We start from the raw sequence: 53486 nt of genomic DNA on the forward strand, positions 1-53486 counted from the left end.
CGTAGGTGGTAAGGATCGCTGAAAGAGGAGGACTGGAGTGTGCACTGGAATCGGGAGCTGCAGACTGGAAGAGGTGAGGTGGAATTCCCAAGAGTTGCTTTATTGTCCGGGAGATTGGTTTTATCCGTGTTTAGAATTATGATTGCTGCAATATGTCCAAATCCAATATTGCTTTTTATCCTTTCCTTGATTCTCCGGGGAGGCGGAGAGATTGCGGGTTTAATGTCGGTTTAGGATAGGGGGTGTGGCAGGAGCGTGTTTTGTCCTGGGGGTGGCGGTGAAGACGTGGATTCGCAAGTTTTTTGGGTTTAATGCAGCGGCTTTGAATTGTGGTCCCGGCGTCTAGGAGTTTGGAGGAGTTCAGTGACAGTCGTTGTTGGATATGCGAGACGCATGATGATGCTGAAGAAGGTACGTAGCGAAGCTGGGGATTGCATTGTGATCTGGCTGGAGTGGATAGGCCTACGGCCTCTTGTTGGAGCCTCGGTCTCGAGCTGACTTTCATGCTGGGCTGGTTGTTGTTAAGACTGGGCTGGTGTTTTTTATGGAGCGTGGAGCTTTCTTTCTTGTATGTAGCTGCGCTGATGCTGTTGTGATCTCCGCCGCCGTCGCTGTTGTTGTTGTTTTTGTCATTTTTTTTGTAGTTGCTGACGATGGTAGTAAAGGTGGTGTGGTATTGTAGTTGAAGAATAGTAGGAGATGTGGAGGATCCGTTTTGTCCGTAAGTAACTTTTGGAGGAGCTAGAGCGGACCTGTCGTTTGTTTCTTCGGAAAACGAAGATAAGAGAGTAATGTCTAGCTAGGCTACTTATAGTGAGTTAGGATAGATCTGATTGGCTAACTAATGAGTGTAGATAGGTGGCCAGCTGCTGTCAATTATATCACGTGCTCCTCTCGAAAATTAGTTGAAAAACTTCACTTAATTGTTTATTAAGGTTGTTTTTCTAGGCTACATGAGATAATAGCACTGTAAAAGCAAATGGCGACAGCATGTCAACTACAAAACCTGAACCTAGTATCTTTGTTAACTATTTAAAGGAGATATTCTAAAAATTATAATGTTATAGTTTGTAAAATGTTGTTAGAACAAATTATGTCATATTAATTTTCAACCTGTTTCAATGAAGAGACCAATACTTACATTGTTTATGGCAAAATAATTCCACGTAAACAGTAAAGTGCTTCAATTAATCTGTTGTGCTGATTATACAGTTGCTTTAGTAACCCAACAGCTAGAGTTACATGAAGAAATAATCCAGCATGATCTCACGAGAAAACGTAAGTATTTTACGTTTTGCCAGTTTAGTGGCTAATTCGTACGAATTCGTACGAGTTCAGTCGTAAGAAATTGTACTATTTTAAAAAGGAGGCGTGGCACCTAACCCCACCCCTAAACCCAACCGTCATTGGGGGATGAGCAAATCGTACTAAAATGTACGAATTAGATCGTACGAATTTGTACGAATTAGCCACTAAATGAAAAAGTTACGAATTGCCGTGAGATTGTGCTGAATAATCCAATACCATAGTTTTCTACAACTATAGGGTTTATTATACTATGATACACCACTGTTTACAGTAGTATAAACTGAAGTTTACTACAGTATTTAGTTATACTGTAATCATTATAGTCATTACGCCAGTATGCTGGAGCATTCATTAAAGCATTGGAAGTATTATTGGAAGTATATAATATACTAAGGTTTTTTTTAACCATAGTATTATTAAATGTATATTACATAAATTGTAGTATTAAATTACAGTATATGTATATTTTGTATAACTTACTATTTTTCATGTGGGGTGTACATGTTGCATAACCTGAATCAGCATTGTCAAAAATACTCTGAATGCATCTACACACACAAAAATAAAAATAACTCCAATTAAAAAATAAAAATGCTTAGAAATAAGTTAAACAAGCAAGTTTTAAAGAGGCGATAATTATACGATCTGATAGTAATAATAATTAATTCCAAAGTAAATGCAAGCTAAAAAGAATTAAGTTGGGGTTAAACTTTTATTCCTTCATGTTTGTCCATTTGGATAAAAACATCTGCTTAATGAATTCATTATTAAATGCTTAATTATTGAGCACACTGAATCTGTCACAGCAAATGACTCAAACAAGAAAAGTTGGCCTTTATTGCATTTACTCGAGTTTATTGAGATGTTTTTTCAGCCAGAAAGAGGTACAAGCATACAATAATCCAGCATCATAGATCTTCAAGCTGCTTCTGCCACTGCACGCTGCTGTTTGCTTGCGTTTAGTAATTGCTTAACATTTGTGATGAGATTGATGAATGGGCATATTGCTGCGGCTGATGTCCCTTTCTAAAACAAACAAACAAACAAAAACAGTTGGTATTAAACACAGAGGCACATTAAATACAGTGCACTTAACATGCGATTTGAATAGACTAACAGTTCTTGTGTGGTAATTTGGGTACTCTGTGTGTAGTTTGTAAATGGCAGTGCATGAAAGAAAAAACTGATAATGCAAATTTAAGGATGATTCAAAAGAAGTGTCAAAAGAAGGCACTCTACAATGATCACGTGACTCTTATCAAACAGCTATAACAAATGACTACTCATATCACACTGTTCTGTGTAGACTTTTAAGTGTGAGTCAGATCTTTTTGCTCTTGCATGGACTGTAGAAAATGGCTTAGAAGACCCGGGATCTAATAACCTTAGAACACAAACACTAGTCATCACATGGCTTATTGTATATCACAGTCTGAAAGACACACTCTCTCTCTCTCTGCTATAAACTGCTGCAACCACTCCTGAAACTGGTATTACTAAAAATTATTTTATCTTTTACTCAACCTTCACTAGTTTCAAACATTTTAAAGTTTCTTCATACTGTTGCACACAAAAGATATTTTGAAGAAAGCTGGACAGATGTAAACATTAACTTTCATAGTACGTTTCAGCTTTCTTTAAAAGCTTTCTTTCTTTGTTAGAAACTAAAATGTTTGGAAACACTTGAGGAAGACTAAATAATGAGATTTTGAGTTATTTTGAGTGGACAAACCACACTAGTATCTAGTTTAATGTTAAAAGTACTTTTTTAGATTCTTTAAGCACTTATTAAATATCAGTGCTATCAAAAGTGACTTACAGAAATGAGGAAGAAGGAAACGTTTAAAACAAAAGCATCAATCAAAGTGACATGATTTACTGGTGGTAAATGAAGACAAATATGTATGACTGCGACAATGAGAAGTTTATTTATAAACTAATTTCGAGAGGATGACATGCTTATGATGGTTCACGGCTGGTCCCACATTAGCTATGCTGATTCACTAATCAGATGATGCCTTGCTCACTAAAAATAACCAGAGTTTCCAACACAATCTCACGGCAATTTGTAACTTTTTCATTTAGTGGCTAATTCGTATGAATTCGTACGATCTAATTCGTACAATTTAGTACGATTTGCTCATCCCCCAATGATGGTTGGGGTTAGGGTTGGGGTCAGGTGCCACGCCTCCTTTTTAAAATCATACCATTTCGTACGACTAAACTGGCAAAACGTAAAATACTTACGTTTTCTCGTGAGATCAGGCTGGAGTTTCTCATCTCTCTCTCTTTTTCTTGAAGAATGCTTCGTGCTACAAAAAGCCTGAGGTCCCGCGAGACACCCCCAACCCACCAGCTCTTCCACCATTTAACTATAAAGCTGTCAATATAATCTCCTTCTCCATTCACGCATCTGCCATGTTTTTTACCCAAATCTTCTGCAAGATCAGTCCAGAAGCTCCGCCTAAACTCTCAGACGGTGGTATCCACCCTCCAAGCCATCGCAATGAAGACGAACTATCACCCCTCACCGTTCCACCAGTAGTACATATCATGCTTTAAGGGAAAACCTCACAGATTAATGACTCTCCAACAAAGACTAAACATTTTATATATGTTTTTAAGCTGAGACTCATGCAAGTAGAATAATATTAGCGTCCTCTGTCGAACTGTCAACAAAGAGACAAAAACAAACCAAAGAAACTCGCCTCACAAGCCTCCAGTCTATTATCAGATCCATAACATTCCATAACGCTACGCAAGCAAACCTGCGGTCATTGAGTGCGTGAAGTTTCAGAATTATTCACCCCCCTTTTAATTTTTTTAATTTTTATTTTTTTAAAATATTTTCCAAATGATGTTGAACAGATTCAGGAAATTTTCACAGTATGTCTGATAATATTTTGTTCTTCTGGAGAAAGTCTTATTTGTTTTATTTTGGCTAGAATAAAAGCAGTTTTTGATTTTTTTAAAGCCATTTTAAGCTCAAAATTATTAGCCCCCTTAAGCAATATTTTTGTTCTATACTCTACAGAACAAACCATCATTATAATAACTTGCCTAATTACCCTAACCTGCCTAGTTACCCTAATTACCCTAGTGAAGCCTTTAAATGTTTCTTTAAGCTGTATAGAAGTGTCTTGAAGAATATACAGTCTAATATTATTTACTGTCATTATGAAAAAGAGAAAAATAAATCAGTTATCAGAGATGAGTTATTAACACTATTATAATTAGAAATGTGCTGAAGAAATCTGCTCTCTGTTAAACAGAAACTGGGGAAAAAATAAACAGGGGGGCGAATAAAATAAATCTGACTTCAACTGTGTGTATGTGTGTGTATATATATATATATATATATATATATATATATATATATATATATATATATATATATATATAAAGGGTGTAACGATGCGCGTAATCATACTGAACTGTTCAGTATGAGACTTTCGGTTCGTTACGCATTACAAACCGATTCGATTCAGACTAATATCTAAAAAGATAAAAGAGAATAAGTACAAAATATAATGTTTTCAGTGCAACAATGCTCAACATGGCATGCCAAATGACATGACAGGCAACATGCTGCCTTCCCGCTATTATGTTAAACAGTAGACCATCGCTTTTGAACTCAGAATATCACTTAATTAAAACATGATGCACTCATTAGCAATCTTTCTGACTTCTGTGTCAGCCTGCTCATGCTGGCTCCGCCTCCGTTGCCCCAGCAACCCTGGCCCCCGACACAGAACAGCCAATCTCAATAACCTGTTCACATATGACCAAACACGCCCACCTCCGAACACTACTTCAGTCAGACACGCGCTACACTAGCTCGCAAAATGGCTAGTAACGTTATTGTAATGCCAGACATCCCAAGTCTCCCGGAAGTTTCATAAATCTCCCGCATATGCATAGAGACTCCCAGATGCCCGTAAATGAATGATAATCCTCCGGAAATCACCCTTCTCCCCCCTGGTCCTTAAATACATCGCACAACCCTCTCCACCGCATCCCTCCCAGCTCTTCAGGTACGTTTACTACGTTGGGCACAACTCATCAGCACTGCTCAGGTACAACGCACGCACACGACTCCACCGCTCTTTAGATACGTTGCGCTCACACGCCCCCACCGCTCTTCAGATACGTCGCGCACCATCACCGCCACACAGAGAGAGGTGGAAAAAAACAATGAAATCTTCTGCTAAGACAGTATCATAGATATATACACTAGATATCGCATAGGGACCCTGAGCATGCGTCAATAGCACCGCCACATTGGTACAGTGCTCCCAGGACAAATGTCATTCAACCGCACTAGTCAAGACAGTGTTATTATGTGAAGATGCGGGACTTTGACGCTGTCTACGGGTGTAGTAACGAGCAAACAAAGAAAGCAAAGCACAAAGGCAGAACATTTCATAGGTAATATTATGTTTTTTACTGTTTTTGTATGTTCTGAACTTTTGTGCTAATCAGGTAACGTTATTGATGATAACAGTCACTTACTGCATTCACCATACGGCAAAGCAGCTCCAACTCACACTAAACACTCGGCTTATGCTAGTTTTGTTGAATAAAATCAGCAAACAATGCCAAAGAAATATGACAACGAGATGCTGCGCTGCCAGAAACTTGTATTATTGTCGGCTAATGTTAGTGAAAGAGTCGTTCATAACGGAGATTTATTCACAAACGAATCGCTCCCTTCATCAGTATGAGCAGTGAAAGCAGGAGAGGAGCTGTGTTTCAGGACATGATTAGATCAAATTTAACAGGGAGGGTGAATAGTACATTTCTGTACACACAAACACAAGCTTTTTGTCAGGAATGGCCATGCGGTCACTGATCCATCAATGTAGAAAAGTGATGTAAAATTATAATTTTCGTAATTACAAAATAAAAATTGCATACTAACATCCAGGAAAACTCCCGATCACAGATATATGTGTATATGTGTATATCTCTGGCTTTGGAGGGCCACAGTCCTCCACTGTACATTGGTCCCGCATTCATTTCAAAGGAGCACTACCCTGTAGCAAGATGGCGGCGCTATTGACGCATTCCATCCAATAGACAACAATAGGCCAGGCAACATCTAGTGTATATATCTATGAGACAGTAAGCTATTTTAGCGGTAATATTTGAGCATATCAACTCATTTACACCGACAACAACTGGAACTGGAACAGCATTCAGACAGGCAATTCCTACAGATGAGAACAGGGCAAATCAAATCACAGAGGCGATCGGTACATTTATAGCTGTGCATATGAGAGATCTTAATCGGTAGTGGAAATTTCAAGTTTTAAGAAAATGTTAAATGTAATAGAACCTCTTTACATTATTTCTTAATAAGCCCATTTCAGTCAGATAATTCCTGCTTTCAGATCCACTGAAATGACAGATGACAGTCAAGCAGATCTGTGCTGTCTGAAGGAAAGGTGGACACTCATCTTTCTGAAAATAATAAATAAATACTTCCATATAAAAACTAAATTGTTCTTTTTATTTGTTTACAATATTACATAAATTGTTTTATAAGCAGCTTTTTGGTTTTGAGTATAAAGAAGGGTTTGTTTTATTTGCTGCTAAGCAGAAACCCCAGAAGTATAGCTCTATCACTGACTAAAGTAAAAAAAAAAGATCATACTTTTATTATGTTAGTTTTAATACATTAAAAAGAATTAAATCAGAGAAATCCTCTGGCTTTTTTCTTTTAATGCTGTATCGAAAACATACCGAACCGTGACACCACTGTGTCAAATCGAACCGATATTTTTGAAAAACAAACAAACATTTTTTTGAATATATTTTTGCTACTTTAATTACTTTTAAATGTATAACTATTTATTTACTTCCCCAGTAAGTATTATGTTGCTTTGAATAAATAAGATAAAGTTGTTTGTAATATACATACAGTTTGCCAAACAATAATTATAAATATTCATAATTAATTAAAAACATATTATTCATTATTAATAATTCCCCCAGCAATTTCGTTCAATGGGTTCTACTGTCTTTTGTTGCATACGTGTTGCTCATGTCTGGAGTAGAACTGTCCCTGTACAATAAATCAAATTCAGGTCTTAAGTCATTATTGCTATGCCTAACTGTTGTGTAGAAAAGACCAGATGTGACATCACTGACAGAGAGAGGACGACAAATGCTCAACCTTTCCAAAACGTGTATCAAGAGGTGATATTTGTATTAAAAAAAGAGCATTTACAATTTTAAGCCACAACTGCCAATATGTTATGGAATTATACATTAATATAATTGCTTAAGTTTGATATATATACCAACATCACCTTACTATAGAGCTGCCTCCCAACTCATCCCCTCCCCGACATATCCAAGAGCAAAAAGATCTGAGTCACACTTAAAAGTCTACACAGAACAGTGTGATATGAGTAGTCATTTGTTATAGCTGTTTGATAAGAGTCACGTGATCATTGTAGAGTGCCTTTTTTGACACTTCTTTTGAATCATCCTTAAATTTGCATTATCAGGTTTTTTTCATGCTTCACTTCACACAGAGTACCCAAATTACCACACAAGAACTGTTAGTCCATTCAAATCGCATGTAAGTGCACTGTATTTAATGTGCCTCTCCAATAGCCCCCATTGCCTGATCTAGCAGGAGCTTCCTTTTATCCACAGGTAGTCAAAGGACTGAAGGGTGCCTTTCTGTCAGAGCTGGGTATGGTTATAAAGTTTTATTAAATCTTCTGGGCCATTATTAAATCAATATGTATGGGAACATGTTGTCTGTTTTATATGTAATTGTAGAATACGATATTTACCACCCTAACATGTATATCTTATCTAGTTTCTCTCTTAGCAATTGCAAAGATGACGAGCCTGAGCCAGAAGTTTGTTTTGATCTGCATGCTTTTCCAGCTGTGCTTCTCTGTGCCTCCGTTTAAAACAAACCAAGTGACGTTTGTTTTCATTCTCAGAGAACTAGCCTATATTTAACAAATGAAAGTTTCATCATACCAGTATTGTTAATACATTGTGATTATTTGCCTCTTTGTTTCTCTTTACAGCCAGAATTTGGAGACATACTTGTATTTTCCACCAGAGGTCTATGTGGAGAAAAAATTGCCAATCACTATGCTATATTTGTAGGTGATGAAAAAATCGAAGGAAAGCATGATGACAACGCCAACATTTTTGACATGCTAAGTATGACACATTTGTTTAAAGATAATACAAGTATCAAGCAGAGGTTTTATTCGCCAATAACTGAATAATACTTCCACAGAATATGGTGATGATGGATCTAGTTCATCCATCTCATCCAGAAAGGCTGGTACATCTGGCTGTGCATTCAGACACTTGGATTTAAAGAATGTCACTGTGCACAATTACCTAGATGATAAAGTAAAACCTGAAAAGGAAAAAATCATTGCTGCTCTTGTCAAGATGAATAAAGACTGTGGGGAATGGAGCTTGACAAACACCTGTGAACACATTGCCACTTCTATCCGTTATGGAGAAGCCAATGCAACGTGCAAACAGGTAAAGTTAGACCGAGAATACACTGTGATTTCAAGAGTTCATACTTAGCTGATGATTGGTAGTAAAGCTAGTTTGGCGTGCTGACCCGGGGGAGAGCCCTGAGCTTATAAGATCCTCAAGCCTTGGGCTCCCTCCCGTTGCAAGGCGAGAGGGGAGTTTGAGCTCAGGTAGATCTCGATGACTCCCCCTCTTGCTTGTTGTAGCTAAGTGTCAGATATGTATACTGAAAGGTGTACTCAGAGGTTAGCTAATGTATTTTGATTAATTATTTAGAGTGCTTGTTTTTGAACTGTGGGAGGAAACCGGAGGATCCGGGGAAAACCCACGCGACCACAGGGAGAAACTCCGCACAGAAATGTCGACTGGTTTGGAAGGGAATTAAACCAGGGGCATTCTTGCTGTGAGGCAACAGCGCTAATCGCTGGCCACCGTGACGCCCGTTTGAAAAAAGGGAAAGTAGGGTTGGGTGGGGGGGTTTCTTCAAGACGAAGATATTGAGATGAGAAAAGGCTGGTTATTTATAGTGAGTTAAAGATCGTCTGATTGGATAATCAGTCATTAGCTAAAGTTGGAACAGCTGTGAACAATCATAAGCACGTGATCCTCTCGACATTTGTTTATGAATAAACTTTACTTATGTTTTTACACCATACTGTCAGATTGACTGCTCACGCAACACTGTATCGCCACCTTTCACCAAGACCGCAAACTATTCAACAGCACACATTCTTGCTTTAGGACACTTTTAAAATCTTATCGATCCTCTTCAAAGGTTGACTACTGTATGTTAGTGATGGCTTTGAAACCCTTACAAAATCTTTTGTTTTAAATCATTATTTCTAAAGCTCTTATCAAATGACCAATGTCACACACTTTTAGTAAGCGAGGCTTTGTTACATCACGACTGTTTTAAAATGTTAAAAATAAAAATTCCCTGGTGGTGGTGATCTCTGCAATATCATAAAATCAACATGAATCATGCCGGTTCAGGTAGATCTGGCATTAGGTTATGAAAAAATCATGTTTAATAGCAACTGTTTTTGTTTGTTTGTTTTAGAAAGGGACATCAGCCGCAGCAATATGCCCATTCATCAATCTCATCACAAATGTTCAGCAATTACTAAACGCAAGCAAACAGCAGCGTGCAGTGGCAGAAGCAGCTTGAAGATCTATGATGCTGGATTATTGTATGCTTGTACCTCTTTCTGGCTGAAAAAATCTCAATAAACTCAAGTAAATGCAATAAAGGCCAACTTTTCTTGTTTGAGTCATTTGCTGTGACAGATTCAGTGTGCTTAATAATTAAGCATTTAATAATGAATCTATTAAGCAGATGTTTTTATCCAAATGGACTTACAAACATGAAGGGATAAAAGTTTAACCCCAACTTAATTCTTTTTAGCTTGCATTATCTTTCAAGCCAGTGGCTGAAACTATGCACTTCCAGATCTTGTAATTATTGACTCTCTATTGACCTGATTCTAAAATGCGGAGGTGCGCCTGTTTTTGCGATTGTCTTAGAACTTCCGTTTCAGTCGCCTATGGGAGAAATGACTAGGAATAATAAACGGCAGAAAACAGTCAAACTGCTTGCTCTACAAACAAATGTTTGCATGACAATAAAGACCAAGTAGAATAATTTAACAAGGAAATATCAGTTTGCAACATCAAACAGCGTAACGAGCAGTTTTTAATGTCTAAAAATGAATGGAAGTGAATGAGACCGGAAGTCTCAAGCCAAAAAGATTTAAATGGCAGCGCCCACTCGTCTGCGGAGAATAAGGTCAATAAGGATTTGCTTGGTCTCTGTAAGCAATTTTACTGTGTTGCAAGTAAGTGTAAGTACAGCAACTGTGCACAGTTCAGAAACCGTGAGGGGCGATTGAAACTTATGTAGGAGTCCATCTATTAGCCCAATGATGAAACTAACAGCATGGTCGAAGGTTTAATGCCTGTAAGCCTTTTCTAGTGCTTCTGAAACAGATTTTATTATTTATTAGAATTTATTTATATTCGTTTTTTAGCTCCGAATTTAATCTGACTCCAATTTTAATGATCCTAAAATTTAGATTGTATTTCTAATTGTAAGAACGGATCAGCATTCATTATCTATGATCTAATTTAGAGTTTTGATATTTTCTGAGGTCTGATATTCTAATTGTACGTTCATTAGGGACCAACATCGCTCAGAGTTCCACGCCCCGGGTTTGCGCATCTTCTCACGGACAAAATGTCGACACTCTGAAAATAGTCAGAGGATGCAGGATTAACTATATTTGAATAAGCTGGTTGCGCCGGTCACTTGACGCAGAAGTATAAACCAGGCTTAAAGCAATGATTACAGATATCCAGCATTTCTCAAAGTATCTTCTCTTGTATTCAACAGTAAGAAACTCAAACAGGTTAGTAAAGTAAAGCACAACAAACAGTAAAGCAAGAGCAAATGATAAGAGAGTTTTCAGTTTTGGGTGAACTAAGGCTGCGCTCACACTAGGCTATCTGAACCATACCTGAGCGCATTTCCCACTGACTTTGACAGGTGTGAGTGCTCTGAACTGGGCTCAGGTGTGGTTCGGTTCGTCGACCCTGGCCCAGTTGGAAGAGGTGTGCCAGAGTGCGGTTCACTTGGGTTTTACTGCGGTAAACTTGTAGTGTGAGTGCAGAGCCTGAAACTAAAGACGAGATGTCACTATTAAGAGACTGTTTGATATGGATTTATTAATCATTCTCACTGTTCAGTGAACACAAACTGTCATAGATTATTAAAGCGGAACCCCTCACTGCACCACAGCAAACCTCCTAATTCCTGCAGCACCAGGACTTCCTCAACATTCATGATCAACAGTGCTGGATCTGTTCAGCTGAAGATCTGTGTGTCACTGCATCCCAAACCAATAAACTAATAGAAAACAACATGACTACAGCGATGTCCACTGTGCTGAGCGAGAGCACTTCTCTACTGTTAAACTGAACAGAGCATCATCGATGAGGAAGAGTGCTCCAGCCCAGAAGGAGAAATACAGAGAGTGCAGGCCGAGGAGGAGAGCGGAGGGAGGACAAACGTGCCTAGTGTGATCATCACAAACACAGTGCAGAAGCTCACACACATTTATAAACAGTGATGGAGATGATTAGCAGAATGAGAGAGCCCAGTAATGCAGAGGTGTTGTGTCTCTGCTTTAATCTTCATCCACAGAAAATAACAGTGAAGTCTCAGTGATGTTTTCAGCCTCATGTGAACCACCGTTTCCTCTGCTGCTGCTCTTCATCATCTGCTGCTCTTCATCTGCTGCTGTCCTTCATCATCTGCTGCTGTTTTTCATCATTTGCTGCTCTTCTTTCTGCTGGACGTCTGGAAGACCTGCAGCTGTTTGAACCTCCGTCTGCCTTTATGCAGTTGACTGTGTGTGTCTGTCAGCAGTTCTAGACACATATAAACACACACAGACACACAGACAGACAGTATTATAGGAAATGATCTGAGAACAGTGAGGATCTGTGTGTGTGTGTTTCTCACCGCTCCTCTGAATGACGGTGCTCAGCATCTCATCCTCCTCCTGCTCCCTGATGAAGAAAACACACACACACACACACACACACACACACACACACACACACCTGTCAGAATCACAGCACATGATCATGTGACCTCCCACCGCTGACCTCTGACCTCTGTCTGTCCAGCTCCAGGCTGCTGATGATGTCACTCCTCTGCTGGATGATTGACAGCAGGCGTGACATCAGCTGCTGCTCCTGACCTCGGTCCTCTTCAGTCCAGTCCAGCTCTGCACACATGAGAAGTAGATTCATGAGCCAAACTGCAATATCTGCAGAAAACATGTGCATGTGGCGGCTTCTGGAGGCGTGAGACGGGAGCACAGACAGATGCTCAAGACAGTTCTGGAGGGAATAATAATAATACTGAAGCACTGTGATGACAGACTGATGGAGGACTGAGGCCTTTTACACTCAGCACAACAACATCTCACATCTGACACAATGGAGAGCTGCAAACCAACATTAATGCATCCCATCACATTCAGGCCTGTCCCAATGTTCAATATCGGCACTGATCACACAACACATGGACATGAGCTCAATCATGCAGTATATATCACCCATACATAAACACCAATTCTAGCAGCATTTGATCTGACTGACACCTCCAATAGAGATAGAGATGTTGCACAGTGTCAGCATGGTTAAAACACTATAGTATATCTGTACTGTAATGTGTATTTATATAGTGCATTTATCATGTATGATCATACACCCACACTTCACAATCATGAGGGGGGTCTCTCCACACCACCAGCAGTGTGCAGATCCACTAGGATGATGCAATGATAGCCACAGGACAACGGCGCCAGGGCTTCACCACACACCAGCTACTGTATAGGGGAGAGACAGTGATAGAGCCAATTCAGTGAATGGGGGTGATTAGTAGGGATGATGAGTAGTGATGAGTGATGATTAGTAGGCAATGATGAGTGAGGGCCAATGGAGTGAGTTTGGCCAGGACACCGGGGTTACACCCCTACTCTGCACCAGAAGTGCCATGGGATTATTGATGAGCACAGAGAGTCAGGAGCTCAGATTAATGTCTCATCTGAAAGACGATGCTCACTGATAGAATAGTGTCCCCTTCACTACACTGGGGCATTAGGACTCAGGTTAAGAAGGTGTGCACAAAATCTAAGTATAAGTAAAGCATTCATTTGCAGTGTGGAAACATACAGCTGTAGAGGAAAGTGTTTATGTTTCCTAATATAAATACATATTCATCCATATAACAAGATGTGTTTACTCAGAAACCAGAATGGCATCATTAAACAAGTCTTATTAAATGAGAAACTGATCAGACTGAAGTGAGACTGGAGGTAAACTTGAAACTAAAGAGAGTTTAAGGATGATTTTGGTCTGTATATTGGATTGTTGTGCACATGTGTGTCCAGTAGAGGACGCTCTTGGTTAAGTGTTCACAGAATAGTTACTTCAGTTTTCTTCAGGTCACAGATTTGAAATGTTATTTACAACATTTACCCCCTGGGGCCCGAGTGGACAGCCCATTTTAGCTTTTAAGTGGCTTTTTAAAATACTTTGAATGTTTTATATTTTGTTACAGACATACAGTGTCATCCTGCAAATGTTTTGCAGCATATGAAATGTCCCAAAGCCTATTTTTAATGTGGGGAAATGTTTTTACTCTCTGATAGTCAAAGCAAGTTTAAAAAGATGTATATGTTAAATATGCATTAAAAACAGTCAGGAAAAAGTGTTTTATGTAAATTGGGACCACGAGTCCACAAATATGGACATCATTTTCCTAAAAGTACATTATATCAAAAGATGATCCTTGGGTTTTATTCTAATTAGGTTTCAAAAAGCCCAAAATAGCAAAGAGAAATAAAGAATGCATGTAAAAACACCTTGGGCCTTAAGAGGTTAATAAAACATTAAAAATGGGTTATTATTGCATTTTATGGCAGAATTTTAACTTTTTAACTAGTAATTGCAACTTTTAATCTCAAATTTTGCGCAAACACATGCGCTATTGGGGAACTGAACTAAATTGGCTGTAGTGTATGAGTGTGAATGAGTGTGTATGGGTGATTCTCAGTATTGGGTTGCAGCTGGAAGAGTGTCCGCTGCATAAAAAAAAAGGCTGGAATAGTTGGTGGTTCATTCCGCTGTGGTGACAGCTGATAAATAAGGGACTAAAAATAAGGACAATTAGAAAATGTTTAGAAACTGCTTCTTGATTTGAGAGTTTTCAGATATTTAGATTAGAAACAAGACAAACAAATCTAAGTAAAGCATTTATTTGCACTGTGGAAACACACAGCTATAGAGGAAATGTTTGTTTCCTAATACATAATGACATAATCATTCATCAAGCAAGATGTGTTTACTCAGAAACCAGAATGGCATCATTAAACAAGTCTTATTCAATGAGAAACTGATCAGACTGAAGTGACACTGGAGATAAACTTGAAACTAAAGTGAGTTTAAGGGTGATTTTGGTCTTTATATTGGATTGTTGTGCACATACGTGTCCAGTAGAGGACGCTCTTGGTTAATTATTCACAGAATGTAGAGTTAATTCAGTTTTCTTCAGGTCACAGATATGAAAGGTTATTTCCACCACTGAATAAAACATTAAATTATTGCATATTATGTCAGAAGTCTAACTTTTAACTAGTAACTGCAACTTTTAATCTCAGAATTCTGATTTATTTATTGTTTATAACACAGATTTGTGTCTTTATTTCTTAAGAAAAGTCAGCAATGTGATATTAGCTCGGTCAGTATCAGACTTTTGAGAATGTCAAACTTTAAGGAGTATTTCTATATGAGTAACATTCATATTCACACTTCACAGTGCTCATGTTGATGAGTGGAGATGTTTATTTGCGTCCTGATTAATCTGAGTGTATGTATGAGATTACTGAAACACACGCACACAGAGAAAACACACCTGGTTTGTTGAAGAGGCGTCTGATCTCCAGCTCCACATCAGCCTGATCATCCTCTAGACGCTGCTGCTTCAGCCTTAACACACACACACATAGACATATTACTCACAGTACACACACACACATGCACACGCACACACAAAAGCACAATCAATACAAACAATATACAAGTTCTGAATCTTGCGATCCATTGTTGGATCTGTTGTGTGTCGCTCTTCGTTTGTTAGTTGCTTTGGGGGGAAAGCATCAGCTAATGGCTAAATGTGAATGAACGCACACAAACACCATGAACATTTTGGTGCTTTTATGCCCGTAAATGTTCAAAAATAAAGTATAAGTGTGGTTTATTCATAAACTAATTTCGAGAGGATCGCGTGCCTATAATCAACACGGCTGGCTCCTTGTTAGCTCCGTAATCAGCCCTATTAGATGATTACGGAAGCATTATAAATAAGTTTTTCACTCCAGTTATCTTCGTCTTGAAGCTCCCCCCCTTTCCACCCCTACATCCTCCCACTTTTTCTGATCGGGCGACACGGTGGCCCAGTGGCTAGCACTGTTGCCTCACAGCAAGAACACCGCCGGTCCAACCCATCGGGCCGGTTGGTGTTTCTGTGTGGAGTTTGCATGTTCTCCCCGTGTTCGCGTGGGTTTCCCCCGGGTTCCCCGGTTTCCTCCCAACGTCCAAAAACATAAACCATAGCCAATCGACTAAAACAAATTATCACCCAATACAACCTGAGTATACACTTCTCACGGTGACAAGCAGGGGAGTTCTCGAGACCTACCTGACCTCGAATTCCTCTCTCGCCCTTCTAACGGGAGGGAGCCCCGGGCTCGAGGATATTACGAGCTCAGGGCTCTCTCCCGGGACAGCATGCCAAATACGCTTTATTGATTATCAGCTAAGTGTGAACTCTTGAAAGGAATTGATCAGTGTGTGTTACTCACATGTACATCAGCTCAGCGTCTCTGCGCACCAACATGCTCTTCTGATGAACCAGAAAGAACCAGTCCACAAGAAGACTCTCTGAAACACACACACACACACACACTCTTTGCAGCACACTATTAGACTGAATGTCCATCAGTGATGACTGTGTCGTGTGTGTATGATATTATAGCTTATAGTAATGCATGTTCGCTACCTCATCTTATCTATTTCTGAGTGTATTTGCAAGTTGGTTGATCCCCATACACTTATTTCACGCAGCCGCCATTTTAAAACACGCAAGAGAGACTACGGTGGGAAGAAACCCGGAAGTATAGGATCAGCACTGTAAACATTGCAGCAACATGCCACGGACTACAAACCTCCAGCTGTTGCTGAGATTTCAAAATGCAGAAATGGTGTAAACATCACTTTAATATCAGTCAGTTCAGTTTATTAGTCATCAAGCAACATCACAATCTCTGTAAGAGTAATACGCTTCAGTGTCCTCCTAGGCTTCAGTTCTTGGCACCAGTTAAACACCGTGGGGACGCTTTCCTGCTTCAGTCTATGTAATACGGTGAGTGATTAAACACTGCAGTCCTCTATAGTACACCCTCGTGTTGTTTTTAATAGTGTTGTCCCGGTACCCTGCTGAAAAATCCAGCTTAAACCAGCCTAGGCGGGTTGGCTGGTGTTAGCTGGTTGACCAGGCTGGTTTTAGAGGGGTTTTGGCCATTTCCAGGCTGGTTTCTAGCCATTTCCAGCCTGGTCTTAGCTGGTCAGGCTGGAAAATGACCAGCTAAATCTAACTAAAACCAGCTTGACCAGCCTGGTTTAAGCTGGATATAGCTGGTTTTGGCTGGGCTTCCAGCCTGGCTAGGCTGGTCAAGCTGGTTTTAGCTGGTCATCTCCCAGCCTGACCAGCTAAGACCAGGCTGGAAATGGCTGGAAACCAGCCTGGAAATTGCCAAAACCCCTCTAAAACCAGCCTGGTTGACCAGCTAAAACCAGCCAACCAGCCTAGGCTGGTTTAAGCTGGATTTTTCAGCAGGGTATTGGAGTTTTAAAAAGTCCATTTCCTGCTAACATTGAATCGCAGCTGAGCGCATTAACAAACTGCGCTGATTAGCCATTGTGTTCACCAGTGCTCAACAGAAATGACTGTGATTGGCTGTGAAGGTCATCAACTCACCGCTCTTCACCGAGTGCAAACACAGATACACGGACACAGAAGCGTTTTAAAGCGGCAAAGATCAGTCGATTCATCAGCGGATCGCTCTTCTACATCTATGTTTGCACTCGGTAAACATCTTGAAGTGCGGTGGGTGAACTTATGACCTTCATGGCCAATCACAGTCATTTCTGTTGAGCACTGGTGGCAAGTCAGCGCTGTTTAAAAACGCACTCAACAGCGCACAAATGATAGCAGGAAATTGTCATTTTTTTTAAAGATTCAGTTACAAAATTCAGTATCGTGACAAGTCTCAGGCCCTGTTTACACTGCCAGTTAAATGTGACCCAATTCTGATTTGTTTGCTCATATGTGACACAGATCGGATCTGTTCTATGGCTGTGTGAACACAAAAAAAAAAACGCATGCACTGGGATATTCAGAGATCCGTTTCAGGCCTCCTTTATATGTGGAAATAAATCAGATATAGATCGGAAATGTGACAATGTGCCTGTCATCTAAACAGGAAGATCGGATTTATTAAGGTGTTCCGTATTGTACATCATTAAATCTGCAACAATATGCTACTTCTCCACGGTTTAATGGCGTAGAAGGAAGAGCGTGTGTGGAGATGCCGACGCGGTAAACAACAACTTTGCTGAATTCAGTGTGTTTGTTAACAGTAGTGTTGAGGTTAAGGTGGAGTTGCTGTAATTGTATGTTTGTCCGTTAGTGTGTTAGCATTAGCGTGTGTGTTGAGATTAGGGTGAAGTTCTGTTATTGTATGTTTGTCTGTTAGTGTGTTTGTTAGCCTTAGGCGCCATTCACACAGAACCTGTTTCACCATTCATGTTTCTCCATCCACTGTTTTCTATATTCAAACACACCTTATGGAAATGTGTGGCTGTTATGTTTGCATCTTTTGCAGTTGTTCACATTTTTAAAACATCATGTCAGATTTGAAGACTTTTTAAATACCTGAAGCGGGGCAAGAGCTGCATCAGTTTACAGTATCCAGTTAGCATGACGACTGTTTAATTTGACTTTAACATTGTTAAAAGCGTTCCTGAGAGCTGTGTCTCACTTGTAGACACAACGATAAGCTGTGTGATTGAGCCCTCAGGACTTTTCCTTCAACTAGCTTCGACGCACCTGCCTAAAAGATTCTAGTACTGTAGTAGGAGCTTGATTAGCTGGTTCAGGTGTGTCTAGCTGGGGCTGTAGCTAAACTCTGCAGGACAGCGGCCCTCCAGGACTTAGTTTAGGCACTCCTGCCTCAATGTGTTTGTTAAGCTTCAGGTGTTTCTCTAGAGTAGCTGATACTGTAGTTATTGTTTGGGTGTGTGTGTGTGTGTGTGTGTGTGTGTGTGATATTTACGGTCTGAGCGTGTCCTCATGTCTCTCTCCAGCTGAACTCCTCTCCTCTCCAGATCCTGCAGACGCTCCTCCAGCTTCTGCTGCTCCACACACACCTGCTGCTCCGATACACGAGTGTCTAAATTAATCTACACACACACACACGCACGCACACACGCACACACACACACACGCACGCACACACGCACACACACACACACACACACACACACACACACACACACACACACACACACACACACACAGACACACACACACACACACACACACACACACACACACACACACAGACAGACAGATACACACACACACACACACACACACACACACAGACACACAGACACACACACAGACCACAGACACACACACACACAGACAGACAGACAGACAGACAGACAGACAGACACACACACACACAGTCAAACTTATAAGCAATATATTATAGTATATACACTTTTTTGCAGCATATATAGCATTTAATTACAGTAAGAGCACTGCAAAACACAACAGCAGCACAACAGTAAAATAATTCAATATACACTATTATTGGTAAATAGAGTTAATATATAAAGCATTCGCTAAAGGTTTTATTGAGATGTGTTGTTGTTGTTGTTGGTGATTGGAAGGGTTTTGGCCAGATTGAACATCTTCACATGGACAAAGAGAAATGAAGACCTGTTTAAAATCATTTTAAACCTACAACACAATATTTCAAAGCATTTCAGACTTTTTAAAGACTAAAATGTACATTTCTGACACTACAAAGACATTCCCCTGACATAAAATATGCCCCAAAACACAATAAAACCCATTAAACACCAATAAAATCCAATGCAAACATCATATTTTACCCAATAAACTAATAATAATAATAATTCCTTACATTTATATAGCGCTTTACTGGACACTCAAAGCACTTTACACATTGGGAGGGATCTCCTCATCCACCACCAGTGTGCAGCATATTGCGCCAGACCGCACACCAGTGAATGATAAAGCCAATTATGATATGGGGAGGGTTAGGAGGCCATGATGGACAGATGCCAGTGGGCAGATTTGGCCAGGATGCCGGGGTTAAACCCATGATCTTTTACGAAGGACATCCTGAGATTTTTAATGAGCACAGAGAGTCGGGACCTCGGTTTAAAGTCTCATCCGAAAGAAGACGCTCACTGAGCAGTATAGCGTCCCCGTCACTATACTGGGGCATTAGGACCCACACAGACTGCAGATTGGGCGCCCCCTGCTGGCCTCACTAACACCACTTCCGGCAGCAACCTAACTTTCCCATGTGGTCTCCCATCCAGGTACTGAGCAGGTGCAGCTCTGCTTAGCTTCACTTGGCGACCATGTGAGAGTTGCAGAGAGCTAGCTGCTGACTAGCTAGTTAAACTAGTACATATTTTAGTGGAAACCATTAAAACTGTAATGGTTACTATTTGTGTGTGTGTGTGTGTGTGTGTGTGTGTGTGTGTGTGTGTGTGTACAATAATTCCACGTTTGAATCTTTTAATTTAATTCTGCAAACTGAAGATAGATTTCAGCATCACTATCATCAGCAGAATGAAGCCAGTTTGTGTCTCACCTTCCTCTTGATGAGCGGGAAACCATGAACGGCGGCAGCCTGATGCATGCTGGGAGCTGAACATGAAGTTTGGGGTTTGTGTGAGACTGTGGTTTCACAACTGACAGAGTTTCGCTTGACAAAGACAGAAAACAGGATATAGTTAGTGTGTGTGTTCATTTCACACCGCTTGTGTGAAACTGCAAACACAAAAACAACACTCAGTATTACTGCAGGGACTGACTGATACAGGAGCAGCTGATAATAATGCTGACTCTCATCTCATTGACTGACAGAACACTGATAAACAACAGATGCTTTCAGATATTCAGGGTGTTCCTCAAGGCTCAGTGTTGGGTCCTCTTTTATTTATCATTTATATTTGACATCTAAGTCGTATAAAAAGAAGATACACAAAATTATCTATCTACAAAACCTACATTCTCTCACTCCCCTTCTGACCTTACTAAACGTCTACAGCAAGGGTTCCCAAACCTTTCAGCTCGTGACCCTTAAAATGACAATTTCAGTGATTCGTGAACCCCACTATCCCCGGAGGTGGTTATAAACATACAAACATTTCACACAACAGTGCACACACACCAATAGGAACTATATAAATGAGCTTATTGACAACACTAAAAGTGCAACAGTCTTATAACTATATATATATATATATATATATATATATATATATATATATATATATATATATATATATCATAATCATTATTCATTTGTTTAATTTAATATAAACCTGACTTAATGAGAATGGTGAGCGCAGTGTTTACACCACAAGACTGGTCTTGGTTTAATTATGGAGACCGCCACTTGGTGATGGTCCTCGATGTGCAGTCGTGGCCTTTATTTTTAATGTACGCGAGTGCCGTAAAGGTGTCAAAGTGTAAAATTGTGCTGTAAAATCAATCTGCTGCAACTAACACCATTGCTTTGTCAATAATCTAGTGTAATAACTCCAGGGGTTGCAATCCGATGAGAAAAGAATTAGAAGTCTGACGGCTTTTTGCATGTTGTTTTTCATGTAACTATCAAATACTATTGATAACTTCTGTAGGATATGGAGAAAACACGGTAATTCTAATAGTTTAATATCACCCCCCCTCATTGTCTCTCGACCCCTGGGACAGGCGTCACCAATCCCGGTCCTGGAGGGCTGGTGTCCCTGCAGGGTTTAGCTCCAACTTGCCTTAACACACCTGCCTGGATGTTTCAAGTATACCAAGTAAGAGCTTGATTAGTTTGTTCAGGTGTGTTTGATTAGGGTTGGAACTAAAATCTGCAGGACACCGGCCCTCCAGGAACAAGTTTGGTGACCCCTGCCCACTTTGGGAACCATTGGTCTACAGGACATTAATATATGGACTTATAATCTTTTAAAGTTAAATGTCAGTAAATCTGAAGGCCTTCTGGCTGGCTCTAGGTCAGTTTTATCCAAAGATCAATCCTTTACCCTGTTCACTGATAACTCCCCAGACAATATCTCAACCCATGTCCAAAGTCTAGGGGTTATACTGGATGCTATGCTCTCGATGGCTCTCATATAAGTAATATCTCACGTACTGCCTTTTTTCATTTGCGTAACATTGCAAGACTTCACTCTTCATGTTTCCCAGTACTGCAACTGGAAGGGCATCCACTGCATAAAGAATATGATGGAGTAGTTCAATCCACTGTGGCTACCTCTGCAATAAAGACTAAGCTGAAGGCAAATGAATGAATGAATTTCCAGCAGCTGTGTGATCTTGAATATACTGCAGTATTGTCTTTTACAGAACTGAGTCTCCAGGTTAATGAGGATCTGAAACGTCTCATGATGTCTGTTCCTGATTTGACAGTGTTATGAAGAGCTGACTCTGTGCTGCTCTCAGTACCTGTTTATCCTTCTCCTCCACCTCCTGGAAGGGGTTAAAGGTCGGGGGTCGGTGGCGGGAATAAACTGGAACTGGAGGAAGATGATACCAGGGGCCCGGATTAACCAGCTTTAACCAGGGATGATCCTTTGACACGGCTCTCTGAGGCAGAACTGACACCAGAAACACACAGCAGAAATAAAGCACGCATTATCACCAGAGCCAGAGGGAATATGAGGACAGTTTCTGCTATTATTGTGCAGAATTTAGTTGATTTAGAAATGATAGAAACTAAAAACTTAAAATGTTTAATAAATTATATATATATATATATTAGGGATGTGCGGAGCAGCCGGTATTTGTATTCGAGTAAAATTCAAAATGGCGCAAAAATATATAGTTTTTCTATTACACTTCTAATTTACGTTATAGTGAAAGTATTGTTTAATTATACCCATTATATAAATTATAGATATGCAATATTGGCTGTTGTTTTTGAACATGTGATAAGAAATGTCATTGAAAAGAAAATAACATAGAAGCCATTATCTCATCCATGGTTAAACCAACAACTAATAAAATACCATTGTGAATATTATGAACCCCACCACCACCGTTCTTGTTGAAGGACACTGAATAGACAGAATAAAAACAAATAATACTTCAAAAAACTGTTCTTCTTCTGAAAGAACTTCTTTCCAATGGACAGAATTCCAAAAACTAAAATTAACTAAATTAATCTAAATAAAACCCTGCCTGGGAGATCTGGCAGAACAAAAGTATTCTATATAATACTAAAAGATACAGCCCTGCTATTATCATCTGCCAGCCACAAAACAGACACAAATTTGTTTGTTTGTTTGTTTTTATGTTTGAAACTGACTTGCTGGGGCAGAATATGGCTGTGTTGATGGTTTGGTGCTTGTGGGGGATTTAGCAGAGCATAGCTGTGCTGATTGAGTGGATTGATGCTTGTGGGGGGTTCACAGACAGTATCAGGAGAGGATGCTTTTAGTGCATGTGATAATACATTACATAGAAGGTTGCGCAGTGGCACAGTGAGTACCACTGTCGCCTCACAGCAAGAAGGTTGCTGGTTCGAGCCATGACTGGGTTCTCCCCATGTTGGCGTGGGTTTCCTCCGGGTGCTCCTTTTTCCACCACAGTCTAAACACATGCAATACAGGTGAATTGGGTAAGCTAAATTGTCCCTATTGTATGTGTGTAAAAGAGAGTGTATGGATGTTTCCCAGTGCTGGGTAGCAGCTGGAAGGGCAGCCACTGCGTAAATCATATGCTGGATAAATTGGTGGTTCATTCCACCGTGGCAACCCCAGATTGATAAAGGAACTTAGCCGAAAAGAAATGAATGATTATGCATAGGAGATGTTGACAGATGTTTAATATCTCTGCCGATTTCACTTTCGCACATATTATACAGTATCAGTTTGTTTTATCTGCAGCTCCACTGACTGTAAAATTCTTCCACAAAGAACATGTTTTTTTTTTTTTTTTTTTGACTGGTGGAGGACCAAGAAATGGCTTAGAAGCAGTCTCACTCTTTTTCTATTTGGGTGCCCAAATGTATTTGAGGAGTTTCAAGTTAATAAAAAGTGACGGGAAGCTATGCTAAGGTTAACTAGCCTATAGCATATATCTTGCTGTCTGCAAAAGACAGTAATGTAGACGTACCATATAACTCCCATAAGTGCATACTATTCGACACAACTGCACAAGCATCGTTTTAACCTTTATAAACGAACGTTAATGTTACTCTGTCAACAGTCTATTGTCTAAATTACCGCGCTAACAGAGCTAACGTTGCGTAAACAGAGCACCCGGTTGCAAACTTCCCGATCCCGATCAAACTCCGCTACAAGTTTATAAACTGCATCTGGAACCCAATTAAGGTACAAAAATCTATTTAACAAAAATAGTGATGCAGAAAAGTATTTTTTTTCGCTCAGCCGAGCCTTCTCTGACTGTATCTGTGGAGAAGATTGTGCCAGACACCTCCGCCCCGCCCTCCGACTGAGCGTCTCTCTCGCTCTCTCTCTCTCACTCACTCACTCACTCAATCACTCACGCGGGCATGCACTGTGGTCTCATGAGGAAACGCTGCTTTTTGATGTAGTGTTTTTTTTGCTCCCGAATACAAATAATTTTTTCAAGTATTTGTTCGAAATAAGTATTCGTAAAAACACGCTATTCGTGCCTTTCCGAATACCGTATTCGGGTTCGGCTCCACCCTTAATATATATATATATATATATATATATATATATATATATATATATATATATATATATATATATATAATGACGCTAAGAACACTTCTGAAACTTAAATAACACTGTTATTCAATGGCCCAGCCAGATCCTGATTCAAACCCAATTGAGCATCTATGGAGAGACCTAAAAATGGCTGTGCACCAACGTTTACATCCAACCTGACAGAACTGGAGGGGATCTGCAAGGAGGAATGGCAGAGGATCCCCAAATCCAGCTGTGGAAAACTTGTTGCATCTTTCCTGAAAAGACTCACGGATGTATTAGATCAAAAGGAGGCTTCTGCTAAACACTGAGCAAAGGCTCTGAATACTGAGATAAGCTTAAACATGAGCTTAAATGATTTTAGAAAATGGCAGCAAAATAACAAAGAGTGAAGGATGTAAGGAGGTCTGAAGACTTTTCGTGCCCACTGTATACGCCACATGAAGTCAAACAAGCCTGAAATCACTAACCGTTTTCAAGGCGATGGTCATGTGATCTGGAGGCAAGGCAGGGATGGTCCTGAGGCTCCGCCCTTTTTCTAGGAGCAGGTCTGGGAGGTGTTTGTACATCAGACTCTGATGAGGAGGAGGAGAGACGGCCATCACTCACATCTTTATCTGTCTCTCCACCATTTCTGTTGGCCTCTCCACTATTTTTGTCTGTCACTCCTCTGTCTTCCTCTGTCTCTCCACCGATTCTGTCTGTCTCCTTTCCGTTTCTGTTTGTCTCGCCATGGTTTCTATCTGTCTCTCCTCTGTCTTCTTCTGTCTTTCCACCGTTTCTGTCTGTCTCTTCACCAATTCTGTCTGTCTCTCCATTGTTTCTGTCTGTCTCTCCTCTGTCTCCTTCTGTCTCTCCAGCGTTTCTGTCTGTCTGATGTTGTGAATGTTGATTGTGGAGTAAAACAGCTTGTTGGTCGGTTCCGGGTGAATCTGAGAGACATACTTCACTCATCTTTTCTACAATCTCTCCATCCGCCTCTCCTCTGTCTCTCTCCGTCTCACAGGTGTGTGTGTGTGAGTGTTGATCTGTGTGTTCACCAGCAGGTTTACACTGGTAACTGCACCTCAGTGAACCCGTCTCACTGTGTTCTGTGAAAGACATCGGCAGCAGAGAGCGACGGCAGAGACTGCATCTGAAACACACACACACACACACACACACACACACACACACACACACACACACACACACACACACACACACACACACACACAGACTATCAGGACAGTCAGGAGCATGTGTGTGAGAGAAAGAGAGAGTGTGTGCAGGCAGATTTAGCTGTGTGTGTGTGTTTTACCTGAAGCAGGAGCGGTGATACAGGCGACCCTTCACCAATACTCTCTGAATGAGATGAACGTGTGTGTGACAAACTCTACACACACTTCTGTCTGAAGACCTGATCACATCTGAAGAGAACAACTGACAGACAGAAGAGAAGGAAGAATTAGACAGAGAGAGAGAGAGAGAGAGATGGAGGTAGGGACACATGAAAAGACAGACAGATGGACAGACAGACAGACAGAAAGAAAGAGAGATGGGTGGACAGACTAAGTGCCAGATGGACAGACAGAAAGAAAGATGGACGATGGACAGACGGACAGACCAACGGATGGACAGACAGAAAGACAGACAAATGGATGACAGACATTTAGACAAACAAACTGACAGAAAGACAAATGAACCAATAGACAGATTTAAGAAAGAACTAAGAGATGGATGGAGAGAGACAGATGGAGGGACAGACACAGGCACAGCAGACAGATGGACAGACAGACAGACGTATAGACAGACAGATGGATGGAAAGACAGACATATGGATGGTCAGACAGAGGGAAATGAACAACAGACAGTAAACTACCAGAAAGACAGGTAGACAGACAGACAGGCAGATGGACAGACAAACTGACAGAAGGATAGAGAGATGGATGAACAGACAGACAGGCAACTAGATGGATAGAAGGACAGCAGAAAGATGGAAAACAAATTAAAAGGTAGATGGAGTCAGACAGACAGACAGACAGACAAACAAATGGATAGACAGGCAGATGGACAACAGACAGATGGAGAGAAACAGATGGACAGCAAACTACCAGACAGAAAGACAGATGGATAGACAGACAGGGAGATGGACAAAGCGACAGACAGACAGATGGAAAGAGAATGAAAGACAAATGGACAGACAGATGGACAGATAAACTGACAGAAAGATGGAGGGACAGACAGAAGACAGATAGGTAGATGGAGACAGATGGACAGGCAGGCAGACGAACAAACATATGGACAGCAGACTGAGAGACAGACAGACAGACGGACAGCAGACAGATGGATAGACAGCAGACAGGCAGATGGGAAGAGACAGAAAGACAGCAACTGAAGATGGACAGACAGACATGCAGATGGAGAGACAGATGGACAGCAAATGAACAGAGAGAGACAGGCAGATGGATAAACAAATGGACAGACAGGCAGATGGACAGCAGACAGAGAGACAGCAGACAGGCAGATAGACAGCGAACAGACAGCCAGGCAGACGGAGAGAGACAGACAGACAACAAACGAAGAGACAAAGACAGACGAAAATAATGATGGATAGACAGACTGGCAGATAATAGACTACTAGAGACAGATGGACAGCAGACTAACAGACAGACAGGCAGATAGAAAGACAGAAGAAAGGACAAATGGACAGACAGATGGAGTGACAGACAGGCAAATGGACGGACAGACAGACAGACAGACGAACAGACGAACAGACAGACAGGTAGATGGAGACAGACAGACAAAAGGACAACAGAAGAACAGGCAGACAGACAGGCAAACAAACAAATGGACAGACAGGCAGATGAAGAGAGACAGACAGACAGCAAATGGAGACAGAAAGACAGATGGAAATACAGATGGATAGACAGACAGGCAGATGGACCGAGCGACAGACAGATAGACAGACAGATGGACAGCAAACAGACAGGCAGATGGAGAGACAGACGAACAGCAGCTGAACAGAGACAGGCAGACAGAAAGACAGCAGATAGACAGACAGACAGACAGACAGCAGATAGACAGACAGACAGACAGATAGCAGACAGACATACGGATGGACAGCAGATGTACAGCAGACAGACAGGTAGATGAACAGACAGACAGACAGACATAGAGAGCAAACAAATAGACAGCAGACAGGCAGATGGAGAGAGACAGACGGACAGACAGACGGACAGACAGACAGGCAGATGGACAGACAGACAGACAGACAGCAGATAGACAGACAGACAGACAGATAGCAGACAGACATACGGATGGACAGCAGATGCACAGCAGACAGACAGGTAGATGAACAGACAGACAGGCAGACATAGAGAGCAAACAAATAGACAGCAGACAGGCAGATGGAGAGATACAGGCGGACAGACAGACGGACAGACAGACAGGCAGATGGACAGACAGACAGACAGGCAGACAGACAGATACCCAGGTGTTTGCTCTGGTTCTGTGAGGTTCATCCTCCATGTGGTTCTTCTGAGTGTCTGATCAGATCAGAGATTGTCAATCAGTTACAGTCAGACATTTGAGTGATGAAGAGCATGTGAGATCTTCACTGTATAAGTGTCTCTTGTCATCTTTACCATCAGATCTTCCACTGAACACACAGTAGAGCTGAGAGACGTACGTGATGATGGACAGCAGATCCGGCTCCTCACACAGCAGCTCATCCGGATCCAGAAGAGCAGGAACACCCAGCTCACGCTCCGCAACACTGAATGCCTGAGAAACACACACACACACACACACACACACACACACACACACACACACACACAAACCAGACAGACCAGAGCTTCCATCACAGGTGCAGACATGACCCATACACAATGAAGATGACTCTCAGGAACAACCGTCTACTGAGAGTTTACTACTAAGCTCTACTGAGTCTTTTCTGAACAGAGTCTTCCAGTTCACATCAACATCTTCACCAACAGAAACTCACCAGACGCATGTTCTCTCCGGCCTTGTGTTTGGACAGAGAGTGGAAATCTCTGCAGAGAGAAACAGATGCTTCACATACACATTTAGATATGAACAATTCTGAAGCAGAAAACATGAGATGTTAAAAACAGACTAGAATCCCCTGCTAGCACTTTATATTTGTAATTATTTGGACTTCACAAAGTCCTCATCCATCCTCAATTTAAAGTAGTGCTGCATGGTATTGAAAAAACTGACATTGCAATAGTTTATTTTTCTACAATATACAGTTGAAGCCAGAAGTTTACATACACTCTAAAAAAAGGAACATAACTATTTTTTTTAAATGTCTAATGGTAAATGATACTAAACTTTTACTATTTTAGGTATTTAATGCTAGAATAATTATAGATTTTTTGATTAATTTCTAGAGTGAAACGCTTACACACATTTCCTTGGTACTTTTTAGTTTTGCTTTTAAACTGTATAACGTTGGTCAAGTGTTTTGCATCTTCTTCCACAAGCTTCTCACAATAGTTTGCAGGAATTTTGGTCCATTCCTCCTGACAGAATTGCTGTAACTGAGTCAGATTTGTAGGCTGTCTTGCTCACACAAGCTTTTTAATTTCTGCCCACACGTTCTCTATAGGGTTGAGATCAGGGCTTTGTGATGGCCACTCCAAAACATTCACTCTGTTGTCTTCAAAGCACATTTGTACTAATTTGGCAGTATGCTTAGGATGATGGTCTGTTTGGAGACCCATTTGTGGCCAAGTTTTAATGTCCTGGCTGATGTCTTGAGATGTTCCTTCTTCATGATGCCATCTATGCTGTGAAGTGGACCAGTCCCTCCTGCAGCAAAACAGCCCCATAACATGACGCTGCCGCCCCCATACAGCACAGTTGGGATGGTGTTCTAGGCTTGTGCGCTTTCCCCTTTGTCCTCCAAATGTAACACTGCTCATTATGGCCAAACAGTTCAACCTTAGCTCCATCAGAGAACAGGACACGTCTCCAAACATTAATGTTTTCCCAGTGTAGTTTAGCAGATTCTAATCTCTTTGTTGTTGATTCTGGCTTGTTGATTTTCTCATGTTGTCACACAAGGAAGCAGTGTGTTTGAGCTTTTCGTTCAATACTATTCTACAGTTGTGCCTCACATTAACTCAAATGTTGTCAGATAAACTTCCAAAACCTTGACATCATCATCTGAGCTTTTCCAGAGGCAGAATAATCTTATTGTGTGCAAACTTGACTATCAAGAAGAGTTATAACAATTTCTCAAACAATCTCTCTCATTATTCTGCTATTGAGCAGAACAGAAACACAAATGATCACATCCTAACTTACCTAAATGAGGAAAAGTTTAGTCACGTTAACATCTGACCTTTTTGTAATGGTTATGAGCCTTTTTATCCAGTGTGTGTAAACTTCTGCTTTCAACTGCATATTGTGATATTGAATAGATAATTTCACCAGATTAAATGAATACGTCTATTTGAAAAGAATTCATAATTTTTGATACATTGGGATGACTTTTTTTAAGGAGTGCATGTACAAACACTATAATAAACCAACCACACACAGTGAGAAATATAGTACAGCAACAACACTGAGCAAACTAAATATACAGTGCTATATGATTTTATGGAAGTCTAGCAATATTTAGATGCACCATTTATTAATCCAATGTAAAACAATACCATACAGTTTACATTTACATAAATGCAATTCATTTTAATTATTTATTAATTAGTTAAAAGTGTAATTTATTTGCCTGAATTTTTTTTAAACTGAATTAAATAATATAAACACACATAAATAATAAATGTTTTGGTAACTTCTTGGTTAATTGCTGCAAAAACTCTACAAACCATGAGTGTTTTCCTAAATCTGGTCAATAATAATGCAGATTCAACATTGCTGATCCTGTGATGTGACAATATCAATGCTGAAGCGATATATTGTGCAGCCCTACCATAAAATATATAATCATATTGATGGCTGTGAAATGTTTCATGTTTAAGATATTTATTGATTATATGACTTAGGGTTGGGCAATGTCAACCAATTTGGCATTGTATGATGTCTAATGTGAAACATCGGGATGGACGATTTATTGACCCAATGCTATTAGGATTATAAAACATGGTTATAAAACATAGACATAAAGTAAATGTAATGCACTACAATTTAATTGTTTTAAAAAGTTATAAAATTGCAAAGTAATGATGTACCAGCTGTTATCCCTAAAATGATAAACTGATGTTATATTTTTACTTTACTTTACTATTGTAAACACAAGCTACTGTTGAAGTTCATAAAACCCATGATAGACCAAAATGATGTACTGATATTTGAATAACTGTAATGTTTTCTCTGTTGAGCTAGTTTTATCTCTTGTCTTCTATAATATGCTCATATAATCTATCTCTGTATGAATAATCTGTAGGCTGAGTGCTGTTTAATTCTTACAGTAGGTCCGGTCTGTGTTTGTGGATGATCGCACAGAAGGCCAGTCCATCAGTGAAAGAGGAGCTCATGTCTGTAATCTGGACATCACTGTAACCTTCACAAACACCTCGACACCAGTCCTGAAGAGAAAACACTGAACACATGACCGCTTTAGTACAGGCAGGCTCTGCTTTTAGAGCTCCAGTAACACGAGAAGGCACTTCTGTAAGATGCTGTAAGAGCGTATAAGAGCGGACACCGATCCACCGGGTCGTCCATCGGGTTCAGGTGGGTTTCCAGTTTCGCTGTTTACACACTTGCAAAGACGTTTTCTGTCATTAATACACCATCTGCTCGATCAGAACTCAGATTTTAGATTAAAATGTTTAACGCTGTGTGTCAAATATCTCCGTTTGAAAAGTGAACTTTCCTAATGAGATCAAACCGATCGCGTTCACGAGACTCGACCAAAGTAAACAAACAAGCAAGGCAGAAATCCAAACACTTGCGCTGTAAATCCAACAGATGAACTCATGTCCTCATAGTTATGAAGGAATCATTCATCAGAAAACAGTTTTAAATAAAGCAATCTACACATACTCTAACCCATGCTGCAACACGAGCATAACGTTAAGGTGAATTTCCTTCTGCGAGGTTTGAGTAGAGCGAACAACTTAGTAGCTGTAGTTGTACGCATGCGCGACTACACACACACACACACACACACACACACACACACATACATATATATATACATGCACACAGGTTTCGTTCAGGATTCAGAAAATGATTCAGAAAATGAAGCCACGGTGATTTAGAGATCTAGCCTATTTCTTTTGATAACTAAAAGCTGAATGTGAAAAATGTAGATGTTTTATTCGCACAACAACACTGTCGCTTAAAACTGTCTAATATTAATACTTCCATGGACAATATTAACACTGGGCGTTATCTTAATGATATTTATCTGTCTCTGGGTCTGTCTCAAGGTGCCGCTGTTTTGCTGGTAATTTAAGTTGTCACAACGCCCCCTTCGGGCGACAAACAGCGATAGCGTTTGCTTTAAAAGTGAAAGTGAAAGTAAATATAGATAATGCAGAGCAAGGCTATTCAATTAGTTTGTCATGGTATGGGGGCCAGTTAATGAAAAGCACACCAAATGAGGGGCCGGAGAGATATGACCAGCAATATGAGGCCGAAAAAAAAAAAAAAAATAATATATATATATATATATATATATATATATATATATATATATATATATATATATATATATATATATATATAAATTCATTTTCTTGTCAGGTTAGTCCCTTTATTAATCCAGGGTCACCACAGCAGAATGAACCGCCAACTTATCCAGCACCTTTTTACGCAGCTGATGCCCTTCCAGCCGCAACCCATATCTGGGAAACATCCACACACATTTACACACACACTTATTTAGCCTACCCAATTCACCTGTACTTAGGACTGTGAGAAAAACCAGAGCACCTAGAGGATACCCATACAAACACAGGGAGAACATGCAAACTCAACACAGAAACACCAACTGAGCCAAGGCTCGAACCAGCGACCCAGCAACCTTCTTGCTGTGAGGCAACAGCACTACCTACTGCACCATATATAAAGACAACAATTATTTTAAAGGTGATAAAATAATTTATAGCATTTTAAAAGTAATGTATTTATCTTTTTAAAGGTTCTCTCTTATTTTTATTTTACAACTATTATTTGTACTGCAGACTCTATTTATCTCAGTGCTTGTTTGCTTGAGTGATGTTTGCCAAGTTTGCAAGAAAACTCCAGGAAATCCATGTTGCTCTCCATAAACTATTTGGGGGGTTTTACACTTGCAGGTACATTTAGTTACCAAAGCCATCCTTTCTCCAGCTTAAAAAAATACATTTTTGATTATTTATAAAATGTGCTTATCATTTTCATAGATCACTGTAAAAAATGATTTCCTGATGTCTGAACTAGTCAGTGTATTTTTTACATCATGTATAATTGTGCAATCAAAATATTTTTTTTTGCTTTTACATTTTTTTTTAAAATCACCAATATTTTAATTTTAAATGTTTAAACGGTAAACTCAATACTGTTACCACAATTACAAAAGGAAAACTAAATATTTCATTAATCACACACTGGACAATTTAAAAATATTTTATCCTGATTTCAGTGTCATGTGGTCTTAGCAGTTATATTCATATCGGCTCTCGGCATCTACATCAATGTGCGCTTACATTGACAGTTTTGCGCTTGAGCACCTTCAAGTGCTGTTTACTGTAACTTAAGCAGCTCCGTGCATGTGAACAAAACCAACCTGATTGGTGAAGATTTCGACGTGGCGCAGCATGAGACGTTTCTTTAAAAATTAGCTTTTAATGTTACGCCTGGCGTTTTGCGCGTTGGTGGGCACGATCACATTGACGCCCTTTATTTAGTCCCAAGGCGTTAAACATAGATGGAAAACGCTTACAATATGCGTCCCAGTGTGCACGGGCCTTTGGCCCCATTATTAATCAGGTTGCCACAGCGGAATGAACCGCCAACTTATCCAGCATATGTTTTACACAGCGAATGCCCTTCCAGCTGTAACCCATCACTGGGAAACATCCATAAACACTCATTCATACACTACGGACAATTTAGCCTACCCAATTCACCTGTACCACATGTGTTTGAACTGGTGAAAAACCCACGCGAACGCAGGGAGAACAAGCAAACTCCATACAGAAACACCAACTGACCCAGCCGAGAACCAGCGACCTTCTTGCTGTGAGGTGAAATGATAAACAATATATAAATATTTTATTTCCTAAAAGTAAAACATTTAATCATTCATGGTTGTCAAAAGCTGAATTATAAAAAATACATTAAGAGTACAACTGGAAAACACATGATTTATGGAAATCACTAAAACGGGAGATTTGAGTAGTTTTCAGACATCATGTTTTTATTAAGTATTTAAGACTTAAAAATAAATAAATTTTTTGAACAAAAAAAATAACCTTTTCATATATCACCATGTGGCACATTGGCTATGTGGCTCAGCAGCACTGTCAACTCACAGCAAGAAGGTTTAAGGTTTAAGTCTCAGCTGGTGCATTTTTGTGTGGAGTCTACATGTTCTTCCCGTGCTGTCGTGGATTTCCACAGTCCAAACACATGCGCTAAAGGGGAATTGATCAACTAAACTGGCTGTAGCGTATGAGTGTGTGTGTGAGAATGAGTGTGTATGGGTGTTTCCTAAAACTGGGTTACAGCTGGAAGGGCATCCCCTGTGTAAAACATATATGCTGGCGGTTCATTCCTCTGTGGTAACCCCCGATAACTAAGGGACTAAGCCTAAGGAAAATGAATGAATATATCACCATTTTTGAATAGAAGACTGTTAAGAGTTGGTGTCAGTTTCACTGGCCACTCAATGGATGTAAACACAAAAAGATATACAGTAGTACTATAATACAACTTATATGCATTAGATGGTTTTTACTATGATTGAAGAGATCATCTTCAAGACAGGACTTTCTGCATGAAATGTTTACAAAATTTTTACTAAAATCAAAGAGAAACAAACGTTTATGAACAGCTGTTCATGTACAGGAGTAGAGGGGAACGAGGTGCAGAGAGGCTGACTTAAACTTGCTCAGTGACCTGTTTACGTCACTAGTTTAATGATGAGGGGATGGGTCGAATATGCCTATTATTGGAAGGTTTGTAAAGAAATGTCAGGCTCCCTTGTTAAAGTATTTTGTAGTATTTTCAAAATACAAAATGCGGTGTTTTAATTTAATCATGTTGTGGCTGCTGTATTTTGTAGTTTATTTTGATACACATAGAACTGATGTATTTGGTATTAAACTAAGGTATTAAAGAGCCAATCTTCCAATTGCAACCCATACTGCCGATCCACCAGGGGACGTCCTTTGCTCTTGAATGTGAATCTGTTCCATGCTTTTGTTTTATTTAGGCATTGTAATAGGTTAATGAACACACTCGAATTAACAGAGCAACAGGATCACCTTTATTCTAGCTGAAAATGTGAATAACTCGCAAAGAACCATGGGTCGCAGAATCCCCTTATAACGTATTTCTTAACGGTACACATTACCTCTCGCCCACTTTTTTTTTTTACACAATAAGTATTCTTTAAACATTTCTCACTGGCATTAAGCCATCTTTAATGTCATTAAACAAAAACAAAACTACTTTTTCTTCATTTTTCTCAGTAGATAATATAAACTAAATTAACAATGTAACTATTAAACATTCTTCAAATTATTCAAATTCAACTGCTTTGTTTATTCTACCAGATCTAGTCCACATCGTCCACATTTTGATTCTCTTTGCCTTTTTTCCTTTTAGGTGTCCATTTGTTTTCTCCTGTCTGCTGTTGTTTTCCTTTGCGCTACCTCTAGAACTGCTGCGCACGCCTCCCCCTGCTGGTGGACTTAAAGCGCAACCATCTCACTCTGGAGCACACTTTGTATAGTTTAAGCTAACGTGATCTGACATTAACTGTTATCTGCGCGACAGTTCTTTATCAAGTACACCAACAACTATCCGATCCCGGTTGTATTCATCTCTATATTCCCCAAATGTACAGTGTTCTGATAAATCACAGAGAGTTCTAATAAAGGTTTCAGCCTTTTCCCCGGGACGCTGTACTCTTTGCAAAAAGCAGGCTCGCTCGTTAATCACGTTTCTATAACCATAGTATTTTCCTAACAATACGTCAAATTTCTTCTTTTCATCTTCCTCATTAAAGATGAATGATTTAATTATGTGTTCAGCTTCATTTCCCATGGTGTAGATTAACGAACTAACCTGGATTTCTCAATCTTTTTTATTCAGTTTGGTAGCACTCCGAAAACGCTGAAAACGTTGTTTCCAGTCAACCCATTCATTTGGACGATGAAATGGAAAACATTCTGGTGGAGTAAGAGCCATTCTTCTGGGGCCGTGTGCTCGTCAAGCACTTCTGACCCCATGTAATAATTTAATGAACACACACACTTGACATAATAGAGCAACAGGATTACCTTTATTCTAGCTGAAAAGGTGAACAACTCGCAAAGCACTATGGGTCGCAGAAACTCCTTACCTCTCAATGTTTTAATGCAGTGGTTCTCAAACTGTGGTACTTGTACCACTAGTGGTAAACGGGCTGTCTTCTAGTGGTACGCAGAATAATCCAATAAGTCATATGTACATGCATATACCCAGATGTATATGCAAAACATATTTCAAAGTTAATCAAAAATGGTTTATATTTTAATGTGATGACATATAACCTGCATTTATGAGGTCCAAGCAGCATTTCCAGGTATTGATGAATACTTTACATTAAAGTACAGCAGTTCTTATGTATTATATATATATATATATATATATATATATATATATATATATATATATATATATATATATATATATTTTTTTTTTTTTTCTTTTTTTTTTTTTCTTTTTAAGAACAGTCACCTACCATTTTTAACTTTTAAAAGCACATTTTAATTTAAATGTAGACATTCAATTTGTATTTTTTTTACATGTAAGCACAGTACATTATTAATGTTTAAACTATATAATGTTTAAACTATATAATGTTTAAAGTGGCTATTAAAAAATAAATATTCTTAATAGTAGTTGTTCATCTGCCCCATTTTTAAACTGTGCAGAGCTGTAGCTGTTTTACTGGGCCTGCTATGCAACTGTATTTCAATACTGCTCATTGTGGTGCACTTGGAGGGACAATTTTTTTCTGAGGTGGTACTTGATGAAAAAACTTTAAGAACCACTGTTTTAACGTATTTCTTAAAGGTATACATATTACAGGCATAAAAACACTTTGAAATATAACAGCGGGATTCCCTTTTTCTTTTAGGGTGGCAGTTGAGTGGTATCCCTTATTGTGGTGGGCATATCCTTTATTTTCACATTCCAATGTTGACAGGTGTGTGTATATATATATATATATATATATATATATATATATATATATATATATATATATATATATATATATATATATATGTATATATATATATAACTATGGTTTCCATTTTTGAGCTGACAAAATTGTTTGAATTTGATAACTAGCTTTTGGTATTATATTTGTAATAATGTCATTTATTTTAAAAAAAAAAAACTTTTCTGTAAAATCCTCAACCACAGATGTGAAATCAGCTGTTGTCAGGCAGACTTTCTACTTCTATGTTGTGATCCTCTGAGTTACGGAACAGATGTGAAGAGTAAACAGCATCCCTCTTTACACTTTTGGAAATAAATGTTCTTTATTAACATCAAAAGAACCTTGTCATTTCACAAATGAATCTTTATGTGGTAAATGCTTCTGCAAAGGAACAGCCTTCATTTCTGTGTGATATATTTAATAACAGAATCTCTAAAATATATAAAATGCACAATTTGCAGCGTCTTACAAATGAAGCATCTAAATATTTAATATTAAATATAAGCTTATCTTTAGAAGCATTTTAACCATAATCACATTTCATATTACACCGACATTTCACAAAACAACAATAACTTGCATGTTCCATGAACACATTTCTTGGCTAGTAATAACAGAAATAAACACATTCAAATAAACTTAATTTTTTTAAACAGAGTACTGAGTATCTTATTAAACAACCAGGTATATACACCTGTCACAAAATTGTCACTCTCATGTGTCATGCTTTACAGCTTTTATCATCAGCAACTAGTGTTAATTTACTAATTTACTAATTTACTAATTTCTCAAACTCTACCAACCAAACAGCATAAACTACACACAAAACTTCACAACAACTCGCTGACAATTAATTTAAACTCCATCATGTAATGTTTGTAGCAAGAATTAACCTGGAACTATGAGTGACAGTTTCCAGAGCCTTCCTTTTTCTGCAGCGCGAGTGCACTCGTTTAACAGCTGCTAAACTCTGCCTGCTCTCCACTGCAGACATCATGCACACCCAGAAGATGCGCCAGCTAGAAATAGAGATTTAAACTTTATATCTGCACTATCAAACTGAAGCGCTCGCAGCGCCCATGAATGAATGTTTTATTTCAAGTGCACAGTCTTTTAATAATTTTTTTAAAATGCAACATTAAAGGATTAATTCCTTTGCATAATTATTATTTTATTGTTTAATTAGGCTTTTAGACATCTAATTTAATTACTTTTGATTATCAAATTATTTATTATTACTGAATAAGTAAATCTTCAGTAAGATTTTATGTTTTTGTTAAATTATAAAAATTCTGCTAGCTATTGCAATTTTAGATTAAGATATGTAATTTATATACACATATGATCTCCCCCTCTCTCTCTCTGCCTGTACTGCTGACTCAACCAGGACAAAATCTAGCATAACTGATAACATTTTAGACAAATACTGCACAGCAAGAGCAAAACTAATTTTAACGTGGCTATAGCAAACAAAGGACTAAACTCACTATGATTTGACATTTACTGTGGCTGTTTGACCACATAATTTAATTGAGACATTTTAGGTGAGAATGTAGTGGTTTAGATCGCAAACATGGGGTTTGTTTATTTTTGGGGTTTGGATGATTTTGGAGACTTTCAGTGCATCAGTGACTGATCAGTCTGATTTTGCCCTTTCTACAGCACTTCTCTGATGGACATGAATTCAGGAGGATAATGGACGTTGGTGTATATGTATACTTTTGTGTGTCTACCCTGCTTCCTATGAAGATGCAGGATGGTAGCAAAACCCTGGTGGTAATAGTTTGTTATATGATGTATAAGCAAGCACATGCGCCAAATACAGATAAATTATACTGTAAATAATCATAGAATACACACACACACTTTAACAGTTTATTGATAATATTTAAACAGGGTTTATGCTAATATTATGGTTTTAACCTGCAGTTGAATTCCCCCAAACCCCCCTTCCACCCCACCCCGCAACAAAAAGCTCCAGAATTTCACGACCTTACATATTATGATCAGTTTGGATAGATTTACAGACAGCTTCAGCACAAACTACACCTACAGCTGAACCTACAACTCCACCAGCAGCAGCTCCACCAACAGCAGCTCCACCAGCAGCAGCTCCACCAGCAGCAGTTCCACCAGTAGCAATTCCTGCGACAGCAGATACAGCAGCAGCTCCACCAAAAGCAGCTCCACCAACAGCAACGCCTGCAACAGCAGCTCCAGCAGCAATTCCAACAGCAGCTCCAGAAACAGCTCCACAACAAGCTCCAGAAACAGATCTACTAGTAACTCCACCAGCAGCAGCTCCAGCTGTCCCTCCAATGACAACTCCACCAGCAACAGCTCCAGCAACAGCTCCAAGTGTAGTTCCACCAAAACCAACCATACCAATAACACTTCCAGCAAAAACTCCACCTACAGCAGCTCCACAAATGGCTCCATCAACAGCTCCAGCAATAGATCTACTATTTACTCCACCAACAACAGCTCCAGCTGCAGTTCCAATGACACTCTCACACACAGCAACTCCCACATAACCTCCACCTATTATTGGAGCTGCAGCAAAACCTCCAGCAACAGCAGCTCCAGCAACAGCTCCACCAACAGCTCCTTTCAGTGTCCCACTTCCTACTACACCTCCGATGGCTCCACCAGCAATGGCTCCAGGAACTAAACCAGCAACTCCACCAACAGCAATCCCAGCTACAACAGCTGCAAAATAAAAAAAACGCTTGTGCTTTTTAAAAAACTTCTTAAACCCACGACTTTTGTCTATCTCCTTACTCACTGTGTCCTTTCCTACTATCTCAATCTTATCTTGTCTCCATTTCTCCTTTTGTTGTTTTCTTATCTGTTCACTCTGTATCTGCTCTTCTTCATCTTGTGTTATTATCTGAGCGTCTTCATACATCTGGTTAGTGTAGTGTCCTCCTCCATTCTGCTGTATCATTGAGTCAATCTTCTGCAGTAGATCCTCCACCTGCTCTCTGTTATTCTTATCTCTGTTGTTGAACACATGATATCTGCCTCCACACTGCTGGACTACAGATCTTAATCTACAGTTCTCCTCTATCAGCTTCTCTACAGGCTCTCCATATAACTGATCTCCATGAGTGAAGAGAATGATGGAGTATTTCAACACTTCTTCACCAAACAGCAGCTCAATCATCTGAGGAATCTGTTCCTCCTGTTCAGTGAATCTGTCATCAATTCTGAACACAATGAGGAAAGCGTGAGGTCCAGGACTGGAGATATACACACTTTTGGCGATCTCCTTCATTAACTCTTCAGGTTTCATCTGTGTGTCAAAGAATCCAGGAGTGTCGACTACAGACACAGATCTGCCTGAAACTGTGGTCTGAGCTGCTGAACATTTACTGGTTACTGAACGCGTACTCCTCACAGATCTGAACTCTTTCTGTCCCAGGATTGTGTTTCCAGCTGCACTTTTACCAACACCAGATTTACCCACAAGAACAATCCGTCTGGATTGGAGATCAGAGACACGAGAGACTAGTTTGACGTTTGCTGGTATTTTTCTCAAAAGATTCTCTGCACCTGCTGAATAAAAGAAGTAAAACAGAAACTGAACACCATTTTTAATCTTCGGTTACTGCCAATAATCTTCATAAAAAGTGACTGGATGTAATATTATAAAGCACTCACCCATTGCATCAAGGTAAGGCTTCAGTATTTTTGTAAACAGCATCTTCACTTGTTCACCCCTTCTCTTTTTCTTCATCTTCCTCTTGTTGTTGAACAGATGGTATCTGTGCTCATATTTCTGCACAAGTGTCTTCAGTTCTTCAGTCTCCTCTATGAACTCCTGTATCGTCGTGTTTTCTTCCTCCAGTTCGTCTCCTCTGGTGAACAGAATCCATGTTTTATCAACACGATTTTGACCAAGCATCTTCTCAATCTTCTCCACAGTCTTTCTGTCTTCTTCAGTGAATCTGTCAGCTCTGATGACCAGCAGAAACACCCACAGACCTGATGAACATTTCTGGAGGACCTTCTCATTGATCATCTGCTCAATCTTTTCTTCACTCAGCTTTGGGTCATACAACCCAGGAGTGTCATAAACAGTGACTGGAAACCCATTAACAGATCCAGACTCCATAGTGACATCTTGTGTGACAGATTTGGGGCTTTTCTTTGAGATGAAAGCTTGTCGACCCAGGATTGTGTTTCCTGATAAACTTTTTCCAGCTCCTGTTTTTCCCAGCAGGACCACATTCAGTAGCAAATTATTTTTTTCCATTCTACGAAAAAACAATCACAATTACTTTTTAAATCACAAATGCAACTAAATGATTTTTAAGCCTGAACTATAAATTTTAAAATCAATCTATGAATATTCAGTACCCTGAACATCCCATATAGCAAGGATTAGAGTGAGGATCCTTTTGGGGGCTTGTGACTTAAATAGGAAAAACTCCTAACCATCTGATAAACTGACCTAAAACGACAAACTATTGCTTATAGTTATATTTAAAATATAATATAATATAATATAATATATATTTTCTGAAAAAAGCCAAACATTTTGAAAAAGGAAAAAAAAAAACTTTTAACCAATTATTGTTTGCTATTCTACTGTATTTTACAATGCCAGACACGAGCTGGACAACTCTCCCCACTCTGAGTCACAACACTTGCTATATATGCGAGAACTCCGTCTAGTGTTCACACTTCCTATTTACATAATGATTCAGACTTAACAAATATAATACAGAAACAATTTTTTTTTTAATTCTAAACCTTTAAAAAATGTTTTGGTACATAAAAAAGGTGTGCATATGATAACCATCCGACAAAATAGGCCTTTATCTAGCAAAAAAGTGCTTAAAATGTCACAAAAAATGCAGTATTTAAAGCTCATAATTGAGCTTTAAATGCTGCATTAAAATGAGCATTAAATGAAGCGAATAACTGCAACAAAAAATCCTTTTTGAGGAAAAAAGAACCGCCAGCCCTTTCACCAGACTTTATACGTATACAAAAATATAAGTATAAGTATATTTAAGTATATTTATGGAGACACTTTTTTTTTTTTTGGAACTTAAAAAAATCGTTTAGTATAAGTCACACACACACACACACACACACACACACACACACACACACACACACACACACACACACACACACACACACACACGGAGCAGGGAGCGACTCCCTTCAGATCTAACACGCATGATCGCGTTTATCAAATTTGCTTAAACTAAGCTTTCTAAAGTATGGCTGTATTTCACAAGGATTCTGACACAACAATGCGAAGCATACAGAGAAAGGAGGAAACGACTTCACCTGACACTTTCTAAGTGCATTTACATAAGACACCAATTCTCCGATTTTAATACGATTAAGTTGATACTCTTGTTAAAAGTTTACCATGTAAGCAGCGATACCTTAAAGGACGACCGAGTCACAAAATGTGGAAATTGCAGGAAACTCTGGAGAGCCTGGTGATGCGACATTAATTGTTTTATACCGATTCTTTCCTTCAAAAAGGGCTTCCTGAATCTTATCGATATTTCTTTGCATATTAAACACGCCGGCCACAAAAAAAAAAAAAAAAAAAAAAAAAAAAAATATATATATATATATATATATATATATATATATATATATATATATATATATATATATATATATAAATATATATATATATATATATATATATATATATATAAAGATAAATAGAATATATAGAAGTATATAAGTCACAGCAAATATTAAGGAAATGTGATGACGCACTTCAGAGAAAAATTCAGCTGTAGCGTTGTTGTTGTTGTTGTTGTTTTTTTTAATAAGACTACAGCATAAATTTAACTACAAGAAAATGTAAGGTCTGAAACTTACCTCGATAACGCTTTTCAAAAAATCCCTTTTTAAAATGCGTTCGGGATTTCCGAAAACATTTGCTGTTGTACTTTCCGTTTCTAATTTCTGGCCAACGAATGCTGAAATACCACAAGGGTTGACAATAGCTACCTTTAAAGGTAGTGTGTATGGAAAATTCCAGTGGGTGGAGTTTACATAATACTCACAAGTTACCTTGAGAGTGCATGAATTGTTTGAGCAACGTGAAACGAATAGGATGAAAATAATTTGCTTTCAGATCGTCTCCATTGAGTGCAGATGAGTCTGACATATTGCATGTCTGAGATATGCAGTTTCAGCTTGCAAATATAATCATCTAGAAACTATCGGAGATATATGTGCAAAACATAATACACGATTAAGAATGATTTGTTTTGGCTATAGACTATTTATTCGGAACTATGTTTCCTTGCCTCTGTGTATCAGCTACGAGCACAACTGAACGAGGACATGGGCATTGCTTTTGTTTGCCTAATCTCAAACCGGTTTTTTTTTGCAGGATATCTTTAAAAGAATAACGTGAATTCATACATTGCGGTGTTACAGTATTTTTTCAGGGAACTTTGGTGTTAATTTTCTTGTCACTTATAATCGTCACTGAACTTAGAGTAGACAGACCATTCAAAAATATAAGAGCTAGTTTTTTATAAGTTCAGCCCAAATATATGATAGTCTCCTTTATTAGTTGTATCAGTTATTTAATTTGTTTTAATCTAAAAAAAAAAAAAACGCCAAAAATAACAAAATCATGGCAACAAAAGCACTGCAAAAATGCTATTCTTTTTTTTTATTTATTTTTTTTTTAGAGTTTTTGTCTTGTTTCTAGTCCAATTACATTAAACATGATTAAAGCAAGAAGCATTTTCTAGACAAGTAAAAGATAGTGTCTTTCAAAAATAATGTGTCAAAATGAAGTGAGATTTTCCCAGCAAAATAATCCTGTTTTTCCTTTTGAACTGAGGCAATTTTCTTAGCCCATTAGCAGATTATTTTACAGATTTCTTTTGGGGAAAAACTCATTTAATTTTAACTCATTTCTGAAAATGTAAATTTTTAATTTACTGGTCTGTAAAATGCTTCTTGATTTATTCATTTTTAGATCTTTGTACTAGAAACAATACAAAAACTCCAAATCAGAAAAGCTATTTCTTACAGTGTAAAATCTAAAACAAAATGGCAATTTGTTATTTTACCATGATGTTTATAAAATATTGTGAAGTACTGTGGGGCTCTTTGTTGTGACGCTGTTCTAACAATGGGTAGTTTGGTTAAGCTTCTACTACAAAACATGTATAGGCTATATAGTATTTTTTTTCACAATCAATTTCTGTTGAGAAATACAATGATCTTCAGTGATGTTAACCAGAAGAAACGTATCAGTAACAGAAACATTCAGTTTTCATAAACAATGCATTTCACAAAATGTCTGCTGCAAGCAATCTAACCATGTTGACAATCATAAAATAGCTGGATATGATAAATTAAGAAGATAATCCATTTACAGTAGATTTACAATACCTAATATTAAAAGTGGTCACATCAGTGATGTAAAGTAAAAGCTTGATATGAATATACATCATATGTTTGATTGTTATGAATACATCATGTTTTTAATGGTAGTTAAATAAAGCATCTTCCTTCTATACACAAGTTTATTTTTCAACATATTTGAAATCCTTGGCTCAAAACAAATGAAATTGCAACATTCCAGTATACCTCTATGATGAAAAACCCCTTGAATGAAAAGTTTACCCAAAAATGAAAATTTACTCAGCATTTAATCTCCTCCAAGTGGTTTCAACCCTTGTCCAGGGGTCAGTTAACAACATAACTCGTGACTATCATTTGGAAACAGAATGACGTAGTGAGGAGTGTTTCCCAAAACCGTAGTTTCTCTGTTGCAGATTTGTCATTTAAACCTCATTATTTATAACTAGGTCCACACAGAACCTGCATGTGCAGAAATACACAGAATTCGGCAGATTTTTAGCCCATCGAATCCATTTGTTTACTTGTTTTATATTTATTTTGTTTTTAGATTAATTTCAGTGATATTTTTGACTATTATGAAAATGTTAATTTTATTTATATACAACACAGTTTGTGCAGTAATATTTTCTGTCTTTTAGTAGAGATATTATATGAGAAACTTGCTCTGTTTACCAAATAGGTGGATCTAATTGGACTTGCATTGTAAATATTAAATAAAAGTTAAAAAGATTTTATTTGTTGACTTCATATATAAATTTTTAGTTACGATACTCCTAAAATCATTCCGCATAATTAATAATTTTTAAACTAAATTCTTCAGAGAAATAGCAAAATGTCCGCAGATTCTGTTTGGCCATATTTATAACACAAAACGTCCATAATGAAATAACAACTTCTTTCTATTCAGTTCATGAGAGCAGTTCAGTCTTTTATAAAGTCTGCTGTATAAAAATATAAATATTTAAATATTTATAATTATCGGCCTATATATATTGGCTATCGGCCTCCAAGTCTGAAGAATTATCGGTTATCGGTATCGGCCAAAAAATCTATATCGGTGCATCTTTACTTAAATTGAACTGTAAAAATACTTTGAAAGCATATTCCACCTTAGAGAGAGGAGCGTAATGCTTCTATTATTTTAATCATTCCAAGTTTATATGTTAGAATGTTCGAAATGAACAGGGCATAGGGGGGATAAGTGGGAATAGAACACAGCCAGGAACTATGTTTTTAACTACAGCTAGAGGTGTAGTAGGAAACGTACAAGTTTGCGACATAGTTTGCGAATGCTTGTTGGAACGATGGATTTGGGAAACAACAAATTAATAAACTATTTTGTAATGACGAAACTTGTGACCTTAGTAGGCTAACGATGGTTTCTGGAAACGCACCCCTGAACTGTACATTTTTCTTGTCTCCTTTGTCTGCTACACCCATTTCACATTTTGCATTCTCTACTAAGGAGGTCCTTCAGGAATGTGGTTGAGAACGACTGGTTAATAGACCTACACATAAATTTGTCAGTTTATATATTTTTATTCTCTATTTATTTTTTTGTTATTCTTTAGTATCTGTGTTTTGTCATGTCACCATCATTCTTTTGCATTGTTGAAACATGTCACACAAAAAAACAAAAAAAAAAAAAAAACATACCCATGTAAATACCTGGCAATAAGGGTGCTTTCACACCTGCCTTATTTAGTTTGGTTGAATCGCAGTAGAGTTGGTTTTTCCTCTTAGTACGGTTTGTTTGGGCAGGTGTAAATGCAGCAATTGTACTTAAGTGCGCACCAAAAGCGAACCAAAAAAGATATGGGATATGAAGGAAAAAATTTTGTTGAAAGAACTTTATGAAAAGAAAGAGAGAGAAAGAGAGAGAGAGAGAGAAGGACAAACATTTGTTGGTAATATTTTCACAAGATGACCATGTCACAGTTTAGCTAAATTAATTCACGCCTCCTCCTGAAGTGATGTGCAATGCATTAAAACATTGTTTTCCAGCCGCAGCTGCGCTTAATTATTGAAATGTATAGTTTGTCTAAAGTGATGAATACAAATTATATAGTATTATATATATATATATATATATATATATATATATATATATATATATATATATATATATATATATATATATATAGTAGATAGATAGATAATCTTTTTACACAGTGGCGGGAATGGGCTTCCATAGTATGGCTTAACGCAATTCTTTTATTAAAATCTTCTCAAGTGATTTAATGACATTTGATGTTAGGGCTACTGGCCTAGTCATTATTATCTTGTGGATATAATTACAACATTAGTATACTATGAGCAGGAATACAATCAGCGCAAACGTCCCTCCATAGTCAAAAGTGTCATTTTGTGTCTGCCGGTTTGTTTACTTTTGGGAGTTCATTGGAATTTTCCTGCACATGAATTCTGACCAATCGATAAGCAGTTTAGGAAATATGTTCAACAACATCTGGCCAATGAGAGATGTGGATTTCGTCAGATGACTGCATTTTGGTTCTTTTAACTGGTTCAGACCAAAGCCAGCAGTGTGGTGTGAAAATGACCCAAAGATGGCAGAACATGCAACAATTTATCATTTATTGCCCTTGGTGCGGACCAAATGAAGCGAACTACAGATGTGAAAGCACCCTAAGAGTTCTTTTTGTTTCAGATATTGATCAAATGCAAAATTGATTAGAGATGCAGGCTTTGTAACATGGTAAAGATCTCTGTCAACTTTCTCTCATTAATGCGAGTCTCTTCTGCCTCCAGTCTGGCCTCTCTGAGTTTTTCCTCATAATATCGCCTGTACTCAATCATTTCATTCTTGTTCGTCTCATTCAGTCTTTCTAACTCTTGGATCTTCTCCTCTTTCTCCTGCTGTGATGCTGTCAGTGTTTTTATTTTCTCCTCCAGGATCCTCTTCTCCTCAGTGAATCTGGCCTCCAGTTCTCTCTGCTTTTCCTGCAGCTTCTGCTCATATTCTCGTCTCAGCTCTTCTTCTTTAGTTTTCAGCATGAGCTCCACACCCTGGTAAGAGTCACTGGAGTAAAACTGGCCTCTATTTGCAGTGATCAAGTTCTCCACTTCCTCCAGAAGTTTTAGAACCTGACCACGATCCTCCATGTTTTTATTGTTGAAGACGTGATATCTTCCTCCACAGCGTCTGATGATTTCTTTCAGGTTCTCTTCAGCTTCACCAACATATTCCTCAATAGTGCTGGTCAGTTCATCTCCGTGTGTGAAGAGGATGATGGTGTGTTTATCTGCTCCTTCTCCAAACACGGCTCTGATTTTCTCCACCGAGAGTTTCTCTTCTTCAGTGAACGGGCCGAGCTGGATGACCAGGATGATGGCGTGGGGTCCAGGAGCTGTCATATTAATGCATTTACTGATCTCCAGCTTCAGATTTTCCTCTGAAACATTCGTGTCAAACAGACCTGGAGTGTCCACCAGAGTAATTCCTCTTCCAGCCACTTCTGCAGTCTCCTTCCAGCACTCTTTAGTCACAGATGAACCACTTTTGGCAGCTCTGAAGACTTTTCTGCCCAAGATGGTGTTTCCAGAAGAGCTTTTACCTGCTCCAGTCTTTCCCACTAAAACCATTCTTCTCAAAGACACTGACAAAAGAGATCATTTTGATATTATAGATTATGAATTAACTGATTAGAAACTCAATGAAGGTAAAGACCAACCAAGTATCATACTCACTATTAGGATGATCAACAGAATTGCTTCCCCTTCTACCTACAAATAGAGAAGGCAATATTTTGTTAAATAATCATTTAATTAATAAAATAGACAAATAAATAATCAAAAAAAGAGATCAATGGTCAAGCAGCGCCATTTCCACAAGCATTTTTCACTAGGGTTGAGAATCAGAATTGGAATAGTTTTTTATTCCCAACACTAGTGAAAAATCTTTGTTATAAATATTACTTAGTATAACGTTTAAATTTCAATTCCTGTGTGCACATTTTTTTTTTCACTTGGCTATCTGGTATCTTCACAATTGATGAGACCTTGAATAATATTGTAATATTTGTAATAATATTAATAATAATAAGAGTTTTATATATATACAGGGCTCAAAATTAACCTTTTTGCTTGGTAGCACCTGTAAGGCTTGAAGCTTACGCTGCTGTTCTGAACCAATAATCGGAAACAGAAAGCAGTTGAAGGATGGTGTGTTTAAATCCATTAATTATCTGACTCCATTGTAATTAATCCGACTCCATTAAAGTTGTTAACATCGTTGATAAAGAGAAAGAATCTCTATGTCTTAAAGCAGGCAAAGTTGTTTATCAAGTTACATGTTTAAAAATACAGACAGTAGAATGAAATAAACTAGCATACTGTATAAAGAAATTAGCTGTAACATGTGCACTGCTGAGCAACAAACACAGTGAAACTGCCTTTGTTAGCATATGAGGCTACGCACCGGTGTGCGGGAGATGCAGAGTAAAAGCCATTCTCCCAGATCAACAGTTACCTTTCATTATTGTACCCTGAGCAAAGCATTGTCAAACATGAGTGAAAACCAACCCCCAAAACCAGCTGAACATGAGAACAAAGTTGAGGAGATAAAGTGGGGGAGAACATTAACATACTCTCCTCAGGTCATGACTCAGCAAATATATTGTAGATTGAAACACAATTAATCAATGTCTCTGTTGATTTCATCACTACAACACTGAAGTCATAAACTGTCAAATGACACCAAACATGAGTAATCAAAAGTTACAAGTTACAAGTTATCCAAAGGAAGATCACGAGCAGATGAGCTGTGTATGGTGAAGAGCACATGGTTACTGTAAGCAAATGGCAGAGATGTGTATTGAAGCTGTGAGGAACTCTGCCTCACCAGGAGGACCCATCCCATGCTTGAAATGTCTCAGTAGTCCTAAATTAGCATAGAAGAAAAAGTATATAATATTTTCTCAGCTTACACACCGGTGCTCCTAACTTAAAAAATTTAGGCTCATGAGCCAAAATTTAGTTGCACTCACCAATTATAAGCACAGTTACTACAAGTTTTATACAAACAGATTTATTGCATTTGAAATCAACACTAATCAAACTAACAAGCAAAAAAAAAAAAAAAAAAATATTCGTTGAAATTTCGTTGAGACATATTTTCCTCATGCTTGCATATATATATATATATATATATATATATATATATATATATATATATATATATTTATATATTTATATATATATTTATATATATATATATATTTATATATATATATATATATATATATATATATATATATATATATATATATATATATGCAAGCGTGAGGAAAATATGTCTCAACGAAATCCCGTCATCACAAGAAAATACATTTTATAATATAACTGAGTGACCAAAAGATACACGGAGCGCTCATCGGCCCTGCACACACTGCTGGACATGAATGAATCTGTTAACGGTATAACTGTGCTGTTCTCACGAGTGCTGTCTGATATTACACTGATGCTTTTGACACATACTGTACCTTATTATATGCACACGTCATGTTAATAGCAACACCGGGCTTTTTATGATTAGTTGTTAGTTTGTTAGTTTGCTCAGTGCAAGCTCGTTTGTGATGATGTGGTGTTAAATTTGACATGTAGCGGCCACTTGCATGGCAGACAGCATCTGGCGGTTATATGAAGGATTAAACAGAAGCTCTTGTGCTAGATGTGGCAAACAGTTACCTGAAAACTCCATCCCACAGACTTTTCATAGCGGACTTAAAGCCAATGGAAGTCTTTTATCCACTCTTGGAAAAGTGTAGATGGTGGATTAACATTCAGCACATGATCATTAGTAAGATGTGTCATTATTTGTAACTAGATGGTTTCTAAAACAAAATCTGTCTTTACAATGCTTTACAATGTTTCGCGGTAGTAGCTCTCTCTGTCATCTGAAGCCAGAAGGTGCTGAGTGATTGACAGCTGACATTAACCAGTCATTCGCGTTCAGTGCTAGAGCAGTGGTGGGCCAATAAGAAGAGCGCGAAGGCGGGGCAAGCATTACTGACTTGGCATTTACTGCAGCAAGTCGACATGACAACTGTTTTAAACCATTCCTGAGCGCTGCGTTTTACGTTTCAAGTGCAGACAAAGAGCTTAGAGATGCATCCTGCGTGAATGTTTCCTGAATCTGCGCATGTGGTGAACATTTTGCAGTAAAAATTGGTCGCACACAACACTTTTAAGCACTCGCAGAAATGCTCCTGAATATATTTTGAGATCGCCAAAATGGTCGCAATTTCGAGCCCTGTATATATATATATATATACCAAACCAAACGTCTTTAAGGATAAAACAATAACACATTTAAATTCATAAGTTATTCCAAACGAAACAACTACAAACTACTGTTTCTGTAAAAATATGTTCCTGTTTATTAAAATTTTATTTAACATTTTTACCCAATCATCAGTTTATTTTTTCTTAGATTAGTACCAAATTTTGCATTAATACTGAATAATCTAATGTATATGCACAAACATAATATTGTAAAGCATCCTGTAGAAAATATCAATCTAAAAGAGAGATCTGTGATGGGTGTACTAGCTATATATATATATATGTGTTCATTCATTTTCTTGTCGGCTTAGTCCCTTTATTTATCTAGGGTCACCACAGTGGATTGAACAGCCAACTTATCCAGCATATGTTTTACACAGCGCATGCCCTTCCAGCCGCTACCCATCACTGGGAAACATCCGTACACACTTATATACTACGGACAATTTAGCCTACCCAATTCACCAATAGCACGTCTTTGGATTTGGGGGAACCTGAGCACACGGAGGAAACCCACGCCAACACAGGGAGAAGAAAGCACTGACTAATATAAAGCTTTAGGCTACATTTCTTAAAGAATGACTTTAAAGCTGTAAACCCTGAGTGTAATAAACGGGGGATGATCCGGGCTGAGCAGTTGCTTCACTTTAATATAAAAATATTTTCCCACTGGCCACAGGAAACAAGAGTCAAAGGGAAAGCAGCATTCTGCAGTGGATTTGGGAGCAAATTGAAAATCACGCTGCTTGTGCGTACACCGCTTTTTTTTGCCATTATTTTAAACCTAATGTGCTTAAATTTAGCACATTTTATGTGTTACAGGGAGCCTGGGATGCATTAAAACTTTTCCTTGCAAGCAACAATTGGTAGCAAGCGGATATTCTCTCTCTCACGCACGCGGGCGTGGTCAAGCACGAATTTAATGTTTTATTACAAATATTTCATTTCATGCCAATAGGCCTAAATTATTGCCTATATTTTAAAATATATTGCTACACATGTAGCCTATTGAGATGATCTGCAATTTCCTGTTAGCCTTCTCTCTTGCTTTCTTGCAAGCCGTATTATTTGATTATTATGGTTAAATCATTATATGTTTGAACTCTAAAAACAAATCCGGCTCACTTGCTCACTACCTGTGTCTCATTTCAGAGCTCTATCAGTTCTTGTAGTTGCCATAGTAGCACACAACATAAAGCTGCGGTCACAGAGTTTGAGCATGCCATATTCTGTCATACGGCTCTGTGAAAAGGGGCGGGATTAAACAAGCTTATTAAACATTTTAAAAAGCCAGCGATTGCTCCATGTTTTAAATTTCTGAACAGAGAGGTCATGTTCTGATCCTCAATTGGTCTCGCACAGTCAAGTGATGCTGTTACGTTCGCTTGCAGAACGTATTTTGGATAGGTGTGTGCGTTTGTATGTGGGTGTGCCGTTTCATGCGTGTGTTTCAGGTACGAATATGAAAGTAAATCAGTAGCAATACTCGAGAGCTTGCAAATGTAAATGTGAGCACTTGTGATAATAATATTTGTATGTGTAGGTTGAAATGTACACTTACAGCTCTGATGTGAACAGCTGAAATCCTCGATTTGCACACACACACAACAATCCACACACTTGTGTTTTGAATTGGAAGTTGCAGATTAATAGTTGTGCATTTGTAAAATGTCATTCACAAATACAAAGTGACAGACACACGTGTGCACGGCAAATTTGACTGCATCTTTGCTCTACAACCACAGGTCGGCACTCACAACCTCTCAGATTCGTCAGTACAACTACAAATCTCCCGCGCTCTGACTTTTGCTACACATCTCCCGCGATCTCTGTAGCAGAACTCATCTGTGCACTCGCAGATGCAGAGGCGTGAGCAGCGCTGGGCAGGGGAGGGGCGGGGCAGGTGTAAAGCTGTTTGATTGGCTGATGCCTGACCAATGAACAATGCCAGCAGCCAACAGGACTGAGGTGCAAAATAATAATTTCCCACGATTATTTTATTATTTAGGGTTTATTTAAACTCTTTTCTGAAGAGATTCTTGTTAAAAATAATAAATTCTGTGGAAATGTACATACCAGTAAAAGAGCAGCAAAACCAGTTTATTGGCTACAGCCAGCCAATGAGATGGGGCGTTTCTGTTTGTCAGGACACAGGGCAGCTCACGTTGTTGGAGGCCTCGAGCAATCAGAGGGTAAGTTATGATTTTTTAATAATTATCAGTATGTTAATTACTGTTAGCTAAGCTAAGGACTGTGCTGGGTGCTTCTCTTGTTTGTTTCTTATATAAGAAAACAGATATGAGTTATCTAGGAGCTGCTTTCAATCATGTTATATGGTTCTAAAGATACGATTCAACCCACATGAAATAAGAAGTTGTAATAGTATTTATAGTAAACAATATTACGTTTTTGAACCATACTAACTATAATAAACTGTATTATACTGTATATATTGCAGTATCTACAACTTTGTTAATGAATGCAACAGCACACTGTAGTATTAACTAGCATAAACTTTAATGAATTGAAGTATACTTTATATGTAAAACCTAATACATTTTAAAGCAGTTTCATTTCTTTCTAATTTATACATCTACATGCATTACATCTGATTTAGGTCCAGAACTTGCATCCTTCAACATGATATGTGTGTTCAAAGGAAGAGCAACTAGGTGAGTGAGACAGTGTCCATCGCTCGGCTGAGGGTCCACTTTGAGCATCTCATCTGCAGGGTTAAGCAATCGAGGATTTCAGCTGTTCACATCAGAGCTGTAAGTGTACATTTCAACCTACACATACAAATATTATTATCACAAGTGCTCACATTTACATTTGCAAGCTCTTGAGTTACGCAACTGATTTACCTTCATATACGAACGGCATTGGAGGATCTGCATTTTGTGCT

The 53486-nt window shown here is 38.5% G+C and overlaps 4 protein-coding genes across 8 annotated transcripts; 1 reads left to right on the forward strand and 3 right to left on the reverse strand.

The window, feature by feature from the left end:
* Positions 1 to 7655: 7655 nt before the first annotated feature.
* Positions 7656 to 10089, forward strand: LOC147845374 (uncharacterized). Its single transcript, XM_087243876.1, has 5 exons — positions 7656 to 8014; positions 8144 to 8250; positions 8364 to 8502; positions 8582 to 8838; positions 9896 to 10089. The coding sequence occupies exons 2-5, from the start codon at positions 8167 to 8169 to the stop codon at positions 10001 to 10003; spliced, it is 588 nt and encodes a 195-aa protein (XP_087100002.1). The 5' UTR covers positions 7656 to 8014; positions 8144 to 8166; the 3' UTR covers positions 10004 to 10089.
* Positions 10090 to 11192: 1103 nt separating this feature from the next.
* Positions 11193 to 32019, reverse strand: micall1b.2 (MICAL like 1b, duplicate 2). Of its 5 annotated transcripts, none has more exons than XM_087243584.1 (14): positions 30946 to 31664; positions 28493 to 28541; positions 28175 to 28269; positions 27976 to 28031; positions 25805 to 25926; positions 24975 to 25639; positions 22253 to 22404; positions 20382 to 20495; positions 18798 to 18924; positions 16266 to 16344; positions 15317 to 15390; positions 12509 to 12623; positions 12356 to 12402; positions 11193 to 12261 (listed from the first exon to the last, which is right to left on the reverse strand). In XM_087243584.1, the coding sequence occupies exons 3-14, from the start codon at positions 28215 to 28217 to the stop codon at positions 12161 to 12163; spliced, it is 1695 nt and encodes a 564-aa protein (XP_087099710.1). In that variant the 5' UTR covers positions 28218 to 28269; positions 28493 to 28541; positions 30946 to 31664; the 3' UTR covers positions 11193 to 12160. The 5 variants fall into 5 exon arrangements, with proteins under 5 accessions (XP_087099710.1, XP_087099708.1, XP_087099711.1 ...); XM_087243582.1 differs by having other exon boundaries at positions 28131 to 28269; positions 30946 to 31639; XM_087243585.1 differs by lacking the exon at positions 12356 to 12402 and having other exon boundaries at positions 11537 to 12261; positions 12451 to 12623; positions 30946 to 32019.
* A 6851-nt stretch (positions 32020 to 38870) lies between these two features.
* On the reverse strand, positions 38871 to 42874 carry LOC147845375 (GTPase IMAP family member 8-like). The gene is made up of 3 exons (XM_087243572.1): positions 42767 to 42874; positions 40568 to 41163; positions 38871 to 40462 (listed from the first exon to the last, which is right to left on the reverse strand). The coding sequence occupies exons 2-3, from the start codon at positions 41160 to 41162 to the stop codon at positions 38898 to 38900; spliced, it is 2160 nt and encodes a 719-aa protein (XP_087099698.1). The 5' UTR covers position 41163; positions 42767 to 42874; the 3' UTR covers positions 38871 to 38897.
* Positions 42875 to 46846: 3972 nt separating this feature from the next.
* gimap (GTPase, IMAP family member) lies at positions 46847 to 48023 on the reverse strand. The gene is made up of 2 exons (XM_087243826.1): positions 47987 to 48023; positions 46847 to 47895 (listed from the first exon to the last, which is right to left on the reverse strand). Coding segments are annotated over exons 1-2 (927 nt in total). The 5' UTR covers positions 47988 to 48023; the 3' UTR covers positions 46847 to 46969.
* Positions 48024 to 53486: the final 5463 nt, after the last annotated feature.

This window comes from Danio rerio, chromosome 3 (assembly GCF_052040795.2).
Source record: "Danio rerio strain M-AB ecotype USA chromosome 3, GRCz13ab, whole genome shotgun sequence".
NCBI lineage: Eukaryota > Metazoa > Chordata > Actinopteri > Cypriniformes > Danionidae > Danio > Danio rerio.

Coding starts and splice junctions, on each gene's coding strand:
- micall1b.2 (XM_087243582.1), bottom strand. CDS start 31,088: ATGTGTTCAGTGTTTTCTCTTCAGGACTGGTGTCGAGGTGTTTGTGAA. Junction 25,927..27,975: donor GAACCAGAGCAAACACCTGG/GTATCTGTCTGT, acceptor TCTGTCTGTCAG/TTGTTCTCTTCAGATGTGAT. Junction 22,405..24,974: donor TGACCATCGCCTTGAAAACG/GTTAGTGATTTC, acceptor TTCTGGTGTCAG/TTCTGCCTCAGAGAGCCGTG.
- LOC147845375 (XM_087243572.1), bottom strand. CDS start 41,162: ATGGAAAAAAATAATTTGCTACTGAATGTGGTCCTGCTGGGAAAAACA. Junction 40,463..40,567: donor GCCTTACCTTGATGCAATGG/GTGAGTGCTTTA, acceptor TCTTTTATTCAG/CAGGTGCAGAGAATCTTTTG.
- LOC147845374 (XM_087243876.1), top strand. CDS start 8,167: ATGACGAGCCTGAGCCAGAAGTTTGTTTTGATCTGCATGCTTTTCCAG. Junction 8,251..8,363: donor CTCCGTTTAAAACAAACCAA/GTGACGTTTGTT, acceptor TTCTCTTTACAG/CCAGAATTTGGAGACATACT. Junction 8,503..8,581: donor CAACATTTTTGACATGCTAA/GTATGACACATT, acceptor ATACTTCCACAG/AATATGGTGATGATGGATCT.